Source organism: Physeter macrocephalus, chromosome 21 (assembly GCF_002837175.3).
Source record: "Physeter macrocephalus isolate SW-GA chromosome 21, ASM283717v5, whole genome shotgun sequence".
Taxonomy (NCBI): Eukaryota; Metazoa; Chordata; class Mammalia; order Artiodactyla; family Physeteridae; genus Physeter; species Physeter macrocephalus.
In genome coordinates, this window is record NC_041234.1 from 82,118,135 (window position 1) to 82,179,414 (window position 61,280).

The 61,280-nt window shown below is 46.3% G+C and overlaps 3 protein-coding genes across 9 annotated transcripts in view; 2 read left to right on the plus strand and 1 right to left on the minus strand.

Annotated features, from left to right (window-relative positions):
* TBC1D8B (TBC1 domain family member 8B) overlaps positions 1-8,670 on the plus strand; it is a 90,080-nt gene extending 81,410 nt beyond the window's left edge. The window contains exon 21 of one of the 2 annotated variants that reach the window (XM_055081576.1): positions 8,484-8,670. In XM_055081576.1, coding sequence (XP_054937551.1) covers positions 8,484-8,516 — 33 coding nt within the window. In that variant the 3' untranslated portion in view covers positions 8,517-8,670. Of the gene's footprint in view, positions 1-874; positions 2,253-8,483 lie in introns of those variants that run through there. The other variant, XM_024128102.3, reaches the window with a different exon arrangement.
* Positions 8,671-18,959: 10,289 nt separating this feature from the next.
* Positions 18,960-25,567, minus strand: RIPPLY1 (ripply transcriptional repressor 1). Of its 6 annotated transcripts, XM_055081933.1 has the most exons (5): positions 24,392-25,567; positions 23,461-23,536; positions 22,781-22,845; positions 22,062-22,247; positions 18,960-19,594 (listed from the first exon to the last, which is right to left on the minus strand). In XM_055081933.1, exons 1-5 carry the CDS (start codon positions 24,532-24,534, stop codon positions 19,540-19,542), a joined length of 525 nt encoding a protein of 174 aa, XP_054937908.1. In that variant the 5' UTR covers positions 24,535-25,567; the 3' UTR covers positions 18,960-19,539. The 6 variants fall into 6 exon arrangements, 4 of the variants coding, with proteins under 4 accessions (XP_054937908.1, XP_028338738.1, XP_028338740.1 ...); XM_028482937.1 differs by lacking the exon at positions 18,960-19,594 and having other exon boundaries at positions 21,419-22,247; positions 23,482-23,536; XM_028482939.1 differs by lacking the exon at positions 18,960-19,594 and having other exon boundaries at positions 21,419-22,205.
* Positions 25,568-47,014: 21,447 nt separating this feature from the next.
* Positions 47,015-48,185, plus strand: CLDN2 (claudin 2). The gene has a single exon (XM_007113700.2). It carries the CDS (start codon positions 47,144-47,146, stop codon positions 47,834-47,836), a length of 693 nt encoding a protein of 230 aa, XP_007113762.1. The 5' UTR covers positions 47,015-47,143; the 3' UTR covers positions 47,837-48,185.
* Positions 48,186-61,280: the final 13,095 nt, after the last annotated feature.

Genomic DNA, 61,280 nt, shown 5'->3' on the forward strand with positions numbered 1-61,280 from the left:
ACAAACCCGTGTTCCCTGCATCGGCAGGTGGACTCTCAACCACTGCGCCACCAGGGAAGCCCTCTAAATTTTTAATAAATAAACAAGAAAAAGAAATAAAGAAGAAAGAGAAATAAAGAAAGAGAAATAAAACTTAAAGTATGGTATAATACATTTTTATGAAGTTTATCTTTTTTATTTGCTTTTTATTTACATATAAACTTTTCTGGTAGCATGATTGACTTATAGGACTTTTGTGTTGGAATAGTTTCTTTTTTAATTGACCAACATCTTCTAGGAATGTCTATGGATTATCTAGAGGCAATTAGCAGACAATCCAGTTTATTTCTTTACTTGGGCCCCACCTTAGCCTTTAAAGAGAAACATGTCCAAATGGTCTCCTTAGAGCTACCTTGTACTACTAGGTAGGTCCCAAAACATTCTTCCTTATATTTAAGTCATCCTAGTTGAGCTGCCTACTCTAGCCCTTCGGGGAGATCAAGGGGAACTCATTCTTAATCTGTTCATTAAGATTGGTTAATGAATGAATGATTTACATGTAAGGAAATATGGGACTTTGCCTAATTAAAAGTACCACCTAACATTGATGGAATGCTGGCAGGTACTGTCCAAGAATTATTGTATATATAATATATGTATATAATTTACTGTTATTAGGCAACAGATGAGAAGACTTAAGTGGAATTTTCTTTCATGGTTCATACCCATCTTTCTAGAATCAAGATTTATTTGTGGATTAATCATCAGTTCTTATAACTTCTGTGGTGAAGGTTATATGGTACAAATTCTAAATAGAAGACTATTCACTTCTAAGTTCTCTTGGTATTTGCTAAGTCTAATATCAAATGTGATATTTCTAACTTGTGTCTTCTAGTCACAATTTATTCAGTTTTCAAAGACACTATATAACTTATTTCACGGGGACCCTGAAGAAGAGTCATTATATCAAGCCATTGCTGTTGTAACCAGCCTTTTGCTCAGGATGGAAGAAGTTGGAAGGAAACTCCATAACCCTGTGTCATCAACCAAAGGATTGTCTGGTGCAGTCTGTGCTTCTGGAGGACCCAGTGAGGGACAAACAGAGAGCCACTTAGAGAAAGATCCCTCCTCTCTCAGGGAAGAACCTCAGTGGTCATTTGCATTTGAACAGATTCTCGCCTCTTTGTTGAATGAACCAGCATTGGTGAAGTTTTTTGAGAAACCCATAGATCTAAAAGCCAAACTAGAAAATGCAAAAACTTCTCAGTTAAGTTCTAGAACCAGGAAGTAAATCTTTTAACAGGAATTGCTTGTTATAGACATTTACCAAGATTCTCATAGGCGTCAGCTTGATTCCTAGGAGTAGGGATCAGGGATTTATCTTGTTACCAATGTATTTGAAGGTTAAAAAGAAGATATTTGGAAGCACAATGATTCATTCCTTTGTGGTGTTATCTAATTTTGATATTCTCTAATACAAATATACTTTTTATATTTCACAAGGTATGCAATATCAGGGGGAGTATGCTAAATGCTAAATGTTACCACCAGAGGGCACCACCATATCACTTTTAGCAAGGAAATTACTAGTTTGTGCTGCTATTTACATATGAATTACTGATGATTTTTGAAAATGTGGTGTTATGTTTGAGCATTAGTGATGCTGACACGTCATATAGATAAATCCTACTTTCCAAATTGCCTCAGTCCTATTAGAATGCTTTAGAAAAGCAGGCTCTTAGATCTGTAGCCTTAGTTATCTAGAGGATTACCATATGGGAACCTCATTTTCACGTTATCTAACTGAAATAATATTAACTTTTTAAAGTTAATCTCATTCAGTCTTCTAATAATAAATGTTTTTTCTGCGGGGGGGGTTTGCGGTACGCGGGCCTCTCACTGTTGTGGCCTCTCCCGTTGCGGAGCACAGGCTCCGGACGCGCTGGCTCAGTGGCCATGGCTCGCGGGCCCAGCCGCTCCGCAGCATGTGGGATCTTCCCGGACCGGGCAACGAACCTGTGTCCCCTGCATGGGCAGGTGGACTCTCAACCACTGTGCCACCAGGGAAGCCCAATAAATGGTTTTTTATGAATTCTATCTTCTCCCCACCTGAGCAGTTCAGAAGCTGCTGACACACTTGTAGCTCTGTTACTGATAAAAATAAACAACTCAAAACTCTGGGCCGATACAAGGAAAAACGATTTTGGATTTGGATTTGAGCTGGTTAAAGCCAGCCAATTCAGAAGGGTTAATAAACAGTACAATTAACTGTGTACAGGTCTCTCATTAGACTGAGAAATTACTTGAAATTCCGAGCACTGCTCTTTGTGGCATTTGTCTCAGAGTAGCTTGAGACTGCTTTGGTTCTAGTTTTAGATTTTGGATTTTCACCAGTCATATTTTAAGTTACATTAGATAGACTGAATTATTGTATTAGTCTGGCAAGTTCATAAACTATATAGTCATACCTCATTTTATTGTGCTTCACTTTTTTGCACTTCATAGATACTACATTTTTTTTGGTTTTGGGGTTTTGGGTTTTTTTGGCTGCTGCAGCTTGCAAGATTTTAGTTGCCTGCAGGGATTGAACCCAGGCCCTCGGCAGTGAAAGCACGGAGTCCTAACCCCTGGGCTGCCAGGGAATTCCCACAGATACTACAGTTTTATTGAAAATGAAGGCTTGTGGCAACCCTGCGTTGAGCAAGTATATCAGTGCCATTTTTCCAACAACATTTGCTCACTTTGCGTCTCTGTGTCACATTTTGGTAATTCTCACAATATTTGGAACTTTTTCATTATTATTATGTTTGTCATGGTGATCTGTGATCAGTGATCTTTTTTTTTCCTTGTGGGATTTTTTTTTTATTCAAACAGAAAGTCACAAAAAGTATAATCATCCCCATCAGTCCACTCAGTCCCATGTAATTAATTTTTTTTCATCTTGACCTTTTGTTAGCACTTTTATGAATTCATCAGTTTTCCATTAGAGTTCTGAAAATGGTTATTTATTCAGTTCAGCAGTATAGTCAGTTACCAGAAACCTGGACTTGTCAGAGTCCATGAATTCCTTGAAGATGAAACCCTTTTATAGGAACATTTTTGCAAAAGCATCAGAGTGCACCCATTTACTGTCTGTAAACGACAAAAGACTTAAATGATCAGGGATCTTTGATGTTACTAATACGACTCACTGAAGGCCTAGGTGATGGTTAGCATTTTTTAGCAATAAAATGTTTAAGTAAAGTATGTACATCGTTATTTTAGACATAATGCTATTGCACACTTAATAGACTGCACTATAGTGTAAATGTTACTTTTGTACGCCCTGGGAAAACAAAAAATTCATGTGACTTGCTTTATTGCAATATTTGCTTTCATCGCAGTGATCTGGAACCAAACCTGCAACATCCAAGGTATGCCTGTACTTGTGTGTAATGATTGTTAAGATAATGTATAGAATTTTGGCATCTATCTAAAAAGTAGTAATCTGTTTGATTTAAATGTGTAATTTCTATATACTTTATGCTGCTTATATTTCAGTCATTACAATGAAAGTTCATTTAGAGATAATGGGCTTTGTTAGCACTTTAAAGAGAAAACACACACCTATCCAATCTTCTGTGCTGTTTCTGATAAGAACAATTTATTAATCAGTTGATTTAGGAAATTGTGGGGAGAAGTCATCCATTGGAGCTTCTTTCTTCACAAAAGACTTTGGTTTTAAGCCTTTTGACTTTTCAGATTTGAAACAATGAAAGGGCAGATATCCTTTAGGACGACCCAAGAAGTCTCCCTTTCTGGAAAAGAATTGGTATAGTCAGCCTTTGGCAAGAATCCACTGTGAACAAAGCCTAACACAGAGGGCTTCATCACCACAGGATATGTTATTTTCAGAGATATTCAAGAATTTTCAAGTTGACCCTTTGAAAATTTTGTAAATTGGGCTTGGCCAAACACTTACTAGCAGTGTCTTGAAAATTATTTTGTCAGCTTTGTCTTCTCAAGGAAATTACCCCTTAAAGAGATAGTTGGTAAATAAACATCTGTGCCTTTTCTCAGAAATTATTTGCCTGAAACATGTCCACATTTTAGAATTTAGTTAATAGTTTATATGTGAACTATCACACATCTGCTATTAAGCAATGATTGTTAAATTACACTACAATAGCTCTATAAAGACACAAGGCTCTATGCTTACATACAAAGGCACTGTTGCACATACTTTGTTGAACATTTTGTCAATTGTATTTACAAAAAAGATACTTTCTTAAGAACATACGTTATTAATATTTGGTGATTTTAAAATCAGAATATTGAAGATTACTTAGTATTGTATTTTAGCCTAGATTAATTAAAATTGAATACCTAAAGATTTCTGAATTGCAGAAAGATTATAAATGCAAGTTAAAAAGATGAACATTTATTTTCTGAGTCTGCAGGAGACATAAGCTGAACACACAGTTTTGTAGTTGCTACCTTGTTAAGCAAATGGGTTGTTCTTAATGTTTAAAATCTTATGTAGTTGTGTCACACTGAACCAGTGCATTATACCTTATGCATTAAATTGTTATAAGGTGGCTTTACTGGTCTTTATAAAAATAAATGTTATAAATCTGTTAAATAAATATGAAGAATGGCTTACTTAAAGATCTTACTATTATTTATTATGATGTACTTTTATGGATACTTAACTCAGTTATCACTTGAGGACTTCCCTCCTATATTAGTTAAGGTTCAGTTGCAGAGAACAGAATTCATTCTCATTAGTTTAGGCAGGAAAAGATTTATTACCAAATATTAAGTGGCTTACAGAATTATCAAGAGGACTGACTCTAAATTGAGCTTTCAAGAACAATTTCCAAAGCTATACCACAGAACCAGGCCACCAAGGGAGTTGCTAATTCTTCTGCTGTTAGGAAACTGCTACTTTCTACTCCATGATGAAAAGCCAGCACTACAGCTGCTACTTCCAGAACCACGCTCCACCTGCTATGATTTATACCAGCAAAATGGATGCCAAGCATCCTGCCTCTCAGCATCCGCAAGCTAGTGACTAAATTGCAATAGAACAATCAAACATCTGAACAACCATGTTTACCAGCAGAAATGGCAGAAATATAGCCTCCACCTTCCTTCTGCCATTTAAGTCTCACGAGTGTGCATCTCATTGGCCTGTAATATCTCCAGAATCTTAGTTGCAAGGGAATCTGGGAAATGTACTCTTAGCTTTTTAGCCCCTGCAGTACAGGAAGGCACACTAAGAGGCTGGAATGGACATTGAGCACTATATTTGCTTTCTCTTGCTGTGTAACAAATTATCACAACACATTATCTCACCATTTCAATGCGTCAGGCCTCTGGGCTCAGCTTAGCTGGGTCCTCTGCTTAGGATCGCATAAGGCTGCAAAAACAAGGTGTCAGCCAAGCTGGTTCTCATGTAGAGGCTTAACTGGGAAAGAATCCACTTCCAAGCTCACTCAGGCTATTGACAGAAATCATTTCCATATGGTTATAGGTCTGGAGGCCCCAGCTTCTTGTAGGTGGTCTCCTGGAGGCCACCCTCAACTCCTAGAGGCTTTACTCAGCTCCCAGCAACTGCCCTCAACTTCTTCAGGCTGCCCAACCTTGCCGTGTGGGCTTCCCTCAAATGGCCACTTACTTCATCAGTCTAGCAAGGAGAGTTTCTAAAGCAAGTCTGCTAGCAAGGTAGTGTCTTATATAATAAGAACCTAGGGGCAGGGCAGGAATAATGACGCCGATGTAGAGTATGGACTTGAGGACACGGGGAGGGGGAAGGGTAAGCTGGGATGAAGCGAGAGAGTGGCATGGACATATAGACACTACCAAATGTAAAATAGATAGCTAGTGGGAAGCAGCCACATAGCACAGGGAGGTCAGCTCCGTGCTTTGTGACCACCTGGCAGGGGGGATAGGGAGGGTGGGAGGGAGACACAAGAGGGAGGAGATATGGGGATGTAGGTATATGTATAGCTGATTCACTTTGTTATAAAGCAGAAACTAACACACCATTGTAAAGCAATTATACTCCAATAAAGACGTTTAAAAAATAATAATATAATCTCACAGTAGTGACATATCCCCTTTTCCATATTCTGTTGGTTAAAGGCAAGTCACAGGTCCCGTGCACTTTCAGGGGGGGAGGATTACACAGACATGAGCATCAGGAGGCAGTGGGTGCATTGTAGAGTCTGTCCACCACAAGCATCTATGTTATTCACCTCTTTGCCCATGCAGTACACCCTTCTTCCCATACTTCTACATAAGAGCTAATAGTATCAGTAGTATGCTGCTGCCTGTCATAACATAAATCTCCCTCATACCAACAAAAAATGCACGAATCTTCTCTCCTAAGGGAAAATCCAAGTTTCTGTTGGTCACTTGGATCCATCGATGGGTAATATCCACTCCTCCTAATTCAATCTCAGTCCCATCTTGATATCCTGTAACGTGTGGACTACAAAAAGTTAACTACTATCAACTCACCTTATATAAAATAGTAGAGGAGAAGTAGGGAAATAAATTGATTATATAATTATGTACCTAAAAGAAAGGCAGAAACTATGGGTAGCTACTGCAGTCCTCATTTCTGCAACTGGTCATCAGACCATAGTTGTGTTTTATTTATTTATTTATTTAAATTATACAATAAATTAACTACTTTTTGGTGTACAATTCTATGAATGTTTAAGGCAGGTATGTATTCCTGTGACCATCACCACAATTAGAATACACAGCACGATTAGAATTCCCTGACCCCATAAAACTCCCTCATGCGGTCCATCCCTTCATAGTCACCACTCTCTCCCCACCCCTAACAGCCACTCCTCAGTTTTCTGCCCAACATATAAAAGACCAGATGTTTGCTTTCCCAGAATCCCTGCCCCTTGTAGCCATGTGACCAAGGACTGGTTAATCAGATGCTTCTGCCTGAATTTCTCAATCTATAGCAAAGTAGGAGGGAAAGTGGAGAATACATTGTGGTGGCAGTGGTGGCATCTCCACATCAACACTGGTTCTGAAGTAGGACTTAAAGTGCTTGTGGATGCCCAGACTTTATCCCCTCTTTTTTTGTGGGGGGAGGATCTTCTTAGTGCATCTGTGAGCCCCAACAGTTCAGTAAAGTCTTTTTCTGCTTTTGCCAGCCAGAATCTATTTCATTGGCTATCTAAAGTAAGATTAATACATGTGACACCGGGAGCCCTGTAGCACTGAATCCCTCGAGGTCAGGTAAGCAAATTATCCTGGTAGCTACATTCCTGGGCTTCCAATCACCGGCAGAAGGACATTTTATCCTTAATCTCACATTATACTGCAGCTTCCATTTCTGTCATCAGAACTATACCTTTCCCGCCATCCCAGAAGCACCAAGTAGTAGATTTCCTAGCCTCTAATTCTGTTTGTCTTCCTTTGAGGGTAATGTCTTTTCTTATGGCTGCTTTTAAGATCTTGGTGTTGCCAATGTTCTGCAGTTTCTTATGATTTATCTAGCTTTTTAAAAAGTCGTGTTTGGCATTAATTATTAAATTTTGATTATCAACTATCATTCTCCAAGACCTGCATACCTTTTGCACAGGCCAAACAGGAAAGTTAAATGAGGATGTACTAGAAATCACCTCCCACCTCACATACACACACACATCCTTCACATCTTTGGTGGGCACTCATCTGTGTGATTTCCCCAGGGATACAGTATTGACAGATACAGTGAATTCTACCTGGCCCTTCCTACCATAAATAGCCCTTATTACACCGGTCAGGGAGCAAAAGTGGTAGGTCTGCCAGTGGCCGAGTATTGCTATGTCAAATATTCATTCATAAACTAAGAACCATATGATGTACTTGCGGATCCACTGGACCCATTGTAGATGGATTCAGGATAAAATTATATTTCTTAACTCCATGAGCCCTGACTCCAACCAATGGATGACCGTTGTGTTCTAAACTCTCCCCCTGCCCCAAACACTGGTCCCGGATGAATGTGAACTCATAGTCAGTGTCCAAAAGACTGAGAAGTATGAGTGTTTCCAGTTGCCCAGTGCATGGCTACCCTGGTAAATGACAACAGGCCCCTCTGGCTAGAAAGAAAAAGGAAAGCTAGGAAGAAAATCTACAACACAACTTATGGTATTGCTGAGTCCTTCCTCAAGGGTACCTGGCTTTCCCTTCCAGGGCCTCTGGGTGTGTGAACTGACTCATATCTGCGAATAGGTGAGACTCATATCAAGCAGAACCCTGTGGGCTCCTGGGCACACAAAAGCCTTCCTGTGTCCCCCATTTCTTGATTACAGGAAATAGGCTTCATTCGGCCTCCGTGACTTTCCCTGGGTTCCAGGGAGCAGGTTCAAACAGTTGCTAATCAGGGAAGGGAGGGGATGCGGAGACAAGGAAGGAATAGTCAAGAGAAACAATAGTGCAGCCTTGGGGCAGGGTTCTGGTTCCTCCTCGAGGGACATATATTACAATATCTTTGACCTGTTTTGCAGATACTGAAACCGCCTCTAGGTGGGAGAAGTTAACTGTATGCTGCCCACACACACGTAGACCCCAGACCAGCTGGAACCAGAAGGTTGATGATGCTGATGACCACTTACTTCACCACCAACCAATCAGAAGCATGTCCACGAGCTGATCACGCCCTCTTTGAACCATTACTATAAAACTTCTCAGTACCCCCTCCAGGTTGGGGACACACAGTTTGAGGGCATTAGCCCGCTGCAGCCCCCTTTGCCTGGCAAAGCAATAAAGCTATTCTTTTCTGCTTCACGCAAAACTCTGTCCGAGATTTAATTCAGTGTCAGGGTACAGAGGCAGGATTCGGGTTCAAGAGGCCATGAATCTCCATCATAAGAACTCAAATTAGATCTTTATTCACCAGAGAGAACTGTTTCGGCTATGCATATCAAGTAGGAATTAGTAGATTGCTCATCTATTTCCATCTAAAGGATCTGAAGAACAATTAGCCATTACCAAATTTCTCTGCAGGTCAGAAACATTCAGATTACTTCTCTGACCATGCTTCTGTCATGTTTACCATGCTCACCCCATCTCTGGTCATTAAGTGCTGCCGCTTGTTCTTTGCTATTCTAAGATCCCATTATTCTCATTGAAATTAGCAAATTACTCTCAGTGGCAGCATCTCTCATCTGTATCTCTGGCCTACTCAAGACTACCACTTTAGGGCTTCCCTGGTGGCGCAGCGGTTGCGCGTCCGCCTGCCGATGCAGGGGAACCGGGTTCGCGCCCCGGTCTGGGAGGATCCCACGTGCCGCGGAGCGGCTGGGCCCGTGAGCCATGGCCGCTGAGCCTGCGCGTCCGGAGCCTGTCCTCCGCAATGGGAGAGGCCACAGCAGAGGGAGGCCCGCATACCACAAAAAAAAAAAAAAAAAAAAAAGACTACCACTTTAGCATGTTCCAAGAGCGATAAGGCTCCTTTCATCAGTGTATTTTTCAATGTCTTGGGGAAGAGAACATCCCCTAGGTCCTGTTGGGGGACATGGTTAGGATGTAGGTGAGTGGATCATATATCACAAATGTATTCCAATGTGTCTATTTCCTTAAGCCTTTGGAGAACTTCCTCTACATTATACCAAGGATATCTGGCATATCAACTTCATTTACTATGGGCTAATTTTCAGCCTTGGCTTCAATCAACCAAGCAGATAGAACCACTGCCAATTGGGCAAGCTAGTAATTGAATCCAGAACCTCTGGTAAGTATTCAGGTGTTGATATATTTGGCCCAATCTAAAATTACATTCCTTCCTCCAAGGTATAGTATCCTTAAAATACATTCCCACACATATTCTCCAAATTTCTGCCATTATAAGTTAGCAAAATTTTGTAATTTCCTCCTTCCAGTTCAGACTTATATTTGTATCCTTGGACCATACTGTGTTCTAACTCTAGTTATAGGTCTGGAAGCCATGAGAGGTGGTAGGCATGCTACATGAGGAAAATTGGCATTCCCTCGCAAGTAACCTGAGGGTGTTCAGGCAAGGCAGGACCAGCCTCATCAAACTAGGGATGCTTCTAGGGCAAAGAAGGCTCATTGGTGAAGTACTTAGAGTCATCTGAATTCACCCAAACATCCTCATTTCTATTCTAGGAGGTCTCATCTAGCCAAACAATTGCCCTTACTTTCCCAAAAGTGACACCTGGAAAGGCTGTGAGTTCAATGTATATTGCAATTAAAAAACCCATAGGATGGGGCTTCCCTGGTGGCACAGTGGTTGAGAGTCTGCCTGCCGATGCGGGGGACACGGGTTCGTGCCCCCGTCCAGGAGGATCCCGCATGCCGCGGAGCGGCTGGGCCCGTGAGCCATGGCCGCTGAGCCTGCGCGTCCAGAGCCTGTGCCCCGCGACGGGAGAGGCCACAACAGTGAGAGGCCCGCGTACCGCAAAACAAAACAAAACAAAACAAAAAAAAACCCATAGGAGAAGACTCTAATTTTCAGCTATGTGAAGCCGAATCTGGCCTCTGTACCCCGACACTGAATTAATTCTTGGAGACAGAGTTTTGGGTAAAGTAGAAAAGAATAGCTTTATTGCTTTGCCAGGCAAAGGGGGCCACAAGGGGCTAATGCCCTCAAAACTGTCTGCCCTGACCTGGAGGGGGTAATGAGAAGTTTTATAATAATGGTTCAAAGATGGCATGAGCAGCTCGTGGACATTCCTCTGATTGGTTGGTGGTCAGGTAAGTGGGAGTGAGCCTCATCAACCTTCTGGTTCCAACCGGTCTGGGGTCTTTGTCAACAAGAGATAAGAGAATACAAACTTACTGTCCTCTGTTTCTTGAGCTGGGAATTTAAATCCTAAGGTTGCCATTTTCTTTTTTTAAAACTCTACAGCACAGTTAGAAGTTATCCCACTCCATAGTTCTTGAGTCCATCATTAGTGCCCAAATAATCTGTAGTAGCAGCTACTTGGACCATCAAGCCTTGCGTTCAATAGGCACTTCATTGTAGATGCCCACCTGTGATGATTTGATTGGTTTGCCGTTATGTGTCATGAACTACCAGCATCTCATCTTCTAATACTAACAGAATTATCACTGCTTTCAAATCCAATCAGGCTATCTAATCAATTCCAGTTCCGCATTTTTTCTTTTTTTTTTTTTAATAAATATTTATTTATTTATTTTTTGGCTGTGTTGGGTCTTTGTTGCTGCGCACAGGCTTTCTCTAGTTGCGGCGAGCGGGGGCTACCCTTTGTTGTGGTGCGCAGGCTTCTCATTGCTGTGGCTTCTCTTGTTGCCAAGCACGGGCTCTAGGCGTGCGGGCTTCAGTAGTTGTGGCTCGCGGACTCTAGAGCACAGGCTCAGTAGTTGTGGCACACAGGCCTAGTTGCTCCGCGGCATGTGGGATCTTCCTGGGCCAGGGCTCGAACCCTTGTCCCCTGCATTGGCAGGCAAATTCTTAACCACTGCGCCACCAGGGAAGTCCCCCCATTTTCTTGAAACACTATCGCCTCTGAGCACTCCTGGTACTACATCCTTCATTGGTCAGGGTTCAGTTTCAGAGAGCAGAAGCCACTCTAGCTAGTTTAAAGAGGAAGCAATTTATTACAGGGTATCAATGGCTATAGAATTATATTTAGGAGGGCTGAAGAAACAGATGCTATGTTGAGCCTTCAAGAATGATTCTTGGGACTTCCCTGGTGGCACAGTGGTTAAGAATCCGCCTGCCAATGCAGGGGACACGGGTTCGAGCCCTGGTCCCGGAAGATCCCACATGCCGCGGAGCAACTAGGCCCGTGCACCACAACTACTGAGCCCGCGTGCCACAACTACTGAGTCCGTGTGCCACAACTACTGAAGCCCGTGCGCCTAGAGCCCGTGCTCCACAACAAGAGAAGCCATGGCAATGAGAAGCCCGTGCACCACAGCGAGGAGTAGCCCCCACTCGCCGCAACTAGAGAAAGCCCAAGCGCAGCAACAAAGACCCAACGCAGCCAAAAATAAATAAATAAAGAAATAAAGAAATAAATAAAGAAATAAATAAAATTATTCTCAAGGCCACATCACAAAACCAAGCCATCAAAGAGTGCTGCTATCTCTCCATACAGTCAAGAAATTTCTGGCTCCAGAGCCATGTCACTATTGCCACAATCTGGAAGCCATGATTACTGCCACCAGCTCCAGAAACATGCCACATATAGTACAACCTGCACCAGCAAAATGGGTGCCACACGCACTGCCTCTTGACTCCCATGTAGTTAATGGCTGGACCCTGAGACTTCTGCTAACCCTCCTGCAGAATAACTAAACATCTCAACCGCTCTGCTTGGCAGCAGAGATGAAGCAAAAGCCGTGTTACACCTTCCAAATCTCATGCCTGTGCATCTGATTAGCTGCACCTAAATCATGTTCAGAATCTCAGCTGCAAAGAAATCTGGAAAGTGTGTGTGTGTGAGTGTGTGTGTGTCTTTATATACTTTCTATCAACTGCATGACACACTAGGATGAGGGTAGAATGGAGTTGAATACCAAGCTACCGTATCTACCTCATCAAAGATTTGGTATATTTGCCTTGAACCCCAATTCCAGGATCACAGGAAATCCAGAGTTCTTTCTGTGATTTTGTCTCTATTTTCTTGTGTTTCTCTGAATCATTCTCTGCTTCTAAATGCACGCAGGCTTTCCGGTGCCTCTAATCAGAACCTGGCCAGAAACTCCACCCTTCTCACCATCTTCTAAAAGAAATCAAAATACAATAAGTAGTACATGACGATTTTTGTATTTCCCCTCAAGATTTGTGAGGTTATAGGAGAGAAAGTCCATATCAAGGAGCACGTGGCCATCTGCCATCTCACTGCTCCTGTCTTTTTCCTCACTTACTCTTGAAGCTGATCCCTCAAGTTCCTGTCCTTCCATGAGTCCACACTCTTCATATATGACTCTCCCTGGGGTACTTTTAATAATTTTATTTTTTTATTTCCATTACTCTCCTTTAATCTTACTTTTTATGTTTCATTCAGCAAACGTTTTTGTCAGTTGGGATGTCTTCTACCATTTTTACTGTTGTTCTTGTGCCTGCGGTAATTCTTTTATAGATTATTTGTAAGTTTTCCCACTATTGTAGAGAATTTTTAAAAAATTTCCAGTATCTTTTTGGAATTTGAATAGCGTGAGTCCTCAAGGTGGTTTCTAGAAAAGGAATTCATTTTGCTAACATGCTGAGTACGTTTGGAATGGCATAATATGTTCATTATACTCATATGTGAAGGCAGCCTAGCTTTGGAGAAATAGCATGAATTGAGGATTTTGTAAGCCATTGCCAATGGCAGCTACCAAACGTCACCACCCCCAGCAATTCGATCAAAGCTACTGCTCCAATATGCACAGTTCTGTACACAGAGCCTCTTGGACAGCTTCCCCAAGTTGATTAGGAAATGGAGTATCCAGGAAAGTTGGGCAGACAGAAAAAGGGAAATATTTCAGCTACCTCTAGGAGTGAAGCCACGAGCTTCAGTTCCTCCAGTAATTTACCTGAACGGCTTTTATGCCAGATCTCCAAGCGGTTCTCTCAGAAATGTCCGGGGCTTATGCCTGCATTTTGAAAGGCAGACTATTATACTGAAGTTTCTTTCACAGTGCTTATTAAAATGCAACTCTATATAACATTTTACAGTTTTCAGAGTGACTTTGTCATCTAACTATTCACTCAAACCTCATTTCCAGCAAACCTAAAGAGGCTGATAGGCTAAGGACTGTCCCCATTTTAGAGATGAGGACACTTAGTCAATAGTCCAACATATTACAGAACCTGAACAAGTACCTGAGTCAAGTCTCCTGATTCTGCTGCTCTTTCCTTCCCACAACACTGTCCCTTCCTCAGAAACTACTAGCCATTAATAAAATCTGATACGTTTACAAACAAGGGCTTTTTCATGTAAACTTTTCTTACCTATGGAAATTGTCATCAGTTTTCCAAAAGTGCTTGATAATTAAACAAGTTTCCATGGATCAGTTTAAGCAGGGGACATTCTCACTGTTAGCCCAAGGCAAAGCCCCTACTCCCAGGCTCATAATTTCATGACATAGTCCCGTCACTCCTGGGTGTCCACGAAAGAGCTACACACAACTAGAAGCTCAATATGAAATTTGAATTTAAATTGAAGTTGCTCTCCAGGTCCTCAGAGGACCTCAGGGGAAGGTGAGGAAATGGAACAAGTACACCCTCTCTGTCCAGCATAGACATGGGCTGGGACAAGACTCTGGCCCTGGGCAAACCTTCCTATAGGTGTTGTGGGTTGAAGGAGGAGATTTCATGGCTGAATCTCACCGCTCACCCTTCTTCTCTTCAAGGCTTTCCACTGAGAAAACGATATGCCCACAGAACGATTAGAACAGCAAGCAAAGTGTCATTTATTAATAAAGCTTGATTCGAGAATTCAGCGTACACTTGGTAACCCCTCCTCCCCTCTTTCTCTCTTTCTGTTGTAGGTTTCTCTGATTTAACAAATGGATTGGAAAACACAACTTAAGCTACTCCTTCTCCTCTGAATCTGAGAAGCTAAGGTCTTCAGAACAAATGTGTCCTGTGCCAGTCATCCAGAGCAGGTGGACCCAACAGTATAGTCACAGATGTATATCACTTTCCACTGTGATGACCTGACCGTGCTCCCTGGTACCCTAATGATTGATCTCAATCAGATTAGCAGCTCTTATGCAGGAAGATCTAAGAAAGAGGTATATCAAACACCGGAATTATAGGTGAAAACATTTGCTCTCTGCCATGGACCAAGACTGAAGTGTGGAGAGAGGGTTAAAAATGTTCCCTTTCCCTAATATGAGAGAGAGTACACTTGCTGTTCCACACATGTCTGTTGGGGAGGAGTTGATTTTGATGCTGCCTCCCTCTCAGGTTGCCATGGTAACGACAGAGTGAGGAGCAAGTGACAGCGGAAAGAGAAATTCAGTGCCACTCAGAGATCCAATGCTCCAGGAGGAAGTAACAAGATTCCCCTCATAGCAGAAGTGAGCTTGCCAGGGTTTCCAAGTAACATAGGGCCCGAGGAGGAGGGCTTTGGGCTCAATGATTTGTTATCCCAGTAGGGCTTGTGCTGCTGCCAGTGTCTCAGAATGAGAGGAGCCCTGCCTCTGGTACTGACACTCGGGCATGCATTGTCTACCCCCCAGAGTCATGTCAAATGACACCGAGAGCTATTATCGTACTGCTTCCCTTAGTGCCTGCACACAGGTGCTGCCATCGGGACCCACGCTGATGACACACATCAGCACCTCCCAATCTTTGTACTGACTCAGGGCAGAGTTGCCCTTCTGAGCCCCTGATGGTTCTGTCCAACATGAGATGAGTGGCTAAATCAAGTTGGCTGTGAGTACAGGACAGCAGTTAATTTCTCAGCAGTGCCCGCAGCTTGGCTGGGGAGATAATGTTCATCTCTCCTCAAACCTGTCATCTGACATTTAATTGTATTATTGGCATGTGTTGGAGATGTGGCTGTCTTGGGTCACCAGTCCTAGTAACTTGCTGTTATTTCTTTTAGGAAAATAACATAGTTTGACAGTTTATTGGAGGTACAGCCCTGGCCTCAGTAGAAGCAGGAAACCTGTTGTCAGAGTGCAGTGATGTGGCTTCCAAACAATAAAGCTGTACCCTGGTTTATAGACACGTCCCGTTTAGCCGGAGCTCAGGGCCCTGGACGACTGCAAGGGTTGGTGGAAAAACCCTGAACTCAGCATAAGATTCGGGGGTCCAGTCTTGGCTCCTGTACTGACTTGCCGTGCAACCCTGAGCCAATCACTTCTGTTCCCATCATATTCAATTTCCTTGTTGAAAAATGGGAATATCTCATGGGGAGTAGTAAGAGACTCAAATGAGATCATGGAAGCCAAGCTGCTCTGAAGTGCAGAAAGAGCCCAGCATGTGTGTAAAACAAGCTTACTAACCTTCACAGGATAGTGAAGGACAAAGATGTACAATCCAAGGTACTTGAAAGTATCCCTGGAGAAAAGCAAGTGTCTTAGCCCGTGTCTTGCCCACAAGCCTTAGGTAAGTGTTGACAGCGCTTCCCTCGGGACAAGACAGCAGGCTTGGAGGCACCAGGGACCTAACAGAGCTAGACAGGGAAGTCAAGAGGAGTCGAAGATGTAATTACTGAAATGACAGCATGTGTCAAAAAAGGAAAATGATTTTATATATATGCACACATTAGATATATATATACAGACACACCACACACACAGATGTATTATCTCATATCTGTAATGTGCCAAGTACTCTGCTAAGTCTTTTACATGTATTGTCTCATTTAATCCTTACAATTACCCTGTTAAATTAGTATTATTATCATCCCTATCTTATAGATGAAGGAACTGAGGCTTACAGACTAATTTGCTATTTTGGCCATCATCATTTAGCTAGCAAAGAACCAGTATTTGAAAGCCAGGTGTAGTGTGACTCCAGAGCCTGTTCCTATAACAACCGGGCGCTAAATTGCCAGCCATAGAAGGTGCGTGGGCCTCCTGATCCCTTGCCCAGTGCTGTCGGTCCAGGCTCAGTTTAGAGCTCAACCACTAGGGGGCGCTGCCTCCCCTGCTGTTAACGGACAGCGGTTGAATTGCTTAGGGACTTGTGGGAGCTGGCCGTTCTCTCCCAGGGATGCAAGACTTCTGGAAGAACCCAGAGCCCGACTCCAGGTTGTTCAGGGGTTCTCCCTCAACCCCTTTTAATTCACACTTGGCCCCAAGCCCCAGATGTCCCCAGTGATGGGGCTAGAAATGCCTTTGCATGACAGTTTATGTGCTTTTCTTCCATGTAGGCCACAGGAGACCAGGCGAGCTGCCTGCCCTAATGAGACTCTCAAGGGGGATGAGTAGAAAGGTAGCAGGAGCCAAGTGGTTAAAAGCCAGCACTCTGTAGCTACACAGTCCCGGGTCTCCCCCAGCTGCTCCACTTCCTGACCTCTCTGAGCCCCCATTTCCTATCTGTAGACATGAGGATAGCACGCCCACCCTGCTGGGATTTGATGAGCCTTGTTCGGGATAAAGCATGTGCGGTGCCGAGCTCAGTGCCTGGCGCATCTCGGGAGAGCTGGGCCGTTGGTAGTTTCTCCTTCTGGGCCCAGACCCTTCAGCCAGAAGGAAGCTCACCCAGCCAGGGCCTGGTCCACACAGAGGCTGCACAGCGCTGAGGGGCGGGAACAGAAGTCCCTCATCCACCCCTGGCCTCTGGTAGCCCTGTGCCCCAAAGAGCCCAGGCTGCGTGAGAGGCTGCCACTGCCCAGCAGGAGGCCCCCAAATATCCCTGCCTCGGTGACACCTTTCAGTGACCCTCAGCTCTTCGTGGCCCAGAATTGTTCCTGATGTCTGAGTCACTTCCCTCCAGCTGGAATTGAAACCTTTTCTCTCCTGCCCTCCCACAAATTTAATCCTTCACCAAGCCCTGTAGATTCCAACTCCTGAAAGCACTGGGGCTCTGGAGTGAGACAGACCTGAATACTGGTCCTCCTGCTTATCTCTGGTGTAACCTGGGCAAATGCTGTAATCTCTCAAATCTTGGCTCAGCCACTGATTCATGGTGCGACCTCGAGCAGATTCTTTTACCTCTCCGGACCTCAGTTTGCTCATCTATAAAATGGGGATAATAATAGTACTTACGTCTCAGGGTTGTTGTAAGGATTAAATGAGGTAATAATGTAAAGTGCCTGGCACTTAGAAGGGGCCATGCTCCTAGCAACCTCCACGCAAACACACAAACCCAAGGACAAAAACCTAACTCTTAGTTTTCTCGTTCATAAAGGGGCATAATAACGGTGTCGCTCTCCAAGGACTGTTGCGTTTATAGTACTGTAGGAGATCATGGGTGTAATGTGAGCAGCAAGTGCCTGGCAGAGGGTGTGGCTACCACTTTCTGAGGACTCTCTCTTTGCCAGGTTTTCTACCTGGGTTTGTGTGCTTGCCTGGAGGTTGCTACAGGACTTGCCAGCTGGGGAGTAAACCCAAAACATAGTAACCAACACCAGGCCCCCGACAGGTCCAACCAGTGAACTCAGGCCACCTAACAACTTTGTTCGGGAGGATTCACCACCATTTTACAGCAGGGGCCTGGTGTGGAGAAGAGACACACTGCCCCCTAGATAACCACACAGGTACAGTCCACGGGGAGGGGAGAGAGGAGGGGGTTGGTAACAACCACTGGGGTCGGGGAGGGGGCTTTCCTTGCCCAGAGAAAGAGGAGAAAATAGGCAACTCTTTTAATGAGCATGTGCAGCGTGTGTGTGTGTGTGTGTGTGTGTTATAATCAGGGACGACAGAGATGGAGGTGAGAGGGTTGAGAGCACAGAGCTGACCTTGACACCTGAGGGGAGTGGGCCTATGGAGAGAACCAACAGTGGCAGATATGGCATTTGAACCCAGGTACATCTGCCTCCAAAGCCCATGCTATTAATCATTAGAATATTAATGCCTGGCACAGAGTAGGTGCTCAATAAATATTTGTTTAATGAAGGAATTTATACTGCTGCGTCTTTCTGGAAAGTTTTCTCTCTCCATCTCTACCTGGGTCCATCCTTCAAGGCCCAGCTCAAATGAAGTCTCACACTCAACTGATTTGCCCTCTTTCCGTTGCTATGGCGTGGGGGAAATGGGAGGCAGCAGTGCTGAGATGAGGAAGTATGGGGCACTAGGATGGGCCAGCTAGGGTGGAGCCAGAGGAAGGACTCAGTTTTGCAAAGATTTTTTTTTTCCCCCTGAGTTGGTGCACTGGATCTGAAGTTGCTACAAGGACTGCATACACCCGTAACAAGGTAACTCACACTGGGTTCTGATTAGTCAGAACAGTGAATTCCAATCTCTTAGCAACCATGTCTGGGGAAGAGGATTGGAAGCCATTTCAGGGCAGGGGACTGGGAGGAAAATGAGACAAAATAGCTGCCACTGAACAACAGCACCTGCGCAGTACAGGGGAGGAGGGGGGAAGTCAGAGGAGCTCATTCTGAGTTAAGAATTACTGCTCCAAGGGTTTTAGGGTGTTTAAGCCACTGGGGATTTAGGGATTTGTAATTCTATGCTATATAATACCCTAAGACCAAGGATATTGGGATTCCAAGGATTTTAAACCTCTACTACCTATGGTACAAGGACTCGAGCAATTTCTGAGATATGAAATGCTCAAATGAAATGAAATGCTGGGAGCTTAGGACCCAAAACAAGAATTTTAAACGGAACACTGGACATGTGGACATGTTAAAATACTAATCCCCCTTTGACTTCAAATCAATCTTGGTTTAACCCTTAGGATAGTGGTTTCCAAATAGTCTTCCTCACAATCTAGGGATCTCTGAAGGTGCCTCACAAAAAGGGGGTGGAGAGAGTTCGTTTACAGAGAGAGGACACCAAGGTAGGAATTCTTTTTTTTTTTATTTTTTAAATTTATTTTTTATACAGCAGGTTCTTATTAGTTATCTATTGTATACATATTAGTGCATATATGTTCATCCCAGTCTCCCAATTCATCACACCACCCAAGGTAGGAATTCTGTGTCTCCCATTGTGGCTCCGGCCAGGGCAGCTCCGTCTTTATTTGGTTGGTATGTTGGCTTTCTGCATTGAATTCAAAAGAAGGGTGCTCCTGCTGAAGCACAAAAAATAAGTTGAAGCCACATTTGGCCTCTGTTTCTTTTTTTGTTTGTTTAATGGGGGACAAACACCACAAAGATGCTGCGGCTGGTAAACCGTCAAATGGTGCCAAGGAGCTCAGGTGGAGATGACCGATAAATCAGTCGTTAGCTGAACAAAACAGTCATTAGCTGACTCTAGCCTACTAATTCATTTCTGTTGTAAAATTAATAATAACCACTACTACAACTATGATTACTATGAATACTACCACTTATTATTTGCTTTTACTATGTGCCAGGAGTTGTGCTAATTACTTTGCATATATTTTCTCACTGAATCCTTACAACAACCCTGAGAAGAAGTATCATGACTTTCCCCATTTTACAGATGAGGAGACGGGTTCAGAGTGGATAAGTAACTTGCCCAAGGTCATACAGCTAGCACATGGTAAATTCCACTTTACCTACAAGCAGAAACAGAATGGCCTAAAGGAATTAAAGTGATCAAAGATCAACTGCCTGGCAGCCTTAATTAAGGAAAAAGGTTAAATTCTGACCAATAGGTGGCACCAGTGTGTGAGTTTGGTGGCCTGTTTAAGGCTGTGTCCAATTCAGGGAAGTCCCAGTGAGGGCTCAGAACTGAAGCAGCCTGTCTTAAGCTGAGAGAGGAGAGAAAGAGAGATGGCCAGCGTTGCGCTCCTGAATCAGATAATGCTACCCTGTCCTGTCTGTAGCTCAGCAAAGATATGGGAAGCCGGCAAGTGGGGGGACAGAGCTCGTTCTACCAAGAACTGCTTTCGGAAGACCTGAGAATCTTTTTCCTTCAACATTTCCTGGGCACCTCCCTTGTGCCAGGCAGTGTGCTGTGCAAAGAAGTCGTGTGGGGATAACAAACACAGCCCCATCTTACTGCACAGAAAGAGGTAGATGCTGTGGTAGACCAGGTACTGAATGATGGGGGCACCCAGCCTGGGATTGGGGGTCTGGGGAGGCTTCTCACAGGAGACGTGTCTGAGCTAGTCCTGCTGGATGCATGGGAGCTTATCAGATACAAAAGTGGAAAAGCATTCCAGACGGAGGATTAAAGACACAGAGGGATTAGAAAGCATGACACATTCAAAGACAGGCAGCATGAGCTTCAAGTTTTGAGATAGGAGTCTGAAGAGACAGGCAAGGACCAGGCAATTGAACGGCCTAGAATATCAAGTTGAGGACTTGATTTGTGAATGTCTGAGTAGAGAAGCTATGGATTCTCAAGAGGACCTGTGATTAAAAAAAAAAAAAAGTCCAACTGTTGGTGAGGCAATGAAAAGCCATGATAGGGCTTTAAGCAGGGGGCGCAACATGGTCTGATCTGGTGGCCAGTGTAGAGGATGAATTGCAGAGGGAAAATGAAGACTGATTGGGGCAGGGGTGGGCCTGAGGGCCTGAGCTGTGGCAGATACAAAGGGACTTGAGTAGGTAAAATTGATAGGACCTAGAAGCCTCCCAAGGCCCCTCCCCACATGCACAGGCTCATAACCAAGGCTGCACCTCTCACCTCTTCTCCCACCCCCAGCCCTGCTTCCGACTTTTAAGCTGCCCTCTGGGGGCCTTTTCGTTCCCTTTCCAAGCTGTCTTTGAGGTTTAATCAAGCCTGATTGCACAAGTTGACGAAGAGGGCCTGGCCCCATGTTGGACCTCCGGAGGTACATTCCCAAGGAGAAAGATCTGTCAACTGACCTCAGGTAGGGCAATGAAGTGACCTTGAGCTGGTCTCTGACCCTCTCCCCATGGGTTCACAACGCGGGCAGAGTTCAGTTAAGAAATCAGTCCAGTTCCAGGAAAAAAGGTAAACATCATCTAGTTTATTTTTCTCCTGATTCATCTCATGCCAACACATAGACCCCAGTAGATAAGGGCCAAAAGGGGGGAGGTCCCCAAAGCAAGCTGATTTTTTAGATGTCCCCTTCCTTTCCTGCAAGTTCCATCAGAAAGGCACCCCAGCTGTGCTTGGATCTGGTGTTGGTGCCGTATCCGTGGAGGTCAAGCCAGAAGTCAGGCTTTCCATGGGGAGACAGGAGTATGTGGCCACGTAGAAGGCTGGGGAGTCAAAAAGCCCTGAAGAGTGACAGTTCCCCTCTGTGTGGCCATGCTCTGTCCTCATCTGCTCCCTGGGGGCTTCAGAAAGTAAGCCTTCCTTCCCCTAGACTTCCTAGGACCCTCTCACTGGCAACACAACAGCAGCCCAGTGAGATGCCAGAGGCCTGGGCTTGCAGGCCTGTTGGGTACAGCCAGGGTGAGCCGGCGACTTGAGGACCCAACTAACTTTCATTCCAGGGAGCTGTGCCTGGAGATTCCTGGCTAATCGATGCCCTGAAGCCTTGCCAGGCATACCGAACCCCAGTTAGACTCTGACTGGCTCAGTTGGGACAGGTCAGGAGCAGGGAGGGAGGAGGGGCTGAGGCCCTGTGCACTGCTGGCCCTGGTGCCTTCACACACCCTTTTGGCCCTTTTTCATCTGCTTCCTCCTCCTCCTGCTCTTTGCCTTCCTCTTCCTCGTCGTCTTCCTCCTCGCTGGCTGAGTCCTCATAGAGGTTGATGGTTGCCTGGACAGGGAAGTTCTGCAGTAAAATCTCCCCATCACTGTACAGGTAGTCAAAGGAACGAGATTTAGGCCAGAAGAGCCTGTGGACAGAAAAGAAACACGGCCCCCACTTAGGGCGCATATGTGCAGAGGGGTCAGCAGGGCCGAGAAGGAAGCCAGCCCATAAACTCCTACCTGCAGTAATGGGATGAGAGGGAAAAGAAGAAAGGGTGCTTTGTAACAGAACCTTCTGGATTGTTACAAAATGGCTCCAGACAGGAAGGTCCATAGCTCATAGCTGTGGGGAGCCCCAGCCCCAGCATATATCAGTCCTGACACGGATTCTACCGCCCACCTCCGAAGGCCTCCAACCAAGCATTCTCTAGCCCTGTGTCCTCCATCTCCTACTAAGGCTTTCTTCACTGACCCCTCCATAGGGGCTTAGGGGTCACTGACAATGCCCCAGGGAAGGCAACCTTGGCCAAGTCCCTTAACCTCTCTGGGCTTCTGTCTCCTGGTCTATGAAATAGTGATTGTAGCAGGGCCTCCCTCCTCCTGCCTCACAGGGCTGTTGTGAGGATTTAAAGGGTGAATGGATCTATGTCAAGTTCCGAGCCTGGTGCCAGAAGCTTACCTGACAGGGTGATGGAACTCAGAGTCAACCTTGGTGACCTCGGCACCTGTTGCCCCACCGGCAGCCTGTCCAAAGCAAAAGCTAGCATGTGGCTCAAAGTGCATGGCCAGATAACTGCCTCTTCCGTATCAGGGGTCAGCAACCTGTAGGTAGATGGTCTAGAAGAGACCTCAGACATCTCTGGGGTCCAGTCCCCACCCCACCCCCGGTAAGAGGGTCTGTCCTGGTTCTAGTTGAACAAGTGGACAGAGTCCAGGGGGTTGTTTGCTTTCCTGCCACTGTTCTAACACCTGTTTGGAGACCGTCCAGGGGACAGAGTTCTACTGGAGCAGCCAAGACGCAGGGGCAGAGTGGAGGTGGACGAGAGCACCGGGGTTGGGTGCCAGGAGACCGGGACGCTAGCGCCAGCTGCACCGCGGACGTGCTGTGGAGCCTGCCCTCATCCCTCCCGCGCTATGGACTTCAGGCTCTTCATCTTCTAAATTGCCCCAGAAACCTCAGCTCCGCCTTCCTCCCAGAGCTGTTGTGGGAATCAAAATTGGGCAAGGCTGGGAAGGTGATTTCAGGGGTCTGCAGCCCTGGACAGAGGTCGGGGGCTCTCTGGGAAGGGACCGGGTCAGCGTGCCTGCACGTGGTCATGTGTGTGTGCGCGAACACGTGGAACAGGGGCTCAAACTCACCAAATCCACAGGTTTCCTCACCTGCCTTGGGAGGTCATTTGTAGAGGACAGCCAGGGTCTCCAAAGACAAGCTCCTCTAGGACAAAGGGGAGAGATCAGCTGGTGGAGGGAGAAGAGACTGGGGTCCCTGAGATAACAAAAGAGGCCTGCCAGAAACGTGGCTCGGACTCCATCTCCTTCAGGAAGCATTTCTTAAGGACCCTGAGTCCAGGTCAGGACAGATGCCCCTTCCTCTCTGCTTCCACATGTTATCACACTGTTTGGTGATGATCTGTTTTCTTAAGGGCAGATTTATGTTCGATCATATCTAACTCCCCAATGCCTAGCGTAATGCCTGGTACATGGTAGGCGTCTCCGTAATGTTTAGTGAACGGTAAATGTTTGGGGGAATGAAGGAAGGCTGGGTGGAAACTATCTCGCCCCCGCTCCAGGAAGTAGAGCTCACAGTTGTACCCTCTTCCTGGGCTGAGGAAAGGGGCCAAAAATATTTCTGGGTCCACTGCTTCCCCACTACCTTTTCCTGCCAAAGGTAGGAAAAGAGCAAATGGAAATCTTATGGGGTGGTCAGGAAAGAGACGGTCCTTCAGTCACAGGCCTCTGGGGACTTTGGACCTCTTTCCCCTCTCTGCAGCCTAGGTCATGTTCAACCCACGTTTCATGGCAATCTCCCCCTTTGCCCCTCGGTGGACTGGGCAACTTGGCCCATGAGGGCCTGGCTGCTTGGCTTTCGGCTTTGGCAATGCCCACTGTCCCCAAGTCCCCTCCTGCCAGCTGGAGGGATTAGTGACGTGAAGAGCCAGTTGAGATACTGGCGCCTGAGATGGGGAGGGGGCACAGAGAACAGGGGTGCCCTGGACATCTCATTTCATTTCCTCTCCCAGGAACCCCACTAAGACTGAGTTCAAATTGCCAAGGGCCAAGTTCCACTTACCGTTCACTTCTGTCTACCTCTTGTCCAGAGGAGAGAAGGGGCGATGGGTTTCCCAGGCCAGGGAGCGCCAGGGGGCGTCGTGCTAGGGCTGGAGCTGAGGCCGGGGCCAGGGCCGGGGCTGGGGCGCAAGCAGCAGGGTCCATCCTTAGGGTGTCACGGCCAGGAAGGCTGTGGGGTCCTCCTATTTCTCAGAATCTCCCGCACTCTTTTGGCTTTTCCTGGGAGACCCTTTTATAAGGCCTGCCTGGACTCATAAATTATTCAGGGCCGTGCAAGGATGGGCTCCCTGACAGGTAGGGGAGGGGAGGGGAATGAAGATTTAGGAAAAGGGGCTCAGGGAGGGAGAGCTGTGTCTCTGGGTGTGAAATCTCTCCCAGTTGAATAAACAGAGAGTCAGTGGGGGGCGAGGGGTTCTCTTTACCTCCAAGTCAGAAAGGAAAACACAAAAGGGGCAAATCGCACACCGTTTGTGCGAATTCCCCAGGCAGTAGCAAGGCCAGAGGGGCGGGGAGGGAAGGAGGGAAGCTCGTTAGAAACCACAGAAAGTTGTCAGGCGCAGAGGGCAGGGTAGACAGGCCTTTAGCAAAGCTGGTTGCCAGTGAGAAGGCACAGCTGATCCGGCTAAGGCGAGTGAGGGACTCATGTTATTTCAGCTCAGACCCCAAATGGAGTTGCCAGGTGGACCTGATACGGGGTGACTGCCATTAAGCATATCACCGGGGTTAAGGAAAAAAAGGAGGTTGTTGGTAGGACGGGTCCGGATGCCTGCGGGGGGTGAACCTCAAGTCTTCTTTCCACGCCCTCCCGTTTACTGGTCAGTTCATTTGCAAAAGTGCCTGAATCCCCTCTCGAGCTTCAGCAGTCAGTGGTCCAGGAAAGGAGCGCGGGCGGCATTTCCAGGGTTTCCAGGTCAGAATCCGGATCTCAGAGCTCAGCTTCCAGTCCGGGCGCCAGGGTGCAAAGCTGCTGACCATCCCTGGCCCCGGAGCCTTGGCTTCCTCACGTGTGAGAGAAGGATGCGAGCCCAGTGGTCCCAAAGGGCACCGTCAGCCTGAACGCTCTGCGACGGGGGCTGGATAAATGGGTACTGACCCTGGGCAGGCCCAGCGGCTGAGCCACGGTCTCGGCCTCAGCCAGTCTTCTGGGTCTTTGCCAAAAAGTTTGCAGTTACAACTACTGGCAGGTTCCTTATGCATTAGAGGTCCGAAAATATGCCTCCTGACCTCAGTGTCGAGCACCGGCGCGGATTTATTTAGCTTCTTGGATATTCGTCACAGCCGGGTGTGTAATCGTGAAAAATTAGAGACCGCCTCAGTGTCCAATAATAGGAAACCAGTTACGTTAATTAGAGGAAGTCCTTGTAACCGAGTACTAAGCAGGCACTCACAGTCATGTTCTGGGAGGTATAATTATCGACACAGAATGTAAAAAAAAAAAAATATCAGGTGCTAGAATAGTAAGAATAATTTGATTCAAGGGCTCTTCTTTTCTCCGTTCACCTACCCCCTACCTTCACCCCACTTCAAATTCCAGCCCCACTGTGTTCTTTGCAGCAAAGGAAAATCGGAAACAAGCCAAATGTCTCACTTTAGAAAGCTGGTTAAATAAATCATGGAACGGTTATACAATTTTATATTAAAATTGGCTTGGTAGAGGATTGGGAAAAAGTTAATATATTGAAGAGTGAAAAAAAGAAACCTGTACAATATAACTTAGAGGATGATCCTGTTTTGGTAAGAAAAAAAAAAGGTGTAGCATATACAGGAAAAAAAAAAAAAGAGAGAGAGACTGGTTAGAAGAAAGGAGAAAGTTACAGTGGTCAGTCCGGGGAGCGAGATTATGGTAGATTTTTACTTCCTTCTTTAGGCTTTTCTGAGTGTTTCTAAAAGTTCTGCAAGCCCTGATACTCCTTGGGTAATAAAAAGTAAAGACACATAAACATAAAAAGAAAGAAAGAAAGAGATGCTTATCCACAGAGGAGAGAAAACTCCTGGGAAAATGACAGCCATTTTCAAATATCTGAGGATTAGACTGCAATGAGATTACACTTGTTCTGTGTGACTTCAAAGGTAGGGCTGAGGCCCATGGGTAGAAACTACAGGGAGACACATTTTGGCTCAATCAAAGGAAAACTTTGCAACAGTCCGGCCAACACCTAAACCAGAGACCTGGCACTGTACCGGCCCTCAATAAACAGAGCTTTATTATATGTGGCGAAATGAGTGGAGCCTTGGGCTGGGCTAAGCTCTCTGTCCCTGAACTGTGTAAGTGCAGGCTGGATCGTGGATCCTGGATCCTGGAGTGGAAAATCTAGAGGGTGGGGCAGGAGATGGTGAGCAGGGCTGCTGGGGAGCCCGAGTTTCTATTAGTCTCTGAGGGTTCTTGCTAAATTTACCTCCAGGAGATGAAAATGTGCTTGTATTGTGTCAATACAATGGCTCAGATGAGCGCCTGAGAGGGAGCCAGGTTGAAGAGACTGGGCTGGAAGGAGATGGTATGTGAAGGAGAAAGAAGCAGACCTGTGGTCACACGCAGGGATCTTTTTGATCTCTAGGTGGCCATGGACTCTGAAAATGGGCAGGAGCGGGGAGAGAATGGGAGAAGAGGTAGCTATTCCTCCAGAGCCCAGGGCTCATTCCCAACCAACCGTGAACTTGTGCTTGCTTATTCAGCCACACTCTTTCATGATCGGGGCTGGCAGCCCCTTCATTCCCCTGAGCAGCAATCCTCAGAGTTCCCCCCTCACGCCAGCTCTCGCATCCTTTCCCGGAGCCCAGGTAGCCTTCAGGCCTGTGTTCATGGATCTTTCTTCTCCCTACACAGCTGCTCTGTCTTAACTACCTCCTAAGAATTACCTCAGTCTCATTCAGCTTGTGGGAGATGAAACCACTGGCCCCTCTTGGGGGCCTCTCCCCAGCCTGAAGGATTTAAGGCCTACAAGGGTTGCTGGGCAAAAATGGGAGCCTGGCTGTTCTCCATTGCCCTCAGCACGCAACAGGAGTGAGGTGGGCAGCAAGGGGGCAGGAAAGGTCTGGGACCACCAAAATGAAGCACTTCCTGTCAGGGCAATTACTATCCTACCTCTGTTTCCCCTAACAGCCCTACAGTGCCTCTGGGTTTTGTCGGTGATGGCTTTGCCAGAGCATCGAGAGGGCTGGGTACCTCCTCTGGGCCAGACGCTGCTGGGCGTTGCCAGGCAAGAGAATGGACTAGAAAGAGGAGTGGACACTGCCTCAAGGTTCTGACAGCCTAGGGAGGGAGGAAGACAAGACCTGCATATGGGGGAAGACTTGGTCAACCTCAGCCGGGCCTGGTACCCCTCCACCACCCTGAAACATGTTCCCTTGTCGACTCCCCAGCTCCAGTCTCCACATTCCCTGGGCCACGTTCCAAACTTCCTTCAGCTCCTACCACATTCCCGCCCCACCCTCTCCCCACAGAACAACCTCTGCTCCCACTTCCCTGAGAAAACAGAGGCTTTCAAGCGTGAATTACCTCAATGCCCTGCCCCCCACCCAAACCTGGCCTGCCTCCCCAACTTCCTTCTCCTCCAGCCCGCCCTTCTCCGGGGACGATGTGCCCCTCTCGTTAAACGCTAATCTGTTCAACCGGGGCCGTGGCCTCATCCACCCTCCTTCTCTGGGGCCTTCCTCCAGGCCCTTCTCTTCAGGAAACTTCAGCTTCTTTATTCCAGCTCTTTCCCTCCCGATTATAAAGCGCCAGTCTCTGTCATCCCCCAGAAAAAGGTCTCTCCTTCCCTAGATGTGTTCTCTTGCTCCCCTAACTTGCTCTCTCTCTCTCTCTCTCCATCTTTCTCTCTCTTCCCCTCCCTCCTTCCCTCTCTCTTTTCTTTCCTTCACCCTCAGATTTGTTGAAAGTAGAGTCTATACTTTTCCCAACTTCCCATTTATATCTCAACCTACTCCAGTTTGGCCTCAGCCCCATCCTCCCAGGGAAAGTGCACTACCAAAGGTCCCCATTGACCTCCTAGTTGCCAAGTTCAATGATCTCTTTGAACTCTGGGTGGCCAAAGGCCCTGTTGGCCAAATCCTCATTTCTGAGGCTCTCCTTTCTCTTTTGGTCACTCTCTCCTGGTTTCCCTCCTACTTCTGGAACCATCCCCCCTGGGTATCTTTTGCTGACCTCTCTTCCTCTGCTCAGTCCTCACATCTGTGGTTCTCAATTACAGTCCACAAGTGGGACTGATACACAGTGATGTTTTCAGTAGGTCACAGCAAAATGGGAAAAACATCAAAAGTAGAGCTTTTCAAAAATCTCAATGTATTCCATTATAAAAGATTGTCCTTTATTCTGACATTATGCCTTTCCTAATTTTTTGGTGGCAAAATATCCTCTCTTTCTTGAAACGACGGCAATGATGGATATTAATTTATTTCTTTAATGTCCCTACTTGGCAAAATAAAAGTGTTAGTTCCTCTATGTCAGTCCCATTAATGTGTGTTCAACGAATGAAAAATTGACTCGTATTTCCAGCCTGAAGTTTTCCTGATAGGCGTCTCAAACTCATTCCAAAACCAAACTGGTTTTGTTTCCCACAAACTTCCTCTGTACCTGCCTCGATAAGCAGCATCATATTGGCCCAGTCACTCAAGCTAAAAGCCTCAGCCACCAAGCCCCATTGATCGTAGTCTTCACCATTTCTCACGTTTGTCCTCTCTGTGCTCCCCACTCTCCTGGTTGTTTCTTCAGTTATGGCCTCATCCATCCTTTCTCACCTGGATGCTCGAAGCAGCTTCCAGATAGGCTCCCCCATCCTTGACTTGGCCTTTCTGATCCATCCTCCTCACAGCCACTCCAGTGATCCTTCTATAACACAGGACTGAGTATGCTCTTCCTGGGCTTAAACACTTCCAGCGATTCCCAATTGCCTATGGGAAAGGTCCAATCTCTTTTGTGTGGCATTCGAAGCCCTTTGCTGCCTAAGCGCAGCCTGCCTCTCCAGCCTTCTACCTGCAGTGCCCATCCTCCACTGCAGCTCCCCTTTAGAGACCTCCACTCTATAAACAGGCCATGCCTTGCGCCTGTAATCTTTTCACGGTTTAGAGACGCTGAAGGTCTCAATCCCACCCTGTATGGGGCTTGTCACGGGGCACACTGTGGGTCACAACCAGTGGCAGAGCTTAAAATCGATTTAGTGGGTTGCAGACAGCATTTGACAAAATGAATAAATAGCAGATAGAAGGGATAGCAAGGGGATATGCTGTTCTGTGAAGCTTTTGCTTTAGCCGCTTATCTAGATCTCGGTTGAAAGATACACAAATGCATGTCCTGGATTACGCTGTAAAATATGTTTCTTACTGTGGGTCCCAGTCATAAAATTCGACTGCACTCAAGGGACTAGATGTTATTCTGGGACTCATTTAACTAGTGCTGTTCATGTCAGAGCCCTTGCTCTCAGAATGTGTCTAGTCTCACTGGGGAGTGTAACAGAGGTCAGGAGAACAGGTGATGCCAGGGGGACCTCATGGAAGAGGGGCGATCAAGTGGGTCTGGGCTTATGTGGGCAGAGAGAAGGGGAAATGTAATCCTGGCACAGGAGTGGATAGTAAGAGGACAGAACATTTGTTAAACATTTATGTACGAGGCACTGTTCTAAGCATTTTGCATGGATTCGTTCAAGTCTCACAAACAACCCTGTGAAGAAGATACTATTTCTAGCCTCATTTATAGGTGAGATTAAGGCACTTGCCCAAGGTCACAGAACTAAAAGTGACAAAGCTGGGATTTGAACTCGGGTAGTCTCTGTGCTCTTAAGCACTGAGCTGCACCCCCTGCCACTGGGGGCTGGTGCAGAAAGGGGGCCGAGCAGAGGAGAGGGAGAGCCCAGGCCAGCAGGAAACCGGAGGAGGACCTAAAATGCCAGGTTGAAAGGCCCAGAACAGGTTCTGCTCTCACCTCGGGAAAGGAGATCTTACTCGTTCTCTCCAGCGTCTGCTTCTTGAGCCAGGGTCCCTGGGGTTAGGGGCAGGAGGCCTAAAAACCAGAATGGGGGCCAAGTGGACACAAGAAGCAAGGCAGGGTCTGCTCTAAGAGAGGAGGGAAGGGGACAATTCTCTTCCTACCCAAGCCTGTCCCCAAAGCAAAACTAGCAAATGGTGCCTGGGGCTTCTGCCCTCAAGTCCAAATGTCCCAGATGTGCCAAGTCTTGGGCCCAGCCCCTTGGGTGCCTGGGACAGGGGGTCCCCTCTGGAGAACAGTTTGTTGCCGGCTCAGCTCTCCTCCTGCGCTTTTTGCCTCTTGGCCGCCATTTGAGCCGGGGCTGTGGCCCATGTGGTGCTGGGCTCTCTGGACAGAGCCCCTCGCAGCTCCCCATTTGCTCCTCATTTGGACGGCAGGGGCCTAGAAAAACAGAGTGCTGAGGAGGCAGGAGGCGTGGGAGGGAGGGTGCCTGGGAAGGTCACTCCCTCCTCCATTACATCCATCCAGCCCCATCCCTGGCTCCTCTGGCCAGACTCTCCAGCCTCTTCTCTGAGCCAGCTTCCTTTCCCAGCCTGGCCTGAGGCCTGGGGAAGATGCAGCAATGCTGAGTTCTCAGTAGTGCGTTCTCTTCTCTTTTCTTTTTAGCCTTGGCGTCCTGCAGATCCTGCCTAAGTAAACAACAGATACCGGTAACTAGCGCCAGATGTCTTCTTGGGAGGTGGATCCTGACAAACTAGTAAGAATAACCAGCACCGCAACAAAAATAGTTAACATGTATTGAGCCCTTACGATGTGCCAGGCGCTGTGCTAAGCGCTTTATTGCTTTATTATTTCATTTGCTCCTTGTGGAAACCCTATGAGGTAGTTACTATGATTCCTCCCATTTAAAGGCACGCAGGAAACTGAAGCACAGGAAGGTTAAGTGACTTACCAAATAGCTAGTGAGGAAGAGATCTGAGACCGGGATTCAAGTCTGTTTTGTTTCAGCGGCCTCTGAGATTTTAGAATCCAGCTGCGTGGAGAGTGTGGTCCATTTAGCAATTGCCCCGGGTGCCCCACTTCAAGGCCCGTGTGCTGCTATAGAGTTAGGCAGGTGGCAGAGGGGGGCCAATGAAAGTGGGTGACTGGTGCCACAGGCCGAGCACATCTCCACCATAGCCATCACCAGTGCCCTGGGACTGGGCCTGATCTCTCCATGGCACCACCTCTCCACTACAAAATAGGGACAACCAGAAGTTCTGTCCGTGCTTCCTTCGTGACAGCTCTGGACTCAGCCCCCACTAGTCATTGCTGCAGAATGGTTTGGCTACCACTCTAGCTCAGGTGCTCATCATCTAACGTCTATATTTTTGCAGTAGACCTTAAAGTGGAAGAGCCTGGGCTTTAGAGTTAGATGGACTTGGGAGTGTGTTCCAGCTCTAGCACTTAGCTGTGTGACCTGGGGCAAATAACTTAGCCTCTCATTTCTCAATTCCCCCGTCTGTGAAATGAGATAGTAATGGCGCCTACCTCACAGGGTTGTAGTGAAGCTTGAAGGAAAGAGTGTATAGATTGTTCAGCCTGACACATATTTAGGACTTAATATATGTTGGCTGTTATCATTATTGTAATTATTCTGTTTTTCCCCTCTACCACTGTGGTTATTCAGAGCATAGGCTTTGGAAGCAGGCCTGGGTTGGAATCCCTCCTGTATAGTTTACCATCCAGGTGGCCTTAGGTAAGTTAACCAACCTCTCTGAGCCTCAGTTTCCTGGAGATGAAAACAGTAGTACCCATCTCACAGGGCTGGAGTGAGGATGGAATGAAACGCTGTAGGTAAATTGGTATTAATTCTTTTTGTCCCACACACTTTCAGGTGTTTTCTGCATGCGTGGCCAGATTCAGCTTCCTAAAGCACAGCTTTCATCCCGCTCACACATCTGCATTGGCAACCCATGACTGACAGAATAAGCCAGGCATTCACAGTTTTCCCTATAACTTCAGCCTCACTTCTGACTCCACCCAGCTTCCCCTCTCACTTCCAGCAGGCTTGTTACTACATTGGACCTGCACATGATCATCTCTACCCCTGCCTAGGTCTGGAATGCCTTCTGTCTCCCCCATGTCTCAGATTCTACCTCTCCCTTCCAGGTCCTCCTTGAACCCACACTTACTCCAGGAAGCCTCCAAGAAATCCTAATACCTGCCTACTTCCGTGGCCTTATCATCCGAGTTCCCTTCTCAGATGTGAAGCAAGGCACCCTATTGAGGTGATCAGGGGAGGGGCCGTGGCTTTGTCAGCTCTCCTCCCTCCCATCAGCACCCGGCACAGGACTGGGTACACAGCAGGCACTCATTCCATGTGAATGGAATGCCATTTGACACAGGGTAATTGGTCTGAGAAGACTAACAGATTCAGTCTAGCAGAGCCTTGGGGCTCTAGGGTAGGGTGACAAATAGCCGTGACAGGTGCACGGGCCAGGATGGGTTTCTCTGTCAGCATTGTAAGACAGAGTATCCAAGATCGCAGGATGGGGGAGTTTTAGAGGGTAGCTGTTGACTTGGCTGGGACAGCTCAGGAGCAATGCAGCTTATTAGTGAGGAGCAGCATAGCAGAGGTCCTCGGGCAGGGGGAAGCTAGAAATTATCTTGAATCCAGAAATTCTCTCCTCTTTATTCCCAGCTGTCTGCTCTATTTGACGGAACATTTCTAAGCATGTTTAAAATTTCATCTCCACCCTCCTTTCCCTCTCCTTCCAGCCTTGGCCTAGACCAGCAGCCCTAAAAGTATGATCCAAAGACCCATCGGGGTCCCTCAGATTCCATCAGGGGGTTCAGTCAAAGCTACTTGCATGATAATACTGAGACATTATTTGCAGTTTTCACTGTGTTGACATTTGCACTGATGGAGCAAAAGCAACAGTGGGTCAAAGCACCTAAGCATGGATCAAAGTGGTGGCACCAAACTATATTCACGTTATTCTTCATCATCGATGTATTTCCTGGTAGAAGAAATATCAGTTTCACTTAAGAATGTCTTGATTGAACAGTAAAGATGATTCAGTTTTAATAAATCTCAACCCTTTGGGTACATGTTGTTTTTAATGGTCTGTGTGACAAGTAGGAAGGATATATAAAGCACTTCTACTGCATACTGAAGTATGATGTTGGCATGAGGAAAAGCACTTGTTTGATTGAATTGCAAGCTAAACTAGCCAGTTCTTCATGGAACTTTTTTTTTTAACTTGAAAGAACAACTGACAGAGAAACTATGGTTATTCAGACTTGGGTATTGGCCAGCATTTTGTTGAAAATGAATCAGGTGAGCCTGTCATCGCAAGGAAAACAACTGATAGTATCTGTTGTCAGTGATAAACTCTAAGCTTTCAAGTAAGAAGTAGAATTTTGGAAAACCTGTATCTATTACTGTAAGCTTGAGAATTTCTCAATACCCTAAGGACATTTCTGATAAGATTAGTAGTGATATTAATGAATGTGGGTTTTTATATTGTATAATCATGAAATGAGTCAACAATTGGAAGATCTGCATAACTGGGTGGACCAATATTTTCCAAATGACTAACGCATGATGTTACAAAATCATGGATAATAGATCCATCCAAAGTGCAAGTTAAGCCAATGGATTTTAATGTAACCGAGTACAAAAGGTTCACTGATGTGGTTTTAGGTTCAACATTGCCAATAAACATTAAGAAATTACCACTTGTGAAGTTTAGGTGTAGTATCAAAGAAGAATATCGAGTGTATTAGTTTTCTATTGCTGCCATAACAAATTACCACACACTTAACAACTTAATATGACACCTATTTATTATTTCACAGTCCAGGGGGTTTCACCTGAGTTCTCTGCTTAGTCAAGTTGTTGGCTGGGCTGGGCTGTTATCTGGAGGCCCTGGGGGAGAAAAGATCTGCTTCCAAGCTCATTCAGAATGTCAGAAAAATTTAGTTCCTTCACGTTGTAAGTCTGAGGTCCCTGTTGCCTTGCTGGCTGTCATCCAAAGGCCAGTCTCTGCTCCTAGAGGCTGCCCATCTTTTTTCTCATGTGGTCCCTTCCATGTTCAAACCATCAATGGCGTGTCAAGTACTTCTCATGCTTCCAGTCTCTCTGACTTCCTTTTCTGTCACTAGCCAGAGAAAGCAATCTGCTTTGAAAGGACTCAAATGATTAGATTAGCCCACCTGGAGAATCTCTCCTTGCCAAATAACTAACATAATCATGGGGATGATAAACACTGTAAACACCCACTCTCAAAGGAGAGGAAATTTATACACAGGTGAGGGTCATTTGGGGGATCATTCTTAGAATTCTGCCTAAAAAGCTATTAAATAACCCCCTTTTCTAACTACGTGTCTTTGTTAAGCTAGATTTTCTTCATATATCAATGCTTTTAACCAAAACAACGTATTACAGAAGATTGAATGCAAGAGCAGGTATGAGAATCCAGTTGCTTTTTATTCCGCCAGATATTAAGGAGATTTGCGAAAATGTAATACAATGCCGGTTTTCTTGCTATTTTTTTTGTTCTGGAAAATAGTAATTTTTCATAAATATATGTTATTTTTTTAAAAAAATTATTCATTTATTTTTGGCTGCGTTGGGTCTTCATTGCTGCGCGCGGGCTTTCTCTAGTTGTGGTGAGCGGGGGCTACTCTTCTTTGCAGTGCGCAGCCTGCTCATTGCCGTGGCTTCTCTTGTTGCAGAGCACAGGCTTTAGGCGCGTGGGCTTCAGTAGTTGTGGTACGTGGGCTCAGTAGTTGTGCTTAGTTGCTCCGTGGCATGTGGGATCTTCCCGGACCAGGGCTCGAACCCGTGTCCCCTGCATTGGCAGGCGAATTCTTAACTGCTGAGCCACCAGGGATGCCCATATATGTTATTTTAACATGCAATGGGTTTATCATTGTGATTTTAAATTAAAAAATAGTTTAAAACTTTATCCGTTTTAATTTCTAATATGTTAAATAACGATAGAGAGTACCCATAAAAAGGAGCTGTTTTGGAGTCTTTAATAATTTTTTAATTAGTACTTTTTATTTCTTTATTTTAAAATTGACATACATGTCATTTTATATTCTGTGTGACAAAATGTGAAACGATACATAAAATTCACTCTTTTGGGTATATAGTTCCATGAGTGCAGAGTTATACAACAACGTTTACAGTTCCAACACCTAAAATAACTCCCTACGCCACATCACTTAGTCAACCCCTTCCCCCCATCCCCAACCCCAGGCAACCTCTAATCTGTTCTCCATCCCTATAGCTTTGTGATTTCAAGAATGTCATATAAGTGGAATCACACAGTAAGAAGTCTTTTGACTCTGGCTTATTTCACTCGGCACAATACATTTGAGCCTCATCCATGTGGTTGCCTGTATCAATAGTACATTCCTTTTTATTGCTGAGTAGTATTCCATTGTACAGATGTGCCATAGTTTATTTATCCATTCAGTAGCTGAAGGACATTGGGTTGTTTCCTAAATAGTTTTTAAAAGTATAAAGCGGTCCTGAGATCACAAATTTTGAGAGAGAGGTGATGGTAATGGATGGTAATGGACATATCATTTTTATATGGGAAACCAGTAGACGGATGAAAGAGCCATACACTGGAGATAGGATCGGAAGGATTTACAGATCAGAGGCGATGGGGTGTAGAGGGTCAGAGAAAGAGAAAAGAGTGAAATTAAGTCTAACTCTGGGGTTTCTGGCTTAAACAGCTGGCTTTCTCAAATGGAGAAGATGGAGGGAGGATTGGTTTTCTTTTTTCGTTGTTGTTCTTTTTTTAAACATTTTATTTTATATTGGAGTGTAGCTGATTAACAATGTTGTGATAGTTTCAGGTGCACAGCAAAGCGACTCAGTCATACATATATATGTATCCATTCTGCCCCAGACTCCCCTCCCAGCCAGGCTGCCACATAACGTTGAGCAGAGTTCCCTGTGCTATGCAGTAGGTCTTTGTTGGTTAGAGGACTGGTTTTAGTTCAAAGGAAATCAAGGATACAGTCTTGGACATGTTGAGTTTGAGATGCTTTTGAGATATTCAAATGGAGATGTCAGTATGTAGGGGTCTGGATTTCAGAGAAGTCTGGGCTGAAAGTGATGATTTGGAACTCATCAGACTATAGAGGGTAATTGCAACCATAAGAGATAAATGAGACTTCCAAGAATGGAAATGCAGAGTGAGAAGGGAAGGAGTCCTAGGTCAGGCTCCTGAGAAACACTCATATTTAAAGATCTAGCAGAGGAGGAGAAGTCAACGAAGTAGTAGCCACAGAGATAGGAGAAATATCAGGGGAGAGCTGTATCACAGAGACCAAGATAAGAAAACATTTCAAGAAGGGCAAAGTCACTGCGGATGTTGAATTCTGCATAGAAGTCGAGGAAGTTAAGGACTGAGATGTGGCCATTGGACCTGATGAGTCAGGGGTCATTCGTGACCTTGATGAGAACTTCTTGGTTTGGTGGAATAGTGGGGTTGGACTGGGTCTAATCCTCTCTGCCCTGAGCCCTGACTCCTTCTCCCACACTCCTCTCATCGCTGCCCCTTTGCCCCTAGAATCTTTCTTATTCCTCCTTCTAGACTCCTCTTTTCATAGCACCATCGCCTCCCTCTCCCTCAAGACCTCGCTTTGTACAGATCTCTCTTAGACTTTCCTCCTCAAAGACCCCGCTCCTATACCTCTTCTGCTGTCTTCCCTAAGCCATCTCTTCCCAGATCTCATTTTCCTCCCTTCATTCTCTCACCACTGACTCTTCTCCTTCACCACATACTGCTTTTCTCAGACTTTCTTCTTTCTTATCTTCTTTCACACTCTTCTCCGTTCCCCCACCTATCTAGGCTCTCTGGATCTCAGCAGGAGTCCTAGCCTCCTAGGCTTAACGCTGAGGAGTCACGGTCTTTGGCATGATTCCACCAGGAACGGACAGTGCCGACCTGGGGCAACGTGACGTTAGAACCTAGTCCTTCAGTGATTGCCAATCTGGTAACCACATCCTGCTCTCATCCGCCCTGGCACCTTCCCCTAAGATTCTGCCTTTTCCTCTCCTCAATTACACAGAATCACTGTGAGCTGATAAATGTGCCCCTTCTACTACAAATTCTATCTCGCTTCAACCAGCATTTTCTACCTATCAAAATGCGTTCCTCTACGTTAGCCCAGGCTTGGGAAGTCAGCTGGGTGAAGCCTGGAGAAAGAAGATAGGAAGACTTGCCCCAGGTCACACAGCTGGGTAGAGGATTAGTCCGCTGTCCCTTCCACCCCTTCGGTGTTGCTTGCTTTCATGCCCACAGACTCCCCAGGCCCGAGCTCAGGCACGGCTGCCCTTTTAGCTTGTCCCAGCCAGCCACGGGGTAGCCGCCTGGAGAGACCCTGGCTCAGGAGCACTGCCTGGGGATCAGTACCCCATTCACACCTGCAAGACAGTTATAGGCCACCTTGGGAAGGAAGATGATTTCTGATTTGCTTCATTGAATTCACACTAGGCAACAAATCGGACTGTTTGCTTTGATACTGCTTCCAAAATGGAGTAGAGCAAGATTCTGCTCTGCAGTAGCTCAGTCACACGATGCACATGAAACACTCAAGCACAGTGCCTGACACCTAGAAAGTGTTCAATGAATAGCGGCCACTGGCCTTATCATTTGTAATGAGGAATTCTTGGGAGGGAGTCAGTGTGGTACACTGGCAAGCTTACTGAACCAGACATCTAGAGGCCTAGATTCCAGGTCTAACTATTGCTGCTCAACTTGAAACGCTGGGTGAGTCATTCATTTCACCTCAGTGGGCCCAGGCTTTCTCATCTGGAAATAGTAATAGCTGCCCTACTTCTGTAATATGTTGTATTAGCCTTTAAAGCATTCACAGTCTTTGACGTAGCAATTCTAATCCTAGGAACTTGTCAGTGTTATGTGTAAAGATGCCAGGTTATAATAGTGAAAACAATGGAAATCACAAAAATGTCTAATCGTTAATGGTTAAATTATATTTCCGTATGATAGAATCCAGCACATCCATAAGAGAATGATGCAGATCTGTTTTTTTAATTGACGTGAAAACAGGGCCATGTCAATGGACCCTGTCAATGTTCTATCATTATATTATTTAGAAATGATAGAAGGTTATAGAATGGTAGGGAATAATGTGATTCCATTTTATTAAAAAAACTTCTATTCGTGTCTTCCACAGTACATCAAAATGTTAACAATGATAAAAACTATACCTCTTGCTTGTGGTATTACAGGGACCTCCATTTTCCTCTTTATACTTTACAATTTTCTGAATTCTTTGCAATCGCATCTAGTATGTTTCTAATCAGAAAAAAAAAAAAAAACCCAGGAAAGCTTTTCTGTTTGTTTGTTTTCCATTTGGAGAGGAAACCCAGTTGCCGCAATCCACTCCACAGAACTTTGGAGAGACTCAAGTGACATAGACTGTGGTGTATGTGGTACTGCCGTGTGTGGTACAAAGGGGAGACCCACCATTATCATGCCTGCCTCAGTCCCACCTTGTAGGGACCAGGTCCTGCGCTTTGACGCCACCAGAGTCTGACCCTACAGTACACATGTCTGGCCCTGGACTCAATCTTAGGCGTGGGGTAGGGCTGGGGGTTCGCTGGAGAAGAAGCTGGGTGGACGAGTCTGCAGGGTTGTAGGCAGTGTAGGTCTGCTGAGGTGCTAGCTCACGAGGGCTTACTTCCTGCTGGGCCTCAGGGCCGATAGCCAGGAACACTTAATGGGGGTTAACAGAGCCCCCTCCTCTCCCCACCCCAAAGCTGGAATGTTCTGAATTCCTCCTTGGGCCAAACCCCTCTCCCCCCAAGATCTCTCCTGGGCTCACAGAGGTCACTTCACAAAAGCTCAGCTGGAGTTTTTGACAGGAAAAACACAAAACTCACCAAAGTGTTTTTTTTCTTTTTTAAAGTACCTCAATCTTCCACCGCCTCCAGGGGTTTAATTCTGATCTGTAATAAGTCTCTGACCCAAGGCTGAGATTTGCACATGGATTTTGCAAAGCTGCAGCTAACAATTAGAAATCCTTTATCACCTCAGCCTGGGGCCCCTTGCACCTTACTTCCCTCCCTCAGGATCCCTTCCTTCCTCTCCAGGGCCATACATCTCCTCCAAGGCTCTGCAAAAGAACTGCTTCGTAAGTGTCTCAATTCTGATTTGTTTTTAAATTCACCTAGGTGGGCTCTTGCTTCCTAGTTGTTATCGATTTGGCCCATGGTGAAGCCAGGCTGGGCCACCTTGGGTTTCTGAGGGGAGGGTACTGGAGGGAAAATTCAGGAGGCACTTGGGTTGGTAGTATTTGTTTCCTCAAGGCTACCACGAAGTTTCCAATCTTTGAAACCGCAGGGCCAGAGGAAGCACTCTCCAAGTCAGATGATAATTTCTGGATGGAGCTTTTGAGGGCAAAAGGACTGAGACAAAGGGATGGGAAGAAAGGAGCTACAGTTTACCCCTCTGCTTAACTGTGCTGGTGGGAGAGCTGAGGAGGACAGGAAGGGTGCTCCCTCACAGTGCCTTCCTTGGCATGAAGGCTCAGGGGATCTCAGCAGAAGATGGACTTCTGAGTGAAGTCATAAAGTCTCCCCCTTAAGCCCTTAAATACCTCTCTCCCACTGGTCTCCAAGTCTGTCATTAGAAATTCCTTCTTTGAAGAAAATCCTGCTATTTGTGACAATGTGGATGGACCTTGAGGGCATTATGCTAAGTGAAGTAAGTCTGACAGAGAAAGACAAATGCTGTAGGATCTCACTTATACGTGGAATTAAAAAAAAAAAGAGCTCATATATACAGAGAACAGATTGGTGGTTATCAGAAGTGGGGATGGGGATTGGTGGGTAAGATGGGTGAAGGGGGTCAAAAGGAGCAAACTTGCAGTTATAAGATAAATAAATCTCGGGGATATAAGGTACAGCATGGTGACTATAGTTAACAATGCTGTACTGTATATTTGAAAGTTGCTACGAGAGTAGATGATGGAAGCTCTCATCAGAAGAAAAAAGAAAAAAAATTTGTAGCTCTGTGTGGTGATGGATGTTAACTAAACTTATTGTGGTGATCAGTTTGCAATATATACATATATCAAATCATTATGTTGTACACCTAAAATGAATACAATTTTATATGTCCATTGCATCTCAATAAAGAAAAAAAGAAATTCCTTTTTTTGGACTGAGACATTATTGTCTTCAAGTGGCCTCTTTGAAAATGGAGTTGGAACCATAAACATTACCAGCACTTATAGCTGGAGAGGTTGTAGGTGATGTCTGTTTTCTAAGTTCTGCCTTTCTGTGTTTTCCAGCATTCTAACGTGAGAGTGCTTTACTTTGATGATCAGGACAAAAGAAACTTCTTTTTAAAGCAATTAGAATATCTCTCAATCCAGTTGTAGTTCCCCGAGCTGTCGTCAACCAACTGATGCAGAAGGAGAGGTGAACTGCTCCAAGGACAAGCTTTCCAGAAAGTAGGGCTTCAAAGGAATGGCTTTGCCACCTACTAGAGCCCTTGGGAGCTGGGGGTGAGGTGTGGAGAGGAAAGCAAGTATCTCAGATGTCTGTGAGGGGCTGTGAGACCAAGGGATGGAGCAATGAGACTGGCTGACAGAAGAGGGCTGTGGTGGCCTCCGTCACCCCCAGAGCAGCACATCAGATCCTTCCTTGCGCCTGAGAACCCCACCTATCTGATCCCACAGAGTCATATGAAAAGTACCCTCAAAGAAAGTGTACCATGCACAAGACTCTTGGAGCAAGATGTGGGGAATGGCAGGGCAAGGAGGGGTTAATTCAGGAGCTGCTGTCAGTCTTGACCCTCTTAATCCTCTCCTGCAGTTCCACTCCCTCCCCTAAGGAAGATTAAGTAAGAATCCTAAATGAAGCCTCCTTGCCCAACCCCTGGGCCATGGAGTGTGTTGGCCTCATGCCCAGAAGACAAGTTCGGCTGGCCAGGCCTAGAGTTCTCTGTCCCTCCAGAGACACCAGGGCTTGGCTTCTAGGAGGACCCCTCAGAGAGAGGAGTTTCTTTCAAAGCTGCCTGCTTCTAATAACAACTGTTCAGTCTTCTATATTTATCAAAGTGGCTTCTTGCCCCATTACCTTAGTTGAGACTCAAAACTTTGGAGACCTTTTTCTCATCAAAACTAGGGCCTGGAGAAGTGAGGGGACTTCCGCAACAGCTTCCCAGCAGAACCGAGATGAGGTTAGTCTTGGTTCTCAGGCCAGGACTGGTCCTTTAAACCCTCTACTGCTCATCACACAAATCAGAGCAGAATCTAGACTGGCTCATCACTCAACCACTAGCTATTTCACCCACCCCTGCCTTCCTGACCCTGGCTGAAAGCTGACCCCGTTGGGGTCAGACTCTTTAGAGACTCCAAGCCTCGGTGATGGCATTTTTTAAAATTCGGCTTTCCTCCTGCCCCAAACCACTTTCCTACTTCCTCCTACCGAGTCAGGACTGGCTCTGGGGAGAGGCTCTCCTCTTGGGGCTACTGTCGACTCCCATATGGGAAACCTAAGCTGGGCTCTTCCGTCACCATCCCAAGTCCTCAAGGCAGCTCACCAACCCTCACTGAAAGCTCAGATATGGATAGGGAATACAAAGGGAAAGTATTTAAGCCAGCTTGGGTGGGAAGAGTGGTTAAAGGAAGGTTTCAAGGAGAGGATGAGGCCTGAAGGATGACTAGCAATTACCCACGCAAATGTTGGATGGTTGAATAGCATGCTTAAGGGTTTGGAGACACAGAGAAAGGCAACTTCAGATAAGGACACATGTTCGGGGATGGTAAGATTGTGTGTGTGTGTGTGTGTGTGTGTGTGTGTGTGTGTGTGTGTGTGTGTGCATGTGCGTGCGCGCATGCACATTGGAGCATAAAACATGAGGGTGGAGGTTATTGGTGTGAGATGAGCCTGGAACGAAAAGCAGGAGTCAGACGTTGGAGGGCTTTCCTGGTTTCCAGGGCTAGAGAGTTTGAACTTCATCATGAAAGCAATGAAGAGGTTCTGAAATTTTTTAAGCATGGCAAAGAGATGGGGTGATATTAATGATTCAATTTCCATTTTAGAAAGATCCTTGTCTGCTGGATGGATAATTGATTGCAGGGGCGGGGCAGAAGTAGAATTAGAGAGACCAATTTGAGGAGCCTATGAGATTTCCAACTGGACAAGAGATAATACAGGGTTTGAACCAAAGTCTAGGCAGTGCAGTTGGAAAGAAGTGGATGCATTCAGGATGTATTTTGAAGGTAGATCTGACAGGACTTCATAACTGGTTATAGGTCAAGAAGAGGTTAGGAACCAAGGATGACTGGCTTGGGTGGCTGGATGAGTGATAGTCCCATTGAGATAGGGAACACTGTGTGAGGAATAGTTTGGGAGTGGAGAGAGAAGAGTGAATATGATTTCAACTTTGCAAAATGTTGAGTCTGAGGAGCCATTAAACCGTTCAGATGGGCTCATTCCAAAGGCAGTTGCATACACACATCTTGAGTTCAGGAGAGAGATCTGTGCCAGTTATATGGATTCAGGAGTCATTGGCATAGAGATGGTGTGGATGAGGTCACCCATGGAGGATGTAAAGAATAAGAAGAGAACTCTAGCTGAAACCCTGGGGTGGGGGAATAGTCAGATTTATAGAGTGGGTAGAAAAGGAGGAAGTTATAGAGGAGACCCTGGAGGAATCATTTTGAGGAGCAGGGAAAACTGGGAGGGATGTTACAGAAAACGAGAAGACAGTTTTATGAAGGAGAGGGACAAGGTGAGATGACAGAGATAGGACCACTGCATTTGGGGCAAGGAAATTGTTGGTAACCTTAGTGAGAACATTTTCAGTGGAGGGCTAACGGCAGCAGCCTGCCTTCAGAGGGTTGAGCACTGAGTGGAAGGGGGAAGAAGCAGAGACATCAGTATTAAATGGCTTGTTTAAGAACCTTGGCTGCAAAGAGAATGATGAGGAGAGGGTATAGCCGCATAGGTAGAGCAGGAAGCTCAAAGAGAGTGGTAGGCATTTGAAGTGGTCACCAGCAGATGCTCACCAGGGACAAGTTGAAGGACTTCCAGGCAGCTCTGAAGGCCCCACAGAGATGCACAATCATGATCAGGTAGAACTGTGCCCGTTTTAGCAGTAAGAAAACCAATGGCTGGAAAAGACTTGCACAGTGTCCCCACTGATGAGTGACAGAGATGAGATTCAAGTAGATTTCCCTCCATACCTCCCGTCAAATGTTTTCTTGCCCCTGCTCTGCACCGCTTGGCATCCACATTGGCATTGTCATATCCATCACTGATGAGTAGTATTGACTATCAACCACGTGCCCAATGCTGTGGAGGCACAACAGAGTTTTCATATATGATTTCTTCCCTCAGATTGTTTAGAATTTGGTTGAAGAGACAAGATAGTCAACATATGCGCAAACCTATAAAATGGTGAAACTCCTTCTCTCTCTCTCCCTCTCTCTCTCTCTCTCTTTCCCTCTCTCTCTTTCTCTCCTGTGTTCCCCACTCCCCCTTCATTTCCCTTCTTTTCCTCTGATCCTCTCTCTCAATCTTCTTTCCCAATATTGTGCAGCCCTGGTCCCTTACACTGAAGTGTCATTGACTCATTTAGAAAGTCTATATCTTATAGTCCCTGAAACCTCTTTATCACTTTTATTTACTCATTAAGAGGACATTTTTGAACACCGGCTTTGGGTATGTAATGGGTGGGTAATGCACTGTGCAAGGCACTGGAGATACAGAGGTGAATAAGATACAGTCCTTGCCCTCAAGCAGCTCACAGACTAGTGGGGAAGAATAAGGATATAAAGAGGAGAGTGCAACATAGTGAAATAAGTACTATCTGTATCTCAGTTTCCTTATTTATACAATAGGGATTAGTACCTACCACAAGACGTTGTTGTGATGATTGAATTAACATGTATAAAGTGCTTATAATGGTCACATAGGATACACTATGTTACTGTTGCTATTTTATTAGTAGTATTAGTAGTAGTAGCATTACTATGATGAAAGTAAGTAAAGACAAGATACCATAAGAACACAGAGGATGGGAACTTGACCCAGGCTAGAGTAAAAGACATCTGAGCCCTAAAGGATGAGAAGGTGCTAAACAGAGAGAAAAGAATGCCAGGCATTCTGCATAGTAGGAGCAACCTGTGGTCAGGTTTGGAAGCAAAAGGCAACAGGACATGATTGAGGAGCTCAAAGTAACTTAGTTCAGCAAGAGCCTAGAACATGTGGAGGGCAATGGCAAGAGATGAAATTTGGCAGGTCATAGAGTCCAGACACGTTTGGACTTTATCCTTTAGCTGATGGGGAGCCAACTGGAATGTTGTATGTAGAGCAGAGACTTGATTAGATTAGTGCTGAAAGATCACCTTAACAACAGCATGGAGAACGAGTTGGAGGGGGAAAGACTGGAAATAAGGCCAGTTAAGAAACCGTTGCTGTAGTCCAGAGGAGAGAGGATGATGAAGCCCTGGACTGTGGAAGTAGAAGTGGGGATGGAGAGAAGGATGCCATCGATTTGAGGTATCTTCAAGAATTGGTGAGACTGTGACAGTAGAAGGTGAGCGGTAAGTGTGAGAGAGGTGTCAAGAATCACTTCCAGGATTTGGGTCTGCTGCAAGGAGATAAATAGAGGTATCACTTAGTGACCACAGGGAACCCACAGAAGAACTGTTTGGGGAGGGGTACAATGGGAGAGGTGATGAGTCTTCTTTTGAACATGTCCAATTTGAGATGCCTGTGAAATTTCCAGGTGGGCGTTTTATTTTATTTATTTATTTATTTTTTTAGGTTTTTTTTTTTTTTTTTTTTTTTTTTTTTTGTGGTATGCGGGCCTCCCTCTGCCGTGGCCTCTCCCGTTGCGGAGCACAGGCTCCGGACGCGCAGGCTCAGCGGCCATGGCTCACGGGCCCAGCCGCTCCGCGGCATGTGGGATCCTCCCAGACCGGGGCACGAACCCGGTTCCCCTGCATCGGCAGGCGGACGCGCAACCACTGCGCCACCAGGGAAGCCCCCTATTTTATTTTTTAAAATGCATTTTATTTATTTATTTATTTTATTTTGGCTGCGTTGGGTCTTCGTTGCTGTGCGCGGGCTTTCTCTAGTTGTGGCGAGCGGGAGCTACTCTTCGTTGTGGTGCGCGGGCTTCTCATTGCTGTGGTTTCTCTTGTTGCGGAGCACGGGCTCTAGGCGTGTGGGTTTCAGTAGCTGCAGCACGCGGGCTCAGTAGTTGTGGCTCTCGGGCTCTAGAGCGCAGGCTCAGTAGTCGTGGCACACGGGCTTAGTTGCTCTGCGGCGTGTGGGATCTTCCCGGACCAGGGCTCGAACCCGTGTCTCCTGCATTGGCAGGTTGATTCTCAACCACTGTGCCGCCAGGGAAGCCCCCAGGTGGACATTTTAAATAGGTGATTGCTCTGGAACTCTCGAAGCTCAGGAGGAAGGTCTGTGCAGATTTGGGAGTGCCAGTGGGTGGGTAGGAGGTTATGTCATGGGTGTGGATAGTTTGCTCAGTGACAGAGTGTACATTGAGCAAAGGATGGATTTCTGAGGAATACTCACATTTAAGAGATGATTACAGAAAGAGAAATCTTGAAGAAGGCTAAAATGGAATAGCCATCTTGTGGTGGGTTGAAAAACTAGTGGGTTGGAGGGTCTTGTAGTGGATGGAGAGAAGGATGTGCCCTTGACCCTTAGTGTCTTGAACCTTGATAAGAGTTGGGGGCGGCGAGGGGGGGACGCTCACTGAACACTGCAAAATCCTGAACAGCTCTGACATTCTAAGGGATTGACTCACATGCCTGTCTCTTACCAAGTCCCCTTATTCTAGAGCAGCTACCTTTTCCTTTGTCTCAGCGCCCCTAACAAATAGCCTAGGGAATGTCAGGGCTCCCTCCGGGCCCTGGAACAACCTTTCCTGAATCCCGAATCCTCCCACATCACCCAAGAGGCCTAGGGATGGTGGTACAACTATTAGGAGAGCAGACAGGAAATGTCTGGGTGTGTTATACATGCGGGAGGCCTCAGGCTAGGCTGTGGCGGGGGATTTGGGCAGGGCTGGGAGGACTTGAGCTCTGAGAGTGTAGACAGATGCTTCATTGCCTGCCTCAACCTGCCCTGGAGTCAACTTTCACCATGGGCAGGATGACCCAGGGCTAGACCATTGCTCTCTAGGCTGCTGGAGATTCAAGAGGGCTCTAAGAACCTAGAGTCCAAGGCTATACGTTAGGGCTTGTTCCTCCTACTCCAGTCTCCTGGAGTTTGGCACTGATGTGCAATTGAGGGGCCCTGTGGCACCGTTGCCAGGTAATGCGTTAAATAGCAGGCCTTGGAGACGGGACCAGCCTACAGCCTGACCTGGAGTTAACACAGTCACCACAACCGACAATGGCATCACCACCTTCTCGGAAAGCAGCCACCTGTCTGGCCCCTGGCTTTGTCTGGCTGCCAATCTAAAGTATGTACCTACGCAGGAGCCGATGACATTTTGGCTCCACTTTCAAAGTTGTTTTTTTTTTTTTCTCATGTGTTATTTCTAAAGATAACAAAGGTCAAAAGGCATCCAGCATTTTCTGGTTTCTCATAAGCTTCTAGTCAATATTTAATCTGGTTTATGGATTTTTTTAGGTCTTCTAGATGCCTTCTTGAGACTGCTCGTGGCCACCCACAGGCACTTGTAAGGAGGAGAGAAGTCGGTCTGGCACAGACACTCTGAAATGAGGGATTAGAGGCTGGGATCTAAGGAGCAAGAGCTACAGCCAAAAGACGAGGGAGCAGGCCCTGAAGACGCATCTACTGAGAGGTCTGCCATGGCCTCTCTCGGCCTCCAACTTGTGGGCTACATCCTGGGCCTGCTGGGGCTGTTGGGCACCCTGGTTGCCATGCTGCTCCCCAGCTGGCGAACAAGCTCTTACGTCGGTGCCAGCATCGTGACCGCAGTCGGCTTCTCCAAGGGCCTCTGGATGGAGTGTGCCACACACAGCACAGGCATCACCCAGTGTGACATCTACAGCACCATGCTGGGCCTGCCTGCTGACATCCAGGCTGCCCAGGCCATGATGGTGACATCCAGTGCAATCTCCTCCTTGGCCTGCATTGTCTCTGTGGTGGGCATGAGATGCACAGTCTTCTGCCAAGAGTCCCGAGCCAAAGACAGAGTGGCGGTGGTGGGCGGAGTCTTCTTCATCCTTGGAGGCCTCCTGGGCTTCATCCCTGTTGCCTGGAATCTTCACGGGATCTTGCGGGACTTCTACTCCCCACTGGTGCCTGACAGCATGAAATTTGAGATCGGAGAGGCTCTTTACTTGGGCATTATTTCCTCCCTGTTCTCCCTGGTAGCTGGAATCATCCTCTGCTTTACCTGCTCGCCTCAGGGAAATCGGTCCAACTACTACGATGCCTACCAGGCCCAGCCCCTGGCCACTAGAAGCTCTCCAAGGCCTGGTCAACCACCCAAAGGCAAGAGTGAGTTTAACTCCTACAGCCTGACAGGGTATGTGTGAAGGACCAGGGGCCAAAGATCGGGGGTGGCTGGGTCTGTGAAAAACAGTAGACAGCCTCCCCCAGGGCCACAGGTGAGGGACATTGCCACTGGATTGTGTCAGAAGGCACTGCTGAGGATAGACTGACTTTGGCCACTGGATCGAGCAAAGGCAGGAACGGGAGCTGGTGTGACAGCGTGCAGGCTGAACTGTCAAGATGCTTGTCAAGCCAGACTTTCCGTTTCCTTCATCCTGGCTCCCCATCTCCCACCCTGAGTCCCCAACCCTCAACTCCACTCCCCTCCCCCCCACCCCGAGGCCAGGCCCCAGAGTCTCCCCTTTACCTTCTGCTTTACCTGGTAATCCATCCCCAAACCCACTAATCACATGCCACTGACTGACCCTCTCTGTGATCAAAGACCCTTCCTCTTGCTGAGGTTGGCTCTTAGCTCATTGCTGGGGTATGGGGTGGGTGGGAAGAAGTGGCGGCTTCCGTGGGCATGGCACTAACCTCCTTCTCAAGCCTCCCTGCAAAGAAACTGATTGGCCAGTAATGGGCCCTGGAGCCCGTCCATCCCACTCTTGTTATGACTCCACAGTGTCTAGACTGGTTTGTGTATGAACTGAAATAAAGCCATCCCACAGTACGGAGGGAACAGAGAGCAGCTGGGTGTAGAATGAGAGGGGGAGGGTGTAGCAACTGGATGTAGGATGAGAGGGAGAGGACAGCCTCTCGGAGAAGAAGCCGAGGACCAAAAAAAAAAAAAAAAAAAAAAAAAAAGAGCAGAATCATGGCCCAGGGCTCTAGCCCCCGGCTAGAGGAAAGCACAAGGAAAGAAACTGTGGTGGAACGCTCAAGGCGGCAGCAGACTCTGACTCTACTGAGAAACTCCCTCAGAAGCTCCAGCTCCAACGTTCACTGAAGCCCCTGCCTCCCTTTGACCTGGCTAACAGCGAGGCTAAAGGGCCTACACAATGGTTTCTTTAGGAACAGGAAACTGGTTTTTGTAGAGATGGCCCTTGACTGGGGGATGACAGCATGGGAACAGCTGGGGACTCAGGAAGGCACCACTCCTTGATGCTGCCCAAGAGAGAATAAGAACTTGGGTATCTAAGAAGCTGGGGGGACATGTGTGGGAATCTCAGTGGGTATTTCTATTGGGCCAGAGAGGCAGCCCCCAGAGAGTCTTCAGGCCTAACGGAGAATCAGCCCAAAGGCTGAGATCAGGCCCCCGGGGTCTGCCCACAGAGCACTGCAGGGCCTCTGAAAGACCACAGTCCCAGATGGGCCCCCTGTCAGCCACCTTCATAGTCTCTCCACCATCCTTTACCAGATACGGTAGAGCTGCTAGAAGGCATCCAAGGGCTCCAGCATGGGATAATCACGCCCAAGGTGCCATGGCCCTCATCTGAGTGATAGCTGAGCTGCTGCCTGGGATTTCAGTTGAGATGGAAGAGTCGAGAATGATTCCCAGGCAGCCGGTTCCAGCTCCAAGGTCTAAAAATGCCCCATTTCCCCTGGGGGGGGGGGGCGGGTCGGGGTGGGAGTCACGAACAAACCGAAAGCTTGAGCATGACCAGCTTCTGACAAACTCCAGTACACCTCCTCAAACCTCAGTGCCAGCAGGAGGGGCCCAGTGACTGTCTGTGACATGCCTTTCACAGTTCTACCTTCTTGCCTCTATTTAAGCTCCTACCTTAAGCGGGAAGGCCCTCTCCCCTTAGCTAAGTCTTCCTCATGTTGGAGAAGTTGCTTGGCACCCCCTCCTTCACTGAGCCTCCACTGACCACTCCGTCCCTATCCTACCCCTCCGTCCTCCAACCCTCAGTGTAAAACTCACTCTTTGATGCTTATCATTCACAATTTTTGATGGATACTTATCTTTCCATGTGCATGTAACTGATTTCACAAGTACATTGTAAACTCTTGGAGGGTAGGGGTCATATCTTAGACTTGTCTATATTTCCCAGACTATCTGTAAGAGTGCTGGGTACACAGTAGGTGATCAATAAACATTTGTTGATTGAGTAACTGTTTTATTAATACAAATTAATTCAGACAGGGCAGGTGTGACTGAGGGAATTGGGCGAAGGGGAGGGTAGAATGGAAATTGGCCTTTCTCCCCACTGGGTGGATAGAAAATTCTAGACTTTACTGGAGACGTTAAGAAAGCAGGACACGGGGCTTCCCAGGTGGCGCAGTGGATAGGAATCCGCCTGCCAACACAGGGGACACGGGTTCGATCTCTGGTCCGGGAAGATCCCACATGCCGCGGAGCAACTAAGCCCGTGTGCCACAACTACTGAGCCTGCGCTCTAGAGCCCGCGAACCACAATTACTGAAGCCTGCGCACCTAGAGCCCACGCTCCACAACAAGAGAAGCCACCGCAATGAGAAGCCTGCGCACCGCAACGGAGAGTAGCCCCTGCTCGCCACAACTAGAGAAAGCCTGCGTGCAGCAACAAAGACCCAGCATAGCCCAAAATAAGTAAATTAAAAAATTAAAATTAAAATTAAAAAAAATAAAAAGAAAGAAAGCAGGACACCCTCCCTCTCCCCAGGGAAACATTAACCTTTTCATAATGTCCAGGGATCCTCCCGTCTCAAAACAGTTGTTTCGTTTATTTGTTAAACGGCTATGTGTTTATTCCGTTCACCTCTGAGCCACCGTCATGAGGAAGGTGAAATAGATCAGAAAACCTCCATTTGGCGGATGGGGAAACTAAGGCCCACATCAGTGAAGAGATTTTCCCAGGGCCACACCGCTGGTGTTAGTGCCCCAGTCTCCTGACTCCCAAAACAGGACATTGCCGATCCAACAATATTCACAGCCAAAACGAAGAGTCGGCCAGAGGTCCCAAGTTGTCTGAGGAAAACAACGTGTGTGGCCAGCAAGGTAACATCGGGGACACATATGCTCTCCGGGTCTCCCATGAGGGGAATCTGGGAGAACAGGCCCAATTCACCGAGTGAACCACTTGGCACTGCCCCTCCTGCTGTGCTGGCCACTGGGCCAGCCTGGGCCCAGCTAGCTGTCCCATCCCAGGCATGCCAGGCTTACATTTGAATAAGACATGACACCTTAGCTCCAATTCCTCTACCTCTGGAGGTGTAGGGGTTTGGGAGGCCAGTGATTTGGCCCTGTTCCAACCTCACTGGGAATTAACCAAGCTTGATTCTTAAACATGTTAACTGTGGCTACACTGACAAGATTGGAGCCCTACAAGTCTCAGCTTCCCCAGTCCCCAGACCTAGCGGGCCTCAACGCACAGGAGCCTGTTATAAGAGGCACTGTGCTTGCATTCCTGAGGTGGGCCTTTTTTGTTGCAGACGCTAGGAACGCAGCATCCAAGCCCACCCATTTAGAGGGAATAGTGGCAGGTAGGAGTGAGGGTGGAGAGAAAGGGCTCTTTGGACAGAAGTTTAATAAGAGGTCAATGACTCTGCTCTGGTACCAGGAAACCCGGAGTCCTTGACTGGGGGCCGCAGAGGCTGGAAAATGGATTTGCCTTCCTGACTCTGCTGTGCTGAGTGGGCAGCAGTCTGATATGGGCTCTGATGACCCACCACCTGGCAGCCAAAGCGCATTCGGATCCACGATTTCACTGCATCCTCCAAATACCCCCCGTGAAGCAGGTCTTTTACAGGAGACAAAACAGAGGCCCGGAGAGGTGAGTAAATTCCCCGAAGCCACAGAGTGTCAGAGTCTGAACATAAGCTTGGAAACTCTTCGCACAGCAACACGGGTCTGGGATTTTGTCTCAGAAGGTGTAAGAGGGCCCGCTGCTCTTCAGATTCCTGCTGTTCATCTGCCCCTGTCTGTCACCGCAGTGTAGGGGCTTTCGAGGAAAATAGGGCACAGAGCTTCCCTTCCTCTTAGGTTGAGGCTGGCTGAGAGGTCCTTCTTCCTTTTAATCTGGGAGGATTCTAGGGAAGGAGTTAGAAGTTCATCCTCAACTAGAAAAACCAAGGCAGACCTGATAAAGATCAACTGTTCTCTTTGGCTGGTTGAGCAAGAAAAGCCTTGCTCTAGATAGTTTCCCAGATTCTGGGTCCAAGTTGAACAGCTTTCAGCTCACCCCATTGCCTTCCATCATAAAGTAATTTAGATTAGCCACAGACCCAGGGGATAGTGAAGGCCATTGTGTTTATTCCCTGGCCTCATGGTTCTGAACCTTGCACAAGGAGAGATGTTTCTGCCCTCCCTCATTCCTCTGATAATGGCGTGACTCATATTTTCTCCCCCCGGGGGCCCTAGTGACCCACTGCTATGTGATCATTAATAGGGGAGGAGGAGGCCGAAACTGGCTTCTTGGTGGAACGACAAACTCCAGCTTTCTGAGAGACTTTCATTCAGCCAGTCAAACAGCCATTCAGCCAACTCTCTAGCCGGCGAGCTACCAGCCGGCCCACAATAACTGTGCTCTCACCTGGTGGCAGGCAATGGGCTGAAGGCTTTGAGGGTGACAAGGGTGAACAAGGTAAAATCTGTGCCTCGTAGGAGGTGGCAGCTGATCTAAGGGAGACATAAGACATGCACACCTACCTGTGGTACCAGGTGCGATATGGTCTGTCCTGTGACAGATAAGGAAAAAGTGCCGTAAGATGGGGTGCGTCAGGGGCTAGTTAAAAACGGTTTGTGAATCCCCTCAAATCCCAGCCCGTAGGAAATGAGGGTCTGGCACTACTTGAGCTTCTGGGGGAAGGATGGTCAAAAGAAACTGCTTCCTCCAGCTGAAGGACCATGGGAAATAGAGAAATAGGAGAGAGGGCAGTGCTAAGGAGGAAGCAGGGCTACTCTGCACAGTGAACCTAGGAGCTCCTTGAGTTTTCCCTCACGGGACACCCTAAGTGGCTCTAACGGCAAGAGTGACACTGGGGCTCAGCCCCTCCCCCCTCATCTCCTTCTCGTGGGCAGGGCTCCCGGAAACTGCTGGGGGCAGCAGAGGCAGTGCCCATCCAGGTAACCTGAGGCCTTTTGGCTCTGGAACAGAGGACAAACACAGACGTGGGAGAAGGGAGAGAGGAGAGAGGAGGGGCCCAGTGCTAAAGGAAGCCAAATGAGGCCTCGCAGGGTCAACTGTTCTCTCCCACTCAGCCCTAGGCTCACGGACGGGGTATTCTTTGGTGCCTGCAGCTGCCCACTCCGGGACATGGAGGCCCCGGGCTGGGAAGCCCATGGGCTCCTCCTCAACTGGCTGAAGCCTGGCCTTCACCGAGCCTGGTCTCGCTGCCCGGGCGAGCGGCTCCCAGCTTTGATGAGAAGTTCTGTTATCTCAACAGGAAGGAGCGGGGGAGACCTCAAACAGGAAGTCCAGCAGGTTATCTCTCTCTTTGGCCCTAAGTGGTGGCTCCCCACATGCTGTGATGTGATCACTGATAAAATATTAACAGGCTGTTATCAGGCACAGCAATAAAGAAGCTGTCATCTGACTACCCCTCCACCTCACACAACCTACCACCTTCCTGAGAATTGCGGCTCAGGGTTTCCTAGTTAAAACTTGCCCACAGTTCCCTGCTCTAGGCCTCACTTCTCCACAAGACAAGCAGCAGTCTCTTAGGGTTTGACGAAGCAGGAAGTCACCATACAAGGGCAAATCATCAGGTGCTGCTTTTCTGTCATCCTGGAAGTCCCATTCCTCCAGAACAGCACCCTCTCACCGCTTCACAAGTCACTTCCCAGGAGGGCTTTGAAGAAGTTTCTCTTCGCAGACATGGCCTTGTGGAGAAAACACTGAGAAAACTCATGTGCTTTCAAACAGATATTAGGGAGTGTAACGGGATGTGAAACTAGATGCCAAATGAGTGTGAGTAGTGTGGCAGGCAACCCAGCGTTTCAGTGGTTAATTCCTTTTCTCCAATAGCACTTTCAGAGTCTGTGATATTTGACAAAGTTCTGTTTGCGTTGCTCAGGAGAAAGGCCAGTCACACCAAAAGTACAAAGAGAAGACGCTCTTGACTTGAATTTGTTTCTGGAATTACCCAACTGGATGCAAGAAGACGGATCAGCAGCCCCACAAAAGGATATCTGATGACATTGTGAAGACCCTGCTCCCTTGGTTTTAAAGGCACTGAACGCCCTGATTAAAAAGCAAGTATATTTTCTGGGAAGAAACATACATTCAGCCACAGATTGACCATTAACGTCAGAATCTGCACTAGTTTCTCAGTTTAGCCCTTGAAGGAGCCAGAATGAGAAGATAAGTCTAATGAGTTAAAAAAAAAAATAGAACACTAATTCAGAGACTACGGACACTGGAATTTGGGGGACCAGGGGACTTCTCTGAGTAACACACACACCCTTCAACTAAATGATTCAACAGCTTTAAGAATGGAGATGAGGTAGGACTCAAGAGAAAGGCAGACAAGATGAGAAAGGTCGTGCCATCTTCCCCTTGGCAATTCCAGAGGCACCTCGTGCGGTTAATTTTACTCTTCCATGTGTAATAATAAACCAATATGTTCTCAAGTGTCACTTTCTCACTCCCAAAGAGATTTGCCCAACTCAGCACTGTCTGGAGGGGGTGGTGCAAAGGAGCCAGTGAGAACACTCAAAGGCAGAGGCCAACAAGTCCAAGACCTCCTGGAGTGTAAGAATAGGATCTCGGTGTCTGTTTTGATATCAGGAAAGCTGCCAAGCGACAGCCCTGAGTGAAAAACCCAGTCAAGAGGAAATGAATTTCCACGTTGTTTAGAGGGATATTCGTTACAGAGTGAACGATTTCCTGATCATGAGGGCAGTTAAACATTGTGTGGGATTGTGGAACTTTCTTCCTTGGAAATTCCTATTAGTGTGGGCTGGCTGTAGCATTTTCTTATCAAGAGGTAGAAGACAAGACTGATCGTTTTCAAGATAGTATGGTATAGTGGGAAAAGAGCCTGGAGGCTCGTTAGCCACACTCTCTAGCTGTGTAGTCTTCGGAGAGTCACTTCAATTCTTTACGCTTTAGTTTCCTCATCTGTAAAATGGGGATTATACCTGCCTCTCAGTGTGGTCATGGCATATAGTAGGTCCTCAACAAATGGTCAACTGTATTCTAAGCATAGGTGACCTAAAACGTCGTGCCAAAGTCACACTAAAATGTGTGTGTCTTTGAGGAAAGGAGGCAGAAAAAGTATATTTTCTACCACAGATCGGAATCTGCATTAGCAAGGGGATATTCCTTCCCAGGACAAAACTTCTTAAGATTCTTCCCCAAAGTCTGAATGAATACCTTGAAGATTTTGAATAGGCTGCTACTCATCAGATTCCATTAACAGAAGCCAGGGGCAAAAGCCAGGCGGTGATGGCTCTTTGACCTTCATCCAGAGTTGTAAAAATCTGAGGTGGAACAGAATCATAACCCATCACGTCCCACTGCTAGAGAAAAGCTTAGTCCAGGGGAACTGCAGACAGATTTAGAGCAGTCCCACTCTTGCGGGCATTCCAAGCCCTTGGTCCATTCTGTTCCTTATGTTCCAAATCGAATAATTCACTATTCCTCAAACCTTCTTGGGCGTTCCCTTATTCACCCCACACACAGTCTTGTGACTTTGCTTATACTATTCCCTTCACCTGGAAAACCCTCCCCCCACACCTCCACCTTTCCAATCCTTACAGGTTTCCATAGCCCCTCTGGAAGATCGGGCCTTTGTGAACACGTTCCTGAGCCTCTGCCTAAAGTCATCTTGCCTGTCCCCGAGGACTCAACGGGCAAATGTTTGGACTGTGGCACCCAAACATTTGAACTACTATCTAAAAGTGGGTTGGGGATTTCTGGAGAGTCACATCAAAACTTTGGGTTTAGGTATAGAGGCAAGTAACAAAACACATTTCTCTTGCAGATTTTATTTTCCATTAGAAAATGAATGCTCTTTATGTCTCACTTAATGGTTAAAACTTTAACGTACCCAAGAGTATCTAAGTCAATTCTTTCCAGTTGTGTAGTTTATTATCCAACCATGTGCCCTGACTTTGGAATCAGAAGGTATGGTTCCTGAATTTCCTCTCTGCCTAAGATAATTTGTGAGTTAGGGATGCCCTTGTCACCAAGCACAAGTTATTCTCTTGGGGAAATTACACTTGACTTAGCTTGAGCTCACCCCTAGCTTTCCTGAGCATACCCCAGTGCTTTACTCCTAACACAGTACTACAGAAAGAGGATTTAATGCATAGTACAGAACTCTGAAACATGTTCCATCTGGAGATTACTCTTGGGAACTGAGAGCCTGCCAATTAAGCCCCTCTCTCTAAATTGTTACCCCAGATTATTTGCAGTCACTGGACTTGGGCAAGCAAATCTTCCTGTCCCCTGGGGCCTCAAAGTCTCTGACCTAGTCCTCTGGTAGGTGCCCATGTGTTCACCCAGCAAGCATGTACATACAGTTGTCCCTTTGTATCTGTGCTGGATGGGTTTCAGGATCCCCATCGGACACCAAAATCCAAGGATGCTCACAAGTCCCTTAGATAAAATGGTGTTCAATTTGCATAAAATCTACACACATCCTCCCGTATACTTTAAATCATCTCCAGCTTGTAATACCTAATTCAATGTAAATGCTATGTAAATAGTTGTAAATACAATGTAAATGCTATGTAAGCAGTTGCCTGAATGAGGCAAATGGAAGTTTTGCTTGTTGGAAATTTCTGGATTTTAAAAAAAATCTATTTTTAATCTATGGTTGGTTGAATTCGTGGATGCAGAACTCACAGATTTGGTGGGTTGACTGTACTTGTACTGATTTGCTAACTTGTGCGGGGAACTTACAGGTATACCTCATAGATATTTCAGGTTCAATTCCAGATCACCGCAATAAAGTAAATATCTCAATAAAGAGAGTCACAGGAAGTTTTTGGTTTCCCAGGGCATATAAACTTACGTTTCCACTATACTGTAGTCTATTAAGTGTGCAATAGCATTATGTCTAACAAAACAATGTACATACCTTAATTAAAAATACTTAATTAAAATACTTTATTGATAAGAAATGCTAACCATCATCTTAGCCTTCAGTGAGGAACAGCAAAGATTGTTGATCACAGATCACCGTAACAAATACAATAATAGTGAAAAAGTTTGAAATGTCATGAGAACTACCAAAATGCGACACAGAGACACGACGTGAGCAAATGCTGTTGGAAAAATGACACTGATAGACCTGCTCCACACAGGGTTGCCACAAACCTTCAATTTGCAAGAAAAAAAAAAATCGCAACATCTGCAAAGCGCAATAAAACGAGGTAACGAGGTATGACTGTATTTCCTTGAGGTGTGTTCTGTCTGTCCTTTGAAAGAGGATAGCTCCGCTTTCTTCCCTTGAAATAAACTATCACTGCTCTTGGGAAAATGAGCAGAAGATTCCTCAGAATTTTTTTCCCTTTGAGTTCTCGTTCTCAAGATCTGGTCTCTATAAACTTCTTCTGATTACATTCTGTAATTGTCAGTATTTTAAAATTGAAATCTAGGGAGCCTCCTTGTGATAATTTTCAAATATTTGTCACCCATATTCCCTTTCTCCTTGACAGCCTGTCTAATTATCCAAATCAAAGATCAGCTAAAGAGAAACATTAGGTCTCCCATAACCTGTAGCACTTATTGTCTCAGGCTTTCATTTTTAGAATTTAATGCCCAGGATTGTTATCTACCTCACTCATACTGTATTTATCCAACCCCTTCTACAAACGAGGCAGTTTCAGGCTCTTGAGGGAGACGCAGATATGAACAAAACACAGTTTCCATCATTAACTTGTTCAGTAACAACCATTGATCATCAACTATATACCAGGTACCATGATAAGCTCTGGGGTGCAGTGACTGGAAAAAACAGGCGTGTCCCTTCCCCTCATGGAAGTGAGGGAAGACAGAAACTGCGTGTTGTGTTCTCCACTGTATATCACACAGCAAGCACACACTAGGTACCCAATAAATATCTGTTGAATACATGAAATTAAACGGCCAAATATGTGACTACAAATTGTGAGAAGTGCTATGGATTCAACAAAACAGGAAAAAGTGATAGAATTGGGTAGATAGAGAAAAATGGCTGCTGGGGAAGGCCTGTCTGAGAAAGTTGACACGCTAAGGCCTGAAGGATGAGGACGAGTCCACCATGCCAAGACTGGAGACACAGCATTCCAAGAGAGGAAACAGTATGGGGAAAGGCTCTATTTAAGTAAGAGCCCGAACTATTTCTGTGGGAAAAGCACAGTGAGCAAGGGGAAAAGTGAGGTATGAAGAAGAGCTGCAGGAGACTAAGTAGAAGAAGCAGGCAGGGCCTCTTGTAGGACATAGTAAGGAGTGTGGATTTTATTCTAAGTGCAATGAGATGTAATGGAAGGGCGTTAAGCAGGGAGTCACATGCTCTGATTTGTACTTCTTAAAAAAAAAAATCACTCTGGCTGTAGTGATAAGACAATCGTGGGAACAAGAGTGGAAGCAAGGAACCAGTTAGGAGTTGCAATTATCTATGGGAGATGATGTAGTTTGGACTAAGGTAGATGTGGTAAAAATGAGTGGAGTCAAGATACACTTTGAAGACAAAATTGACTGACTTTCTGACAGACTGGATGTGTGGGACTAGAGGAGGAAAATTAAGGATGACTTCCAGGTTTCTAGCTTAAGCAACTGGGTGGGTGGAGGTGCCATTTTCTGAAATGAGTAAAATTGGGGGAAGGAAGTTCCAGGGTGTGTGTGTCACTATTTTTAACATGCTTTGTTTGAAATGTCTGTGAGACATAGAAGTGTAAATGTCAAGTAGGCAGTTGAATTTATTTGAACGTGGAGCTTTCTAATGGGGAACACAGGATAAGGACACTTGTGATAAGAGCCTAAGTGACACAAAAATTGCATGTTCAAAGAAAATGTCGTACCTGCTTAGGTTAATCGGAGGAATTTTCAGGAAAAAAGGTGATTTTAGAGCCAAAGGAAGGATAATGAAGGAAAATATTCCAGGCAAAGGGGATGGAACACGGCAAAGATGGAAAAGGAGAAAATCTCAAGGCAGGTTCAGAAACTGAAAACTAGTTCAGTTCGGATGGAACATAGTTCGCGTTTGGAATGTTGTCAGAGTCTAGAGAGCAGGGTTGAAGCCAGATGGGAATTCGTACTGCACTCGGCGGGCAACTGAAAGCACTCGCAAGTCGTTGAGCAGAGGCCTAACTTGATGAGGTCATTAAAAGCAATTTAGTGACAGCAAGTAGACTGAATGAACCAGAATTGGAGACAAGGGAGGCCAGCTAAGAATCTTTCAATTAGGAAGGCATGAGGTAGTAAGGACCTAAATGTTGACTGTGGAAATGAAAAACTGAAGGAGAATTATGATTATGTTAACCTAACAGGATAGCCAGGACGAGGCCCCCCTTTTTTTTTTTTGTTTTGCCTCCACGCTATGTCATAACCTCTGCTAAGGCTGGGTGACACTTTTCAATCGCCCCACTGCTGCATTTAACTTTGCTTAAAGGGACCTCACGCTGGTAAGGTTTCATTGTAAACAGGTAACAGAGAGGTAGCTCTGGTACTGCAGGGAATGAACTCACACAGCTAACTCTGGCTGGAAGGAGCACTTTGGGGTTGAGGCCACGGACTAGGAAATGGGCTGAGAGTTGAGCTAAACTGTTTCCCCTTTGTTCATTTTAAAGCCCAACTGCCTGACCTCCTTCCTACTCAGCTCCACCGCTGACCCAGCACCCGCCCCGCCCACATCATCTCTCTCAGGCTGAATCTCCAGTGCTCTAAATTTGCCCCTGCACCACCCTTCCCTCCACGTTGTCCCTATCTGTGCAAAGTCCCACCGTTTCATAGCCCTCATCTGGAGAACAAGTATCCCAGAGAGAAGGGCTGAATGTGCTACCTGCCTTTTCTCAGTAAACTTATATTTAGACAACCAGGGCCTTCCATATCATGGTCTGTCTGACATGAGAGTTCATCACATGGCAGGCAAGAGCCAGCAGAGAGGTGAGGGAAGGGGGCGGGACTATCTCTCAGCACTCATTCTACTGGTGAAGCGTGGCTCTAGCCTCCCCCTACTCCCTTGCAGTCCCACTGGAATATCTGTGATGGGCCTCCTTTTTAAAAAGTTCAAGTTTGGGAGAGTCTTCTGAAGTAACTCTGCAGAGGAGAAATAAAACGACCACCCAAAACAGCCCTCCGGACTAGCTAATCCTTTTGCGACTCCTTGATCCTACCTCCTCCCTTTTCTCCATGACTTCCTGTTTTTCACTGCTGGTATATTTTTATGTGTTTATTGGTCAAAGTCTTTTGAAGAGCACCTTGAACTCTCCGGAGAGTATGCACTATATAAATACAATAAAGAAATGAATAAATAAAATATCTACTTTTAAAAGAGTGTACGTTTTACTATTTCTGATAATGTGAGATCTACCCCTCATCAGCACTAGCCTGAAGAGTAGGTAGGAGGTGTATTCTGAGGGATATCAAATAGATCTCGCTGCTCTAAAATACCTCCCCCCCTCCCCCGTACTACCTTAAATCCCACAGTTGTGCTGATACACATTTTAAAAATTTGAGCCTTGAAGATTTCTTTTTCAAGAATTCCTTATTAAAATGTAAATACCACAGAGGGGGGTGGGTAGGTGGGTCATGATTTAACCTTAGTTCCCTTTACATTAACCCATCACTCCTACCAGACACATTTTTTACATTCCAGCTTTCTCCATGCTTTCTTTCATGTTATTCTTCCAGAGGTAATGCTAAATACAACTTAAATTATAAATATAAAAATTACCTTATATTTTCACACAGTCTTTCATTTGATATCTAAATCCAAGCCTACTCATTTTTTTAAAAAACGATTTATTTTTCCAATGTAAGAAGAATAACAGGTTTATTATAGAAAATTTGGAAAGGCAGGAAGATAGGAAGAAGAAAAAAATATCAACCATAGTCCTACCATGTAAAGAACAACCGTTGTTAACCGTGTTGTTATGCCCATTCTTTAAACAAACCTTAGTTTAGCTCCCATTTCTGATATGATGCCTTCCTTGACCTTCCTCCCCCCAGAACTTCTCTATCATGTTTGTAACACTCACTGTACAAGTCAGTTAACTTGGTGTGTGTCTCGTGTTTCCAGCTAGATTGTTAGATCCTTGAAGGCTGAAACCATGAGTTATACTTCTTCACTTGTCCCCAAACACCTGGTACATTGGACCCAATATTTGCTGACTGATTTAACCTAAACGAATACAAATCATTTCAGAAAGGATATGAAATAGGCCAAGTATCTGAGTCATGAAAGTTAAAGCTTTCCGGTCACCTGGTTTGGTGACTACTGCTTTTCCATTCCTGGAACTCTTGAAAGCCTATTTAACTAGCCTCTTTCTCCACACCAAGACTGAATAAGAAGCAGACTGATTAAGAGCCAGGATTTACTCAAAGATTCTCCACGTAAGGCATAAGGGTGAGAGAGAGAGAGAGAGAGTGAGAGTGAGAGAGAGAGAGAGAGAGAGAGAGAGAGAGAGAGAGAGAG

Bases quoted from the DNA above. Each gene is read 5' to 3' on its own strand.
- CLDN2 (XM_007113700.2), top strand. From the start codon at position 47,144: ATGGCCTCTCTCGGCCTCCAACTTGTGGGCTACATCCTGGGCCTGCTG.
- RIPPLY1 (XM_028482936.1), bottom strand. From the start codon at position 24,534: ATGGACCCTGCTGCTTGCGCCCCAGCCCCGGCCCTGGCCCCGGCCTCA. The intron at 23,537-24,391 runs GTAAGTGGAACT...CCTTTGTCCTAG, and splicing joins GAGGTAGACAGAAGTGAACG to AGGAGCTTGTCTTTGGAGAC. The intron at 22,846-23,460 runs GTGAGTTTGAGC...TGCTTTGGACAG, and splicing joins TGAGGAAACCTGTGGATTTG to GCTGCCGGTGGGGCAACAGG.